The following is a 71,727-nucleotide window of genomic DNA, read 5'->3' as shown; positions in this document are numbered from 1 at the left end:
TATCCTTGTGGGATATATTTAACAGAATAGTCCTAGAGGGAAGAGAGGCCGAGGACAGCTGGTCAGTGTTCAAGAACCACCTTCTCCTTGCCCAGGAGCAAAGTATACCCACAAAGAGGAAAGCAGGAAAGAATGCTAGGACACCTGCCTGGATGACCAAAGAGCTCCTGGACACACTGTCACACAAAAAGAAACTCTATAAGGAGTGGAAGAGAGAACAGCTGGAATGGGTGGCATATAAGGAAGGTGCCCAAGCAGCAAGAGACCTGGTTAGAAAAGCTAAAGCTCAGTTAGAATTAAATCTAGCCAGGGAGATCAAGGAGAACAGCAATAATTTCTGTACGTATATTAATGATAAAAGGGAGACTAGGGAAGGTGTTGGGCCCCCTCAGAAAGGAAACAGGTGAGCTGGTGACAAGTGACATGGAGAAGGCTGAGGTTCTCAGTGACTTCTTTACCTTGGTCTTCACTGGCAAGGGCTCCAGCCACACTCCCAGAATAATGGAAGATAATGGCAGGGACTGGAAGAAGGAACTCACATTGTGAGTGAAGATCAGGTTTGTGACCATCTGAAGAACCTGAAAGTATTCAAGTCCATGGGACCCAATGGGATAAACCCACAGGTGCTGAGGGAACTGGCAGATGATGTTGCTAGGACACTCTCCATCATACTCCAAAAGTCCTGGCAGTCCGGGGAGGTCCCTACTGACTGGAAAAGGAGAAACATAACCCCCATTTACAAAAAGGGAAAGAAGGATGACCCAGGGAACTGCAGGCCAGTCAGTCTCACCTCTGTGCCCAGTAAGATCATGGAGCAGATCCTCCTGGAGGCACTGCTGAGGCAGAAGAATAGCAAAGAGGTGATTGGGCACAATCAGCACAGCTTCACCAAAGGCAAATCCTGTCTGACCAACCTGGTGGCCTTCCATTATAAGGTCACAACATTAGTAGATGAAGGCCAAGCAACTGATGCCATTTACCTGGGCCTGAGCAAAGCCTTTGATACTGTCCAGCACCACATCCTGGTCTCCAAGCTGGTGCAGTATGGGTTAGATGGATGGACCATTCAATGGATAAAGAACTGGTTTGATGGTTGCACCCAAACAATAGCTGTCAATGGGTCCATGTCCAAGTGGAGGCCAGTGACAAGTGGAATCCCTCAGGGATCAGTACTGGGGCCAGACTTGCTTAACATCTTTGTTGGCCACATGGACAGTGGCATTGAGTGCACCCTCAGCAAGTTTGCTGACAAAACCAAGTTCTGTGGTGCAGCAGACATGCTGGAGGGAAGGGATGCCATCCAGAGGGACCTTGACAGGCTGGAGAGGTGGGCCCATGACAACCTCATGAGATTCAACAAGACCAAATGCAAGGTCTTGCGTCAGGGTCAGGGCAATACCAAGCACTGATACAGGCTGGGCAGTGACTGGCCTGAGAGCAGCCCTGAAGAAAAAGACTTGGGGGTGCTGGTGGATGAGAAGCTCAACATGAGCCACTAGTGTGCACTTGCAGCCCAGAAAGCCAATCACACTGCATCAAGAGAAGCATAACCAGCAGGTCAAGGGAGGTGATTCTCCCCCTCTGCTCCACTCTGGTGAGACCCCACCTGGAGTACTGCAACCAGTTCTGGAGCTCCTTTTACAGGAAGGATCTGGAGGTGCTGGAGCGTGTCCAGAGGAGAGCCACAGGGATGATTAGAGGGCTGGAGTACCCTCTTTCATGGGGACAGACTGAGAGAGTTGGGGCTATTCACCCTGAAGAAGAGAAGGCTCTGAGGAGACCCTATCGTGGCCATCCAGTAACTGAAGGGGGCCTAAGAGAAAGCTGGTGAGGGACTTTTTAGGGTGTCAGGTAATGATAGGACTAGGAGGAATGGAACAAAACCAGAAAGGGCTATATTCAGGCTGGATGTTAGGAAGAAGTTCTTCACCATGAGGATCATAAGACACTGGAACAGGTTGCCCAGGGAGGTGGTGGAAGCCTCAGCCCTGGAGGTTTTTAAGGCCAGGCTGGATGTGGCTCTGAGTAACTTGATGTAGTGTGAGGGGTCCCTGTCCATGGCAGGGGGGTTGGAACTAGATGATCCTTGAGTTCCCTTCCAACCCTAACAATTCAGCAATTCTATGATTCTGTGCTCTACTATTACTCCTTTTTAAACCACATAGGAAAAGTGGGGTATAAAACATGTATCTCCTGGCATAGTTCTGCCCTCCCTTAAATCCATGGTAAAATCTAACCTACCTTCAAGAAGAGTTTATGGAAGCAACACAAAATATCTATGAGAGTTTTACCTGCAAGGGATTTTACTTGAACATCACAGCATCTATCAAAAAGGTGTACTTTTGTAATAGGATCTGCGGTCTTGAGTTAGCTGTTTGTTTCCTTACAAATTTTGCAGGAAAAAGTGGAATCTAAACAGACATGCTGAGTAAGGAAGCAATTTGGGAAGTACTGAGATTGAGCATATTTCCTAAACCTCCTTAGACTGTGACTTATTTTTAAATTAGAAGAGATGCCTTCTTCCACTTGGGATTCATGGTTCTAAAGCTCTGAGTTACAACATTTTACTCCCTAGTGAAAGGGTTTCCTCTTCTAGCTTTTGGATAATAAAGGGCCTGAGAATTGCACATCTAGTTTTCTTTACTACACAGAACTATGATCTCCCACCTCCCAAAGGAGTGCTTGTTCTCCCCAGACAGATCTTTCCTGGATAATTAAGTAATCACTGCAATAGACAGAAAGTGAGAAATACTTGATAGTAAACCCCCCCCGCCCCGCCCCCCCCCCCCCCCAAGAAAGAAGCTGGGTTCCAGTTCGTGAACCAGTGTATGTATTTAATACTAAGTAATCATTACAGCAGTGACTGGAATCCAGATCTCCTTTTTTCCCAGGTGACTGCCTTAAGTACCAGACTCTTTCTGTCTTCTGAGAAGCTTGTTCTTTCACTAGCTTAATGAATATTTAATCACTCTCTGTGAAGTGGAACATCACATCTTGCAAGGAGAGGCTGTGAGCAGCCAGCCCCAGAAAATCTAGTAGCCTGGTGCTTAGAACATTTTGGTGAGTGATGCAATTTCAAATCTCTAGCAAAACAGAACTAACTGAATCAAAATTTTCTACCTTAAATGAAAAATAACTTCAGACTTAACTTAAAGCGTGTGCTCTATTCTACTTTTATGCAACAAATTCTGAAGGACTTGGCATCCCCCTTTATCTGCAGGGATACAGAACTCTGCAAGGTGTATCAAGAGCTAAACCTACTCATATCATATTGCATATACAATAATGTGTTGGATAAAATAACCTAAAATCCAAAGATTGCATAGGTATATGCCACACATATGGTGGATCAGGATTTGCACAATTATCAGATTGTCCAGAAGCAGATTTTAATAATTAATCACTTAGGGTCATTAATAACAACATTCTGTGTCTCTACCCTTCCTCCCATTCACAACTCTCCGAGTGCTTCGCAAGCCCGAATGGATTTGGAATCTCTTTCCCTGGGGCCCTGGGGCTGTTCTGGGCCCCTCAGTTTAAGAAGGACATTGAGACACTTGAATGTGTCCAGAGAAGGGCAACAAGGCTGGTGAGAGGCCTTGAGCACAGCCCTATGAGGAGAGGCTGAGGGAGCTGGGGTTGCTTAGCATGGAGAAGAGGAGTCTCAGGGGAGACCTTCTTGCTCTCTACAACTACCTGAAGGGAGGTTGTAGCCAGGAGGGGGTTGGTCTCTTCTCCCAGACAACCAGCACCAGAACGAGAGGACACAGTCTCAAGCTGTACCAGGGGAAGTTTAGGCTGGAGGTGAGGAGAAAGTTCTTCCCAGAGAGAGTTGTTAGCCATTGGAATGTGCTGCCCAGGGAGGTGATAGAGTCACAATCCCTGGAGGTGTTCAAGAGGGGATTGGATGTGGCACTTGGTGCCATGGTTTAGTCATGAGGTCTGTGGTGACAGGTTGGACTTGATGATCTTTGAGATCTCTTCCAACCTTGGTGATACTGTGATGCTGTGATAATTTTAATAATGAAACACTGGCTTCTTGGGCATGGACTCAAAGAAGTATACCGTCTCCTAATTCTTTTTTAGGAGTTAGAAAAACTAGGAGCATTAATTAGGCAATCATAGACTGCCTAAATTGGGTACTTAGGCTTTCTAATTGATTAGTGGAGAGAGCTGGGCACCAAAGAGCAGTCCAGAGAATTTACCTGCTGAGAGCAGACTTACTCAGGTAGCTGTTACAAAACATTAGCCACAGATAATAGAGATATCACTGCCTCCCTCTGAAGTTCAGGCATTAACATTAGGAGCTTAATTCACTTCCCTCTACACAGACATCTAAAGCTTTATGAGATAGCACAGGCTTGCCCTCCCTCCCTTTAGCTGACACTCTTTTAGATGACACTCCAGAAGAACTTTGATCTTACATAGTTTCTGTGTCATGTCCACAAGCTCCATAGACAGGTAAACCTAGGGTATTTGAAATAGCATTATGAGCTTATGCATGGACAACTGATTCAAATCTTAACACCAGACTGTGGCAATGCAAATTTAAGAGTCTGCATGTATGTGTATACTAGTAGGATAATTGTCTGACTTAATGGACATCATGGATATAATCTCTTCACAAGACTGTGGGTGTTCCCTTTGGAACCATGTCATATTCAAGATCTCCTGTCTACAACAAACTAGAGGATTCAAGACAGCACTTGGAGACAACAAAAGGAGAACTGAGTCTAGCCTTCAGCCAATATAGACAGCAGAGCCAAGAAAAGTATTCACACAAGCATACACAGCAAGAATCCAGTGTACTTAGCTGAGGATAACCTATTGAAAATGCAGGCATTGTGTAACAGTGATGGCTGGAATCGGTTAGATTTGAGTAACGTCTCAGAACAAGTATTTGTGGGACCATAGGTAGGGCAAATCTAAGGAACTATGTATGACTCTAGCCCGGGGGCTAGGTTTTTCTACTGGAGGGAAATTAAGAATGTGAATTAGAAAATATTTTTAGGAAAATATATTTTATTCTTGGAGTGTAATATAGGAAAATGTCTATTTTATTCTATTTAATTTGAGTACAATTCATACCAAAGAAGAGATGACTCTGAAGAATTCCCAATAAGCAGCCCACCTATACCAGCATTTCTTTACAACCCAATAACCAATGACCAATGATACACAGTTGTCCATCTTGAACAGGAGAGAACACAAGGACTTTAATCCCTGCTGAGATATTCCTTGGAAATATCCTTGAGGTTCAACACATCTCAAGTTGCACAAGGTCCTGAACTCAAACTTTAAACAAGTATCCTAATGATAAGGCTTTTTTAATATTTTTTTAGATAAAACAGCAGGATTGACTCCAGTTGTGTTTTAATAGGCTTACTTGGCACCTGTAAGCCATTAAGTTTCCTTGTTTAGATGATATGATATCAATATGTTATTAACTTCGTAGCCAGTGATCTGTTGATTTATAATCTTAAATTCTAATACTGTTATCCATCTTGGCAATGAAGTTCAGAGGATGAATAGAATTTAGAAGCTTAAATATTATGAGGGCTGAACTGGCAGCTGAAAAGAAAGGTAGTACATAATGGGTCTCAGAGGTAAAATTCAGATCACCTAACTTTATTTCTACAGCTTAAATGCCCATGACTAGGCCAGCCACTCTAGATTTCATCACTGACAAAGGCAACTTCAAGGGTGCAAGTCCTCTCCATAAAATCTAAAGCAGGACAGAGAGGGACTCCTTTTCCTAAATGCAGTGCTTAGTGCCATTCTAGATACTGCAAGATATCATGACTGACATCAGCTGTAATTTGGCAAGTCCAGTATGTATGTCCTGTTTTCTACCTGCTAGTCCAACACACAGTACAGATATCATGGTTACCCTACCACCATCAATGGCATTTGGCATCTCTGTAAGAAAATTAACTAAGCTCTTTGAGTTTCCTGATCCAATGAACAGAGTAACTTGTAACTATTCTGAGGCTTCCACACTGCTTCTTGTGAAAGACATTTGGATGTCTGGAACAGCAACATCTTTAGCAGTACCAATTAACATGACCGAGGAAGGACCACTCTTTAGAATAGAATAGAATAGAATAGAATAGAATAGAATAGAATAGAATAGAATAGAATAGAATAGAATAGAATAGAATAGAATAGGACAAGGTTGGAAGAGACCTTCAAGATCTTCACATCCAACCCATCATCCAACACCATCTAATCAACTAAACCAAGCACCCCATCAAGTCTCCTCCTAAACACCTCCAATGATGGTGACTCCACCACCTCCCTGGGCAGCCCATTCCAATGGGCAATCACTCTCTCTCTGTAGAACTTCCTCCTAACCTCCAGTCTGAACCTCCCCTGGTGCAGCTTGAGACTGTGTCCTCTTGTTCTGGTGCTGGTTGCCTGGGAGAAGAGACCAGACCCTGCCTGTCTACAGCCTCCCTTCAGGTAGTTGTAGAGTGCAATAAGGTCTCCCCTGAGCCTCCTCTTCTCCAGGCTAAGCAACCCCAGCTCCCTCAGCCTCTCTTCATAGGGCTTGTGTTCCAAACCCCACACCAACTTTGTTGCCCTTCTCTGGACACATTCCAGCAAGTCAACATCCTTCCTAAACTGAGGGGCCCAGAACTGGACACAGTACTCAAGCTGTGTCTTAACCAGTTTAAACCATTTTACAGTTAAACATTTAAAATCTGGCTCTTCAATCACTTTGAAATAAACTGCCTTAGAATGATCTCTTAAAAGGGAAATAAAATCGTCTGTATGCTCATTAAGTATTAATACTAAAACATAAACCATATAAACACATAGTTTTACCTTAAGCAAACAATGTTGCACTTTTGTTTGTGTGTGTGTATGAAATACACAATGTAATTATGGATAAACAGCTATTATAAATATTTTGCCACAAACTGGCTGCAAAATAGTATCTTTTAGGTAGATTTTGTTCTCATACCTTTAAATATAAGTAGAAATAAACATTTATATTACACACAAAAGAGATACACAAAGGGACTTCAAAAATAAATATTTCAAAGTTAAGTTTTCAATGTTGGATCTTTCTTGTTGAGTATGATTTTTCATTATGCATGCAAAGTAAGATAAAAGATATCCCTTATTACTCTTTTCCTTGTTTTTAAAAGCATAGTGTGTAAAACCACTGTGATGAATAGGAACATGTTCCTGTTGTGCAACTTTGAGTCCCTTTTAAAGTGGCTGTCTCTGAAGATTTTTTCATTGGTTTTATTGTTAAAACTCTTATCCATATGTATTAAATTTTTCTTTTTATTTTATTTTTTTACAAATGGCACAATTCAACCAACAGTCATTATCATTCTTGCTTTCAGCAGCAGACTATCACTGGTTAATAAATGTTAACCTATAACTTCCATTCTCTCCACTCACTCTGTTGCTTGAGTCTGACTACAGTAGGCTTTTCATTTTCTAACAAGGCTTGATGAACTGGAAATTGTCTCCAACAGAAGTAAGTTTTGCCTTGAAATTTTCTCCACTGAAGCTGTTTTAATATTGTTTCTCTCCAAAAGGGACCTGTTCAAGACCCTGTACTACTACTGCCTCCTGGAGCAGTATGAATGAATGCACGTGTATGTATATTGATATATACATAGACTATATGTGTCATACAATATAATCCTGACTGCATTTCTTATGGTCAGATAAATGTTGAAATCACATAAATATTTTACAAGAATGGAAGGATTACCTAAAAATGAAGAGAAATAGGTACCTGCCATCCTAAGTGACACATTTGTTCAGAGGTGGCTTGGATTCCCAAGAGATGGTTACCTCTTTACACCGACTCCAAAGAAACCTTGAACAACCAGTTTAGGTTCAATGCCTACCTTCTGAATGTCTAAAGCCAGCCGAAGAGAATCTCACCCTAATTAACTTTTCTCACCCAAAGGGAGGTATCAGTACACAAAAGCAATTGTGTTCCTACACAAAGGGAATTGAAGATATCTCTGTAGCTATTGTAGTATCGTTTTGAAGAGTAATACTGCCCTCACACCCACTCTCTGTTGCTTTCTCACTACCTCCTCCTGAGAGCTACCTATTGTGGCTAACTATCTTGGCTATTTTCACTTTCCTAAGCACATGCATGCCAGGAAATCTCCTCTAACTCTCAGGGCAAATGGTAAAGCACCATCCTGACCAGGACAGTTGTCCTCATGCAGGCAGTGTGCATGTTACATAGAACCGGCCCCTTGATTAACCTAGACTTTCTGCTGTGCTCATGTAACTTTATGAGAAGAAGGAGAGGAAGGGAAAGCAGACTGTTAAAATAACTGAAATAAGATGAGGGATGCCCTTTGGAGTCATTTCTAAGAGTAGATGTAAATAAAAATTTTAAAACATATAGTCTTACAAAATACATTTTTCTTCTAACTACAGAAGGAACGGGTCTCTTTTTATCCACCTTTCCTCTCCTCTTTCCCCTCCCCAAAAGGCAAAGAAATCAAGCTGGACCTCTGATAAGGCAATGAAAACTTCCAGCACATCAAGCCAGAACCAATCTTCTACCTATCTTCCGTTGTTCCTTTTGCATAAATGACTACAAAGTCATTTTCATGCTCACACAGCTGCAGCCAAAACAAAATCCTAAAGGAACAAACTCCCTATATCACCAAGCTCTTTTGAGACATACAGCTCTCCAACTATTCCTAGCTGGTTAACCAACTGAGTCTTTCTGTCTGTGCTAAAGCCAACAGAAAAGATAGGCACTTCCAGAGAGCTATTCAGCTCTGCCATCACAGTTGTCTGTCTTCAGGTGAAATGAATCTCCTTTCAGACTACTTCTCTAATCATGAATAGTAACAGAAGTCTAACTGTTAGTTTAGACAAGGTAACTTGTCTCTTTTGTGATTAAAGGTAGATTAGATGAAGGTACAGGACCATTTTTTTGGTCACAAAATTCTGTCTGTGATAACTAATAAATACAGAGCTTCCACCAAGGATGACAGATGTGCATATGAAATCAGTCAACACACAAATTCCATGAAATCCACATTTGAAACATTAATTACAACATATACTTTGGGGTCTTCCACCTGTAGATGACTTAGTAATGGTGGTAATCACATTTGCCCTGATAGTAAAATACTTACAAAGTCATATATATACAAAGCATTGTACAGAGTAGTGTCCAACCTAAGGGACACAGCACAGGACAAAGAACAGTGAAAAGATACAGGAAAAGGGATATATGGGATGACAGCAAATCCAGTGTTTCCTCTACAAAGAAGTGAGAGGTGGAACAAGAAGAATAAGCAGAGGCAAATGGAGTAAGCTATGCAGACAGACAAGATTAGGTGAAGGGACTGAAAGACAGACAGGGTTATGAAGACATCTTCTTTATATCATATCTAGACAGTAACACGGAAACCTTTTCCTTGGGATCAGCAGGCATTCCAGGTCCATGCATAGCTTTTAAACTGAATATGGAGGAAAACATTAGCTTGGTGACATTGATTATTGCCCATTAGAGATTGTGTGGAGACCACCACGCTCATTTCACTTCTGATTATGGAATGAACGAAAGCTGAGGTCCCCAAGGTGAAAAGCTAGGGTTTTATCCACTACACTAAAGTAATTTCTTTTTTTTTCTGTTAAGCAACTGTGAAAGAAAAGATTCTGCAATGACTAGAAATGTACTGTAAATATCAGGGTTGCTAAAAGTCACAGAGAAACCTTTCAAATAATGTGAAGAGGCAATAGAAAGTGTAATACAGTGAAATTGTATTGATGCAACAATCATTAACCCTACACCTTCACTTTCATATATATTAAAGAAGCAGCTGACTGTATTTTTGTGATGTTCATTGTTTTTATCCCACCAAAACTGTTAGGCAGTTTGGCACATATACTGCATGTGAGTATACATATGCATATGTCTGCCCATCTCTGTGTTTAAGCATGTGTGTTTGGAAACATATTTAATACTTTCAGTTCTTGTTACAAATACTATTCTTCTTGATATAATGTTATTCAAATATTTTATATATGCACTCTTAAAGATCCCTTAGAGTTGCTCAATTATTTTAACTCATATTCTGCCACTTTAGCAGCTGCTAAGGTAAATAACTTTGTGTACTCACAACAAAATTTCTAAAGGCTTTCAGTGAATGAGTTAAATGTCAATCTGACTCAAATTGCTACTTTCACAGATCACTGTGAACTACTATTTGTATTCTCAGTCTTATGCAGAGAATGCTGTCATTCCTGTCTCTCAAATATTCTGTGGCATGTCCTATCCTTTATAGATGAGCCCTTGTAAAGCTAGATTGTTGCAATACCTGACTCCATTATCCATATAAACCAGCAACTCTTTGCATCATTTTTGAACAACAATGATTTCATATCCTATATACTGGACAGGCAATTTTAACTGGAAAACTGGGAAGGGGTAATGAAAGAAGTAATCAGGAAACAAGTAACTGTGAGTCATTAGGATGGTTAAGGAAAAATACACAGAAAACAAGTAACTGAAAAAGCAAGGGTGAAATAAAACAGTAATGATGATTTATAGTAAGGTACTCTGAGACATGACAGAAGTCTCAGTACACCAAAAGGAAAATCTTGTTTGCTCAAATTATTTGTTTCTTCTGTCTAATGAATGTAATTCTAATATACAAGTGATAACACTGGCATTTCTTTGAAATGTTGATTCAGTTTAATTATGAAAATCACCAAGGTATTTTCTGGCTGCTGCATCACTCCCTGTACTAAGATTAATCACATCAACATCATTCATTTAATCTTCAAAGAGGAAGCAGTTGTCCACAAAAGCCTTCAAATAGCTTCATTAGTGCAATTTTTCAGACTCAAACACTTAGCTGGCAGCATATGATTGAGAGTAAGGAAGGTCATTATATTCATCTGTTTCCTAATGTAATTTATTTATTTTTTTATGTTTCCACATAGTTTTTTTGCAGATAAGTATAAGCTCCCCATTCTTGTCCTTTGTTTTGGGCAGCTAAGCCATATGCAGCTCAAATACTGACAGAATAGTTTGTGGCTAATATGATTTACTCAGTTTATGATGGGGTGAATTCGAGACAGAATATGCTTCTCTCCTGAGCAGCACTGATTTAACATACAGATTGTTTTTGTCACCAATCACAAGCACAAAAGACCTTAAGATGTGTTTACTTAAACATGCAAACAGGGTTAAAAAGGTGAGACACAGAGCAACGTGTCTAATGTTTTCAATGACAGACTGAGACCTATTAACAATGTTTTAGAGAATAAAAGTAAGTCAAACCTCCCCGAATTATTAATATTTAATTACATGCTAAGAGCATCATCCTCTTCAGTCTCCCATGGATGCTGAAAAGACCTTCTCTTGCTTCATATTACTTTAAAACTTCTCTAGCATAACCCTGTGCTTTAAAAAAAAAAAAAAAAATACAATACACAATGTCCAATTAATTGACACTGTGGCACAGTCTGAGCAGTTTTGGTTTTGGTTTGTTTTTTTTTACTAGAGAATTGCAAACCAACATATTCACACTGAGCATGACAGCTCACTACCAAGATCACGACGACAGCCTGGCCAGATGCAATTATCTTACCTGCACAGCATTTAACACTGGAACAGCCACTGATAAAATTGTTCTCAGTCCTGTTTCTGAAAGCCAAAGCTGCCAGGTTTAGTTTTGAAGCTTTAAAACTCAAAGACTTTAATAAACTTTCTGCTAACGTATTTGCCTGCAGCTGTCACTGGCCTGTGCAAAAATCAGTCAGTCAGAAAAGGGAAAGCCTTGAGATGTCAGGCAGCACATGTAATTTTTTTCTTTTTTTTTTTAATAAACTATTTAAATGAAATATGATTTTCCCTCTCTTTAATCTTAGGTGAGGAGAGGGGGGAAAAAATCAGTTTTGTATTCAACAACAAAAAAAAAAACTTGGGCAAGAATTTACAGAAATGGATCCTTAGGCTCTGGTGAACTGCCATGATTGCAAACATGTCAATCACTCAGGGAGTACCCAAAAGAATAGAAAGATGTGTTTGAACCACAAAGGTATTTGCTTTGTTAACCACTGAATCCAGTTTAGAGACAGGAGTGTGGGATAATTCCATAGCTACAAAGCTTTATGCTTCAGCCGACACCATATCACACCTAACTATTTTCACTCCTTCCCCTGGCTTATAATCAACGCGCATGCTCTATCCTCGGTTCACAGAGCTAGCTAAAATCAATTGCTATATGAAAGCACAGCATCAAACATAGACTCCATGTGGCTCTCAATCTAACTACTCAAACAGTGTATAGATGAGGCTTTTATAATCAAGGGTCTCCTGCACAAGCAAGGATTTTCTTTGTGCTTGTACTTCAAGAAAAGAAAAAAAAAGAAAGAAAAAAAATCAATATTCTCGAAAGCAGTTCTATTAGCTAATACCCCACTTGCACTTCTTTGTAGATAAGACTTCCTCAACTCCAGTACAGGATGAAAAACATCAGCTGGTGTAATATTTATTCATGGCAAAAGAAATTAAGGCATAACACAAGATGAGCTTACATACAGGATTCAGTCTGTGAGCCTATCTATAAAACCCAATGGACTATTTTTCTCCTTGTGAGCTCTTGGGCTATAGAAGACTCATGCTGAGGGACTCCTCACTCTTGACAAGAGATTGAACAATAGTCATGGAAATCATTTCTTTTAGGGCAGAGGTCAGGGTCTGATAATGGACTAACATAGCAGGAAAGTCGCAGCAGATGGAATAGTTACCATAGCCAAAGTGACATAGGAGCCACAAGAGCCTGTCTCCGCTGGAATTTATAAGGCATTTGTCACCTGGATGTTTTAAGCTGTATTGATATTTCATCCTTAGTTCAAAGTGTTGGACTCCATACACACATACATTGCCATTCCAGTATGCCAGGACTTTCCTTGTAGGAATTGAGGCCTTTGGTGGAGGATTTTCTTAAGACAAAGAGCAAGTTTGAGGTTGGAGAACTTGCGCTTTTTAAAACCTTTCCACTAATTCCTCCCAGATCTTGTCACTGGATCTCAGTAGTATGATGTCACAGGATTTCAAGCTGTGAACAACAGAGGGAGTGACCAGGCTCATCCTGCAATTAGTCCCACTTCACTAGAATACTTAGAAACTGTTACGCAAAGTAAGCTTATTTCTGCTTCTATCTCCTCTCTGCAGGACATAGAGGGGGGGAAATTACTGTTTGAGTTCACACTTTTAAACAGGAGTCTTTAAAACAAGAAGTGCATATCCCTGGAATCATTCCAGTTCAGTAGTAAAATCAGTATGTTTCTAATAATTTATACTTAAAGGACTATAGTCCTTGGGTAACATTTAGGCTCCATCCTTCACTCCTTTTTATTCAGATAGTGCTATCCTCAGGAGTCCCAAAACTTCTTGGTCTGAATCAGGCCTTTATAGAAAGAAAATTCTTTGAACAGGTCTTGCTGTGACAAATGTGGGTATTATATGCTACGGTTCTTTACTGTTCTTCTCAAATCTCAATTTCCCTAATTACACACTACTTCTCTGAAGACTATTAATTATATAACGAGTCTAACCAAGATATATGCTGCAAGTACTGCTTCAGTTATTAGGCAAAGATATGAAAATAAAGCTAATCACAGGGATAGCATTTTCAATTACTCTGCCTCACACCATCCATTTACAAGGCATTCATTTACATCCATTGCTTTTAATTTTAACAGCAAATGAACTTTTGTAGCTAAAGTGGGAACAGATTATTGAGTAACAGGCAACATGCAGGGTGAATGAAGAATCAAGTTAGGATGTCTTTGTATCTGAAAAGTAAGAGAGAAATAATCTGTAACCCATAAGGGCAACAATGAATACAACATATTTAGATCACTGCTGAAAACAAATTGGGATTCACCCTTACAAGGGTCATGCTCTGCCTTTTTTTTGTATTAACAATACACAAGTTTTCAATCAAACTGGTACCAAGTGAAAAACCTTCTTCACAGAGCATGAAGAAGTAGAGATTCACCTTTCTGACCACCTCCTTTCCTGTCTTCTATATATCCTCATAAAATATTTACTCTGCTTCTGAATGACCACTCTGATTATCCTTAGACTCCTTTTCAGATTCCCTGATGATGTCATGGAAATGTTAAACCCATTATGCTAAGCTAGGACCTCCATCTACTGTGACCTCTTGCCACTAGCTTCTAAGGACAGCATGATACTTTTAGATAAAAGTTGGTCTTCCTTCCAGTCCCCAATAAATGGGCTGATAATACAACAGCACTTCAATCAACACCAATAAAATTCAATCAAGGCCATATAAAAAGTCCAATGCATTTTATGTTTACAATACAGTGATTAAAATTTCTATTAAAAGGCACAATTATCTTCCATTGGAAAATATGCATTTTTATAATTTCATGGGTCCACCCCACAGGTAATACATGCCATTCCTTTTCATTAAGCTATTAGAGAAGTGATTAGTGACTAGCACCTTGCTCTAATTATCTTTAATGCAGTGTTTCAAATTGATCATGCATAATGCAATTAGAAATCATAATGAAATTAATTTATATTGATTTAAGCCTTTATAAGTTGTTAATAACTATAGCCCATTACATTAATTCCTAGAAGCCAACACAGTATTTTCAATATGCTGAAATATTTCACTTTTTTTCTTCCTCGTATCTGGCACTTGGTTGGGGTATCCACAGAGAATGACTGTAGGGGACGCTGTCTGCCTAGCGGCCCCGGAGGCGGTGGACTTTCTCTGGCCATCCGTGGCCTGTCGTGGTCCCGTCCCAAGTGGGTGCCAGGGGAGCACACGGGGAGCTGGCTTTAATGTGTGAATAATGAGCGCTGTCCGGGCTGGCAGCGGCCGCACGTATTTCCATGGAGACGGAAAGACCCCCGTCAGCCGCCCAGGGGGGAAATTGAGGGAAAGGTAGCCCAAAAAGCGAGGTAAGGTGCCCGTGGCCCGGCGGCTCCCGTGGTGCTCCGCAGGGGGACCCCGCAGGAAGGGCCCGGGGCACGGTAGGTCCTGCGGAGAGGGGTAGTGCCTCGGCTCCCAGAGACTGGTATCCGGGCTAAAGCCGACACCCCGCCCGAAGAAAGGCTCCCAAATCTCTTCGCTCTTGACACTGACTTTATACCCTCCCGCCCCCATCTCCTCTCTTTTCACAAATCAAAAAAGCTCTCTTGAAGGTTATTTCCCCCCACTCCAACTTCAGCTGTGAGGGCGGCCCCCTTTTCGAAAAAAAATAGATCAAGGCAAAAAGCACCCCGAATGTGGCATGGCACGGACTAGAGAGCACTCGCAAGCGAGTGTGCTTCCAACCCCCCACCATTGTCTGACACCTTCCAGTCAGAAACGGGTAGCTCAGGGTCAAAAGTAGTTTCCCTGTGAGAAAGATGCCAGGCTATAATCAAATCTTACAGCGGGGGGTTAACAAATCATTTAATAAAACAATTTATGCTTAAGTAATATTTCTTTTAAAATAAAATCGGGTTTTGCAAATCAGGATTTGATTTGAGCGGCATGAATTCTATTATAAGTACGATTTAATCACGGGGTATTTAAAATAGACATTTCCATCTAAAATCCAATCAGAAATCAACACAGTACCTCCAGGCATTAAGATGATCATCTCCATTTTGCATTTGTAAACTGGTAGAAATAAATGTGGCTTGTGGATACCAAGAGGTCAAGTACGGCTGCTCAAATATTTTTCTTACAAAATGACGGATTTATTAGACAAATAAGTAGCCCGGCTGATGCAAAACCCCCAGTGATTGAATTTTGACGTTGAGTCAACAACAACTCGAACTACATCAGTGCTCCAAGATTTAGTTATGATGGTAGAGATTACTGAACAAATAGGAGGCAGAAATGAATACAGATTTCCTAGGATCTGCCCCTGGCACCCTCTTCTTGACATTCCCCTCCATATGCTATCCCTATTCACTGCGTATTCTAATTAAAGGACCGGGCTATGTCTTCTAATTTTACAAGAACTTTTAAATAATTAGTCTGGTGTGTGTTAAAAGGGAAAGCTTCAGACATAAGGGGATTTCAGTCCCTTTAGGATCTCTCCCCGGCTTTGCAGAAGAGTGGAAAACGCCTCTGATTTGGTTGCAGAGAGACGTGATCCCTGGTCAGGCTGCCATATACAAACACAGGCGCCCTCGGTTCATTTGCAGCCCATTCGAAGAGGGTAGTTTGGGAGGGAGGAGGGGGGGGTTGGTGTTTGGGATTTCGGTGCGAGGTTTTAATTTATAGCATGCCTGGGAAAGTCTGTCCACGGATCCCAGTCACCTGTGAAACAAGGCTGCACTGCAGTCTGCACAGCCTCCACAGCGGGGTTTTTTTCAAGCTGAACCTGCCCTCTCCCTCCTTTTCCCCTCCCTCTCACCTTTCCCCACTTCCCCATCCTACAGGTGCATGCACCTAGGAGAGTTCCCAGGTCGGCAGGAAGCTAGGCTTGTGTTGGAGAGCCTGCGTGAGCGGTGGGAAAGCGATGTTATTCTTGCTTCGTTTCTTTAGCGCTTTGGAGCGTTACTTTTACTTGCTAATCACGAAGGGGCGCTTAAATAATTGAGAGTACGTTTAAGCATAAAGCAGTCAGTTTCTAATCTTTTCAGGGGAAAAGGGACTAATCTGCACCTGCTGTGAGAGCCCTTTTTTTATTTATTCTGTATATTACTTCCACTCCAAGCTGGACCTGATGGCTCCAATTACAGTTGAGCCTTGTGGAATCCATGCCTTGCCTTTCGCAGCCCCTTTCTCTGCTCTCCTCTTCTCCACAGGTATAAACTTTTCCTTGAAAGAGAAGGAGTAGGGGGGAGGGAATTTTAGCAGACACCATTTAGCTGAGTGGTTTGTTTGGTGGGGTTTTTTTTCTTTTTCAAGATAAATTCTTCAGAATTCCCCAGATCTCCAAATCTGCCTTCTTTCTACTGCCTCGACCGTACCGCATGCATATTTGTAAGGGGGGGGGGGGGGGTGGGGGAAGAGAAAGAGAGAAGCATACAGTAGCTGCCACCATGATCTGGATTATATTTTTAAATAGGGAGGATGGATTTTCTCCTATTTAGTATTTGGGAATAAATTGTTTAACAAACCTTTCTCCTGCTCCTTATTTTCGCTGATGAGTTTTTACACTCGGTAGAGGCTTCTCAGAGTATTGCCAAAGTTAATTCCAGATTTATATTTCTGTAACCTACTTAGGATGCAAAAAGAAAAAAAAAAAATCCTGTCAAATTAAAGTGAGTCCTCCTGTCTTGCCTGCTCCCAGCAAATAACTTGCAGCACCTAATAAATCCAGATGGAGTTCCTCATATAGCCCAGTGCAGAAATAATTATTGTCCTGGCTTGTTTCATGTCAGAGGCCTCTTCGGCTCATCTGTCATGAAACCAATTTCACTTTATTTACATCCATTTGCTAGTTTAATTACTGTGCTGATGAATAGCCTGAAGGAATTAAGTTACGAGTCTTTGGAAACCTAAAACGACAGATATATGGGTTACCTTTTAAATGGAGGAAGAAAATGATGGGTGGCGTGTGCACCAAAATTTAAAGGTAATAAGAGCCTTTCCCTTGCTAGGTGGAAATGCAGAACCAACCGACCCAGCCCATGCATTTACCTCTATCTTGATGTAAAGTATAGATTAGAAAGGCTTGAGTATTTTTTGCAAGTTAAACACAATCTGTATTAAAGCAAAGGTTCCAGAAGATGGGTGACAGCTTTAGATCGAAGCACAGAATGCATTCACTATTTTTCCAGCCATAGGAAGGGGGAAAAAGGTCGGGGAGGGGGGGAAAGGGAAGTCTATCTTAAAAGGCAGTCTCCAACTCAGCCTATGCACTGTAGCATACATTCCAGAAATTCTCAAGCACTTCTTGCCTCCGACTTGTCTCTCCGTGATGCACTGTACCAACAGAGGGAATTGCAACCAACTAAAGGACCTTGTGCTCTTTATCTAAGCCTATAAAAAGCAGAATTTCTCCCTGTGTTCCGTGTCCCAGATGAAGCCCATGTCCTTCCAAGTGTTTCTCAGACACTTCCAGTACATAAGTGCATGCCTCTTGGCCTGGAGGTCGGGGTGGGGAATCTGCCCAGTCCACCCACATTCTCCTTATGAAAGGACTATGCTGCTGGGTCCTGGCTCACCAAAATTGTCCTCTCCTGCCCCTCCTCCACCACACAAGAACTTTTCTGAGCTGCTTTAGCACTTCAGAATAACCTAGAATTTCAAAACTTCATGTGGAATGTGCCTGAGCAAAACGTTAAAAAAAAAAAGAAAAGGGTCAACACCACCACAAACCCAAACCACAACAGTCTCGGAATTAGGCTAGGGGGCTTGACAGACCAGGATGTGCCCCGGCATGTCACCTATGGACTGGCCAAGAGGCTCCAGGAGAATTTCATGAGAGCATGTTCATTCTAACCCTGAAGAGAAATCCCCCCAAAACAACCCATCTTCCAAGCACAGAGCAGAAGCTTGACTCGAGAGCCCGTGCATCTTCTCAAATGCTAAGCTTTGGCATTGAGTACATCAGGACATCTTTGTTTGCCTGAACTGCAGAAGTCTGAGTGGGCACTCCGGGTCCACTTTGAGAGCTGAGTGAAAAATTCATGTACTGCTCTCTTATCCAGAATACTCCTCATATTTTTGTGGATCTCGCAGGTTTAGCCGCTGTGGGACAAACTTCCCATGAAGAAGTGGCATGCTGCAATAGGGCACGTGTCAAAGTGGTAAGGACAATCAGAGTTCTACATGTGTGTAGGGGAGGTGATCCTTGGCCCGCTAGAAAAAGTCTTCCCTTCAGACACATCCTCCTCAAGAAGGAGGCTGAAGGGGGGGACAGAGATCCCCTTTGTCATGAAAGTCGAGCAGCACTTTATACCCAAATCCTTTGCCGGGGGAAACGTGACATATTTTTCCCCTTCTCCCTCAAATCTTGCTATCGGCTGATCTGAGCTGGTTACACCAGAGTGTAAAAGAGAGGATCAAAAGAGAGTTACAGCTGTGTGTCCGAGGTACTCCGGGTCTTTATAGCTGAGAGAAATGAAAGGAGAAAGTATACAGCAAAATAGGGTGGGGTATTAAAAGCTCCCTTCCACTCCCCCTCCCCCCGCCTCTCTCCTCTTCCTTCTCTCCCTCTTTGATTAATAGATCCATGTGGCTAACGGCCTGACATATGGTGTGCGAAGCAGCTTGAGATGGTACCTCAGGCATACCCTGCGGCCATTAACATATTACAGGCTTCTGTGCAGACAGCCAGCCCTCTCCCCGCGCCCCGCGGCCCCGCCGGAGCTCTCCGCGGTGCTGAAGCGCCCCCGCGGAGCCCCCACCCCCCAGCTCCTCCTGCGCGCAGCCCCCTGCTCTGCCTGCGCTCATTCGCCTGCTCCGACTGCGCGCATCCTGCAGCTCTTCCTGCGCGCAAGCGTGCCAGCCCGCGCCGCAGCTTCTCCGCCGTGAGAAGAGTTCAAAAAGCAGGCGTGCCAGCACAGACATGGATTTGAAAGTCCTGCGCCGCTTTCAAGCCACATCAACATCACTACTAGTCCCTAAAATGGGGATTTCTCTCCCATCTCTCTTCTTCTTCTTCTTCTTTTTTTTTTTTTTTTAAACTCTAATTAATAAAACCTGCGTTACAAAGAACACAAAAATTGCCGTGTGTGGAAACCGGCTGTGTTCAAACTGCAGTGCCAGTCTGCAGAGCAGAAAAGACAGGTTTCTGCCAATAACCCCAAAGTTAGGAAACTCGCAGCTGTAGCACATGGCAGAGATTTGTTTAATCCATTTCAAGGGTTCTGACAGAAACATAAATCACTCCCTCTGCTTTGCCGTTTAGTCTCCTGTAGACAACTGCCCTAGCTCTTTTGAACTTTGTTCTGGGTGTTTTGTCGGGAAATAACTGCTAACACTAGATTAGTTTCAGGTAGCTTCATCTTCTGATTTCAGGAAAATAGTGTTAATAAGGAGCTTTGATGTTGTTTTACTTTCAGACTGTATGCCTTAAGGGCAGAAAAAAACGCATAAAGGTAGCCGGGAAAGTAAATTGCCAGAAGCGAAGAGCCACCCTCCCTTTCAAAATCCTGTAAGTACTCCTCTCTCCCACATCAAACTGATCCTATGCAGAGCAGCGCTGCTCGATTTGAGATTTCTCCTGGCTTTTGCAAACATCTCTCATCTCAATGCACACACGACAATGTGTGAGCCTGTGTTTATGTGTGCGTGCTCTGGTATTAACAGTCGTTAGGGAAACTGGAGATTATAGAGGGAAATACAATAGGCTCGTTGCAATAACTGCTTATATTATTTTTTTCATTATTGTATTATTTTTGTTTTCCCTAATAATAATGTAAAATCCCGGGGTGGGGTGGAAGAACCCCGATACAAGGTGAGTAGAAAAATGTAGACCTCCACCATGCCAAAGCAGCCCAGACTAAAAGTTTCGAGTACTGTACATTTGGGGTCTCTCTATCTATTCTGCCAGTAGCCTCCTCTGTTCTTTCAGGAGCCCAGCACATCAGCATGGCATATTTCCTCTCACACAATCAATACATTTTACATAACACGAGTGTCTCTCACACACTCGCTCTTCTCATACTCTCTTTTTGTTTGCCTTTCCGCAGGAGGACGAGGTTTCTACACGGAGCTTTTAAAAAATTAGTGCCGACTATGTAGAATCTCAAAAGCAAGCCATGCGCGGTAGCTGGTGCTAGTCACCGCTTCCTCAGGTCAGGAATTTCGCTGGAGCCCACCGCCACAGCAATCTCTCAAGCATGCGGTTCGGTTTCAGACAGACACAGCTTGCCTCTTTCCAGTCTCTCCTCTTTCACCCCCACCCTCCCACCCCCTTCTATTCTTCTTACAGCAGTGCTTTAATAAAGTCACATAAGTGATTGAAATTAACATAAATCATTATTAGTTATTAGGATTTGCTCTAAATTACTCTGTGAATATAACACCAAACCCCATCTGCCACTCCTGCTCTAGCAGCAATAGATTGCAGATAAAATAAATGTCCTTACCCCATTAGAATGTTCCTGTCTCTGTAGCCAAAAGCCAAACAAAAGCAATAAATACAGAGCTTTTTTCTCTCCACTATTCAGCTGTGACTGTTTTCATCAGCTCTTCCTCTAGAAAAGCTCGATAGCTGCCTGAAAATATTGCATTTTATATCACCAAAGGGCGATTAATATTGCATTAACTGTATTTAACATTTTTTAAGCGCGAGTAATCTGAAATGAGTAAGTTTCTGTTACTAAATACAGGGGATGTCAGAGCTGGTGAAAACAGCTTAAAATATCTGTATAAACAGATTATTTGTTTCATAGTTTGTATTTTTATAATGTTATGGTATAGTGTACTGTGTTTGAAGTAGAAGAAGCCATGCTAATGGTCTGTTTAAAGTATTCTGACACTGTCTGGAGACATCCAAGTCTCTGCCTTCATTAAATGTTTATTGTCAACACTTCAGTGAAAAAAGTCTTGTGTAAGTGAATTTCCACTGCTGGATGCTGTCAACACTTTGTTTTATTCTGATACGCGTGTACAAAAGTTTGTATACATTATGCTGAAGTGAAGAGAGGCAGAGATTTAGTGAGCTATAATTAGTTACCAGCAAACTTTTGTTAGAAATTCGGTTTACATAATGACCATAATCAAGGGCTAAGTCAGGTATATCCATGCCTTGTCTTTACACGCAGGCTGTAAAAAGATGTATTCACGTTGACACGGTTTCCTTTGCAAGGAATATATTTCTTTAAAATAAAATTTTAAACAAAACAAACAAACAAAAAATCCAGACCCCCCAGCTTTTGCATATTTTAGCTCTGTCTTACACTTTTAAGCTGCTTTCTTTTTTCCAGGCGATGGATGCGCACATCCCTCTCTTCACCCCGGTGTTTGCAGCAGGAGCCGTGCGCCCGGGCCTCCTGCTGTCGAGTCCGGGCCGGGGGCGGCTTGTCCCCGCACCGAGAGTACCCCCGTGAGGCATCCTCTGCCAGAGGGAGGGCCACTCCACCTCCCCAACCAAGGAGGCTAATTTGAGACTTTTATGTCTCGCTTGCGAGAATCGATGGGAAGCTAAAATTTGTCTTCAAGTACCAGAGCAGTACGTCTTTTTTTTTTTTTTTTTTTTAATCCTTTATTTAAGTTTTACAGAAGGCCCTTTAAATACTTCAGTCCTTGGCGTGATTAACGCCCTGTGACACCAGATTTTTCTAAAGTAATTTCACACTCTCTTCCCGATTTTTTAATTTTTTAGAAAGAGGTGTTTAACAACTTTTCCTCCGGAGTTAGAGATGCTTTGGCACACTGAGGTGAGCAGGATGAAGGAGTTAAAATGCAGTTCAAAGGAGGACTCCCGCTTTCCCCAGAGGGGCTGTGACTCCGCGGAAATCCAGAGACCAATTTGGGAAGCAGATTTTGCATGCACAGCTGCCCCTTGACGATCAACCACGGCAGACTCCCGGGCAGGGTTTCGCTGGTGACATGCCCACAAATCCGCACCAGTGCAATTCACCGGGCTCCTCGGGGCCGTCTGCCCGCGGAAACTCCGCACTGAGTTTGCCTTAAAGTTACGTTTTAAACCAGCAGGAGCAAAGCAATCCTGTTGGTGGCTTCTAGGGGGCGGGGGATGGTGTACTGGGGAGGGAGTGAGCATCTCGCAGCCTCCTCTGCACCCCGCGGAAGCAGTTCCCGAGCAGGAGCTACAGTGGTGGCCCCGCACCGATTGCCGCTTCTGTCGGCAGTGGGAGGCAAAGGCAGGAAGTGCGCAGCAATGCCCGCGGGTCCCCGCCTAGCCCTCCTTGCTCCTGCCTGTTCCCGGCTGTTGTTTCTCTGCCCGACTGCGGGGCTGGGGCCCGCCAGGACAAGAGCCACTTTCTGCTCTTGCTGCTTCTTCAAAGATTTATATGTGACATCTTATTTTAAATTAACTTTTGAGCCCTGGATTTCATTCATCCATCCACGCAGCCACCCACCCACCGCCTGTCTCTGTCTCTTGCTATGATGAAAAAAGATTTGCTTGCAGTTTACCACTATCGGTCCCATCTCTGGGACCTATATATTCAGCTGACCTATATATTCATCTACTGCTTTTCTCCCAAACTGAGCCTCCTTCAGGTGCGAAGGGGTTGCAAAGGAGGAAAAAGAAAATGCTTTCCAAAAGCGGAAGGGGAAGGAATGAAGGAGGGGTAGGGAGGAGAAGGGGGGGAGGGGGGGTTAGCTCGTGCAGCACGCCTCCCATCAAGCTGTCTTGACAACAATTACTAAAGTTTTTAATTAGCCTCTTGTTATAATTCATTTTATTAATTTTCTAAATCTCAGTCCATGAATTATTAACGGCGGCTCCGTAATTGTGTTTGCAGGGGCGGACGTGGCGGCGGCGGCCCCGCCGAGCTGTGCCGCGGCTCTCCCTGCGTGGGTCCTCTCCGCGCCCCGGCTGGGGCAGCGACCGGGGTGGCAGCGGGGCCCCCGCCTTTTATCAACTCCTAAATAACGTAATTACCCATAATCAGACCCTCGTCTGGCAGGTGGAAACAGGTTCCCAAGCGGATTGGAATTCTGCTGCTGATCTTTTAAAAATCAATTAGGCTTTTCCTCCGCTTTGGAATCAGCAGGTAAATATAATAAAGCTTTAAAAGGAAAAAAAAAAATACCGCCGGCTGAAAAGCGAGACATAAATAACTGGAGGGATTTAAAATCGTTTGGGAAATGCCAGAATAACACAGGGCAGCAGCGGCGGTACCAAGCTTTATGCTCTCGAGTCCGTCAGAGTTAAAATAATTATCTTTCGACAAATCTATCTCTCTTCGGAGGAAAGGGGTGACACAGGGAGGCGGGGAAGGAGGCACCGAAACCATAAAATCCGTGCTTGCAGGACACTTCGTTCTTTTTCTGGGGAGCCTTTTTACTTGTTGAACCAGGAGCGAATTAGGCTTAATATCACAGGAGAGTAAAAATCAATACGAGCGTGACAGTGGGTGTCTGTTATTCGCTTATGATGGCCTAATCTGAGTTGAAAGCAATCGCAGAGCAAGTGTTAAGCAGAAATTCTGGGATTCCGCACGGGTTTTGCGGCTTTAGGACTAGAAAATAACATCAGGAGAGAGGCGAGATACCTCGGGCGTGGAAAGAAAGACCATTCAGGGGACTGCAGTCCCGAAGCCTCCTCGGCCAGGGTCACAGATCCTGAACTGGCTGAAGTTCAGAAGCCATCAGAAGTGGTCATCATACAGCGGTCTCAGCCTGTATCACAAAGGGAAGGGGGAAATCTACAATTTTTTGGTCAAAACTTGCACTCTGTATACAGGAAGTTGCACACCGTTGGGGAATAAATGCAAATATATATTTTACCTCTTTGTCTTTATTACTTCCTCTCCTCCCTCCCCCCCCTTCCAGTGTAGAACAGATATTAGTCCTTTATAAACACAAATGTAAACAATGTTCTTTCTCTCTCTCTCTTCCTCTCTCTCTCTTTGTCTTTCACTCTCTTTCATTCCCTCTCTCTCTCTCCCTCTCTCTTTCTTTTGATATTTTTAGTGAGGCATTTATTCAAAGAGCTTCATGAGTACTTCCTGGCTTTATGAACTATTCAGATTTATCCAACGGCAAAGAGGACATTCCGGTTTTGCACAGTTTCCTACCATGACAATTAGGAAACTCTGCAAAGCTTTTATTTTTACCATCTGTTTTATTAACATATTTTTTTTCCTTTGTATTTGATAAGGATTGTGCTTATTACAAACCAAACTCCTTAACTTCTCAATACATACATCGGTCATTACTGTATAATACAAATGTGGTATCGCTTGCAACATTTCAATGATTTGGGGCAGATGGAGGGGGGGGGGGAAGGGAAAGAAAAAAAAAACATTTATAATTATTTTTATTTGTTCATTCCTGACTCTCCAAAAATGATATCCGGTAATACTTTTGTATAAAATAATATTTTTACAAATGCATTTATTAAAAATTCTGATGACATTTCAAGTCAATAACAACAGAAACAAAGTCAGTTTCCAGTGGACGAGATCTATGTGTTTTGGTTTGTTTGTTTTGTTTTTAAAATACCTTTAGTGCTTATAGTCTAACATCAGTAGTTGTTTAAAATCACAGCTTTTTGAACGTATTGTTAGTTTCTGAACATCACGTGTCTTGGTTCACAGATTTACCGGCAAAATTAAAAAGATTTGGCTAAAATATGTCTACAGAAGAAAAAATCCCAGCTATTAACTCTTTACATTTGGCATCTGATCTAGTCACAGGTCATCAGAAAATAGAAAGAGGTTCTTTGATCAGTTGAAGCAGTAGGTGGCATCCTATACGTTCCTAATGAACAATTGCATTTACAACATCAGGAGAGATCAGTTTAGGATTTTCATATTTATTAACCCAAAACAAAAATAAAGTATCTTGTTACATAATTAAGTGCAATTAGGCCAGTCGGAACAACATACAAACCTGAAACCACCCAAACTTTTCTTCTTTATACATATTTTGTAGGTGCATAATCCTTTCCAGCAAACTGAAAAGAAATACTTCGGAAGTCCTTCTTAAAATTTTACTTTGATTTTATATTCTGCAGTTATAGAATAAACTTCAAGAAACACACGCAGCTAATATATAGTTAATTTTATTCAGAGCACCGATTTTCACATAAGAGCTATCTCAAAGTAATGATTTCTGGATTTAGCAGAAAAATACATCTCTCACTATTTTCTTTTTGGTAGAATTAGTTTTATCATCTAACGGCCGTAACTTGAATTTACCAGCAGTGTCTCGGAAATAATTTTTTTCTTCCTGCTTTTATTTTTTTTTTCCTTTTAAAATGCACCCAATAATAGTAACTATTCTGTTTCCACGTTTGTTTTATTTGTAAGTATGCTGGGACGGATCTCCCTGTTGTATTTTGGCGTACAGAAATATTTCTGACAGAAATAAAAGTCATAAGGACAACCAAGGAGAAAGCTCAGCAAACATACATGGACAGGTAGATTATTCAGTGAGACAGTTCAGGATCCACATGTGGTTGCAGTTTGTAGCTTTTCTTTTTTTCTTTTTCTTTTTTTTTTTTTTTTTTAATCCTGTGCATTAAAGAAAATATTTACAATCCTCTTTTTTCATCTTTTTTTTCCCCCCCTCTTTTTTTTTTTGTCTTTTAAATCTAAATACAAGAACGTGACAAGAATGTTTGTGTTTTCAGTGAAAACAGGCAGTTAAACTGTGAAATTACACCACCCACAAAAGATTCTACCAGAAGCTAGTCTATTTAGTGCCCAGTTTCAAAATGCATAGAATGTTTGCGCTGCAAACAATGATACACAAAATAATATTAATAATAATAAAATAAATAGATAAATAAATAGATAAATAAATAAGCTAATAATATCGAGACTTTTTCATGGATCTTTCTATGCTGTGTAGTTTTTTTTCTTTTAATTCTTACCCCCCCCCTTTTTTTTCCCATGCATAATTTCAGTCTATTGTGTGTTTTGATTTAAACGGAATGATATTTGCTTTTCATAGAGAATCCTTGTTACTTGAAAGCCTCAGTAGTCGCTCAGTATCAGCCAGAGTCAGCAATGGCTTCTACACGTAGCTGGTGACTTTGCCTAATGAGCTCTGATAATTTTCCTTCCCCCCCCCCAATCCATGAGACATAAAATGCACCTTGATGATTATCAGCATCGTTATTATGGAATAACATCATCGCTTCCAACCCGGGAGCCTGTGATAGTGCAAATTGAACCCCCCCACACACACTCCCGCTCAAAAAAAACCCCATCCTCTACCTAGCGTTTATTTACAATAAACGACTTTGAAGCCCACATGGTTGTTTTGCCTGTTTGTTCCCAGCATGCAAACCCCTCAGAAACAAATGTCGTTTCAAACCCCGCACTGGTAGATTTCCTTTTCCTACCGGGTTCAATCGCCCCCAGCCCTTGGAGAAAACCAAGGCGGGACCCTTTTCCCACCGCAGCTAAATCCAGCAGATCTGGTATGGATGCCGGGGGGCATGAGGTGGTGAGCAGTGGGGGAGGGAAGGGAGAGAGGACGTATTTAAGCACGAGCCTTAATGAATCTGAACATCCTCTTTCGGAAAGCATCCCCGCTCTGGCAGGCTTGGTATCTGTCTCCAGACACATCTCTGCAGAGGCAGGGAACTGTCTTTAGACACAGATGTAAAGGCAAACCACCCAGGCGAGGGAAGAGAAATAAAGGGGCTACGGAGTACTTTTTTGTTTGTTTTGCTGAAGTTAGTTAGGATTATTGAGGCAAGAGCCGAGAGGGAAAAGACCGCTGCCGAGCCTCAGGAGGTTTGGCTGCCCCGCTGGGCTGCCTGCCCCTGCCCCTGCCCCTGCCCCGGCCCTGCTCGCAACATTTCCCCGGCACAGAGAAGACCCATCGTCAAAGCCTCGTGAAGAAGTGCATTTGAGGGAAAAATAAAAGCAAACAAAACCCCCACCCCCAAACAACTACTAAAACCCAACCACCAGCAACAAAACAAAAAAGCCCAACCCCAAAAACCAAAACACAAAAAAAAAAAATCAGCAAAAAATCCAAACAGATCCTCAACCAAACAAAAAAACTCCAACCAACACAAACAAAAAAAGCCAACCCAAAACACACAGAAAACACAAAAGAAAAATAAAACCCAAACCTAAGCCAACTAAAGAAAAAGAGCCCCCACACCAAGCCACCGCCATCCTTATTCATTAGCTAGCCAGAGAAAAGAAAGAAAGAAGACCAGAAAGTAATGAAAAGAGACCCAAACCAAACGTAGCATCATCACCGATAGTTTCGCCTTCCATATTTGTTGGTCGGGTTTGTTTTCCTTCGGAAAGTTGTGACTTAAGTATCTCGGTTTGTGGTTGTTGCTGTCACGGCATTTATTGGTGTGTGTTTGTGTGTGTTTACGCTTTAAGTTGCTCTTTCTCCCGCTTTCTGTGGGGGGGCCGGGGGGGGGGGGGGAGGGACGGACAGAGGTGGGACTGGGGCCGCAGAATTGACCCATGCGGGTTTCTAGACTGTTTTTACCTCCTCTCCTCCTTCTTCTAGTTGGTGTCCCGGTGTCTTTTTTGTTTTAATAATTGATAGAGTACACCCCACCCCCCCTCCCCACGCACGCCCCCCTTCCCCTGTCATCGAGTAGTTCACGTTTCATTTCTACAGCGTCCCTTGGTCCCCAGGAGCTTCTCACGGCGTCTCGGGCGACTGCGGTGGTGCATAGGCGTCCCCCGCGGCCCCGGCCCGGCCCCCCTCGGTGCCCCCGGTGCCCGGGCCGCCCCTCCCGCCCACTCCTAGTAGGTGGCGGAAAATTTCATCCGTTTCTGCTTCTGTCTCTGGTTGCAAAACCAAACCCGCACCACGTTCTTTTTGAGGTCCAATTTCTCAGCGATGGCGGCGATCTTCTCAGAGGAAGGCCGGGGCTGGACGGCGAAGTAAGCCTCCAGGGAACGCTTCTCTGGAGCGGCGATGGAAGTCCTCTTGCGCTTCTTCTCGCCCCCGTTGAAGAGCTCGGGTTTGTTCATTTTTTCCCGCTGGGCACCCTCGGCCTCCTCCAGCCAGGCCTGCAGGATGGGTTTGAGGGCAATCATGTTGTTGTGGGAGAGGGTGAGAGACTCGAAGCGGCAGATGGTGCTCTGGCTGAGGGAGCCCACCCCCGGGATCTTCAGGTTGGCCAATGCCGAGCCCACGTCGGCCTGGGTCACCCCCAACTTGATGCGGCGCTGCTTGAAGCGCTCGGCGAAGGCCTCCAGCTCCCGCGGGTCCGTGTCCGAGTCGCAGATGGAGGCCAAGCCAGCTGCCCCTACCACCGCCGCCGCCGAGGCCACCTGCCCCGCTGCCCCGTGGTGAGCGGCCACCAGCCCCGGGTGCGGCAGCCCCGACGGCATGTTCATGGCGGCCGGGTGCGAGAGGTGGCCCAGGCCGTGCATGTGCGAGTGCGGGTGGGCCGAGGTGGAGATGAGGCCGCCGCCGCCCCCGCCGCCGCCGGCCCCGCCGCTGCCGGCCCCGGCACCGCCGCCACCCGCCCCGTCGTGGCCAGCGCTGCCGCCGCTGCCGCCGCCTCCTCCGCCGGGCATGAGCGCTAGCGATGGGGAGGTGATGTGGTCGAGGAGGTCTCCGGGCTCCAGCGCCTGGTGGTGGTGGTGATGGTGGTGGTGGTGGTGCGCCAGGGGCACAGTGGAGGTGGAGGTGCAGGGCACGCTGTTCATGGTGTGGTAGGTGGCGTCCGGCTTGAAGGGGTGACTTTTACCCTGCGAAACGGCAATGTCGACGGCGGCCAGAGCCTCGGCCCGCGCCAGCAGGGTCTCATCGAGGCTGGCGAAGATATTGCTCTGCAGCTGCAAGGGACACAAAAAAGAGCGGGGTGCGGGAGGAGGAGGACAGGGGTCAGCCGCGGAGAGGGCAGAGACAGCGCGGAAAGGGAAGGGGACGTTGGGGTTACGGGAGCGCCGTAGGGAAGGAGGGGGGAAAGTTGAAAGAGGGGAGCCCGGGCGGGGACAGAGAGGCGGGCAAAGTTGGGGTGAGCGTGCAGGGGAGGGGGCAGATAGCAGCAGTATGCGCATGTAAAGGGGTACGGGGTGGGGGAAACACAGTGTAGCAGGAGACAGCACAGGGAAGTGAGGGGAAATAAGGGATGGGGTAGAGTAATTGGGGGGAAAGCGATGAGGGGGAGAAAAAGAGGCAAAGCAGCAGCGAAGGGTAGGGCAGGAAGCCGAGGTGGGGGTTGTGAAACAGAGAGGAAGAGGGCGTGAAGGAAGCAAATAAATGAAAATTTAAAAAAAAAAAAAAGAAAAAAGAAAAAGGAGGGGGAGAGAATAAAAAAGACAGGAGAAAGAAGAAATGGATCTGTAACTCTCAGCTGGGGAATTGTGTCAAACACAAGAGCACATAAAGCACATTTCCTTTCAGAGGCCGAGTCATAAAAATTAATACAGAAAGTGGATGAAGTCGGAGACGCGTGTGAACACCGCTTTCAAAAAAGATCACAGGCGCTCAGATGATTGCAGAGGACGACATGAAAAAAACATTAAGCGCCGCTTGTCAAAATGTGCCTCGCAGCGGTTTTTTTATTAATGCACATACACATACATGCAGTATACAGGAAAGTGAGAGAGAGAGAAAAAAAGGAAGAGTGTATGCCTGTGTGTGAGAAAGAGGGGGGAAAAAAAAAGAAAGAAAGAAAGAGGAGAGCTGCAGCTGCATGTCCCTTACCGGTGGAGTTGGTAGACATGCTCTTCTTATTGCTTCCGAACTGGAGTGTAGAGAGGGGTATTTGTGCTCAGGTAGGGTGGGATGCATGGCAAAATGCGGCTGCTTGCTGTTCATAGACATCATCTTGAAGGCTTGGCATGTAAATCCACAAACACTCCTAAAGTCGGGAGAAAAGTGCTCTCCGTGCGTTCTCTTCCCGCCGGCGTCGGATAGCGGTGGCGGAGCCGGTGGCTGCGGTGCCGCAGCGGACCCTGCCCCCGCCGCCGCCGCTTCCACGGTGGCTGGGGCTGGGCTAGGTGGGTGGGTGAGAGGGCGGCGAGGCTCCCTCCGGCCTCCGCCGTCTCACTCCTCTGCCTGCCGCTGCCCGGCGCCGGGCGCGCTGCGCTGCGCTCTGCCCGCACCTGAGCCCCGCATCCCGTGGCTACCGCCGGGCGGGCTCTCGCGAGAGCGCGGCGGCTCCGGCTTTGACAGGCATCAGCTGTCTCCCCCCCTTCCTCCTCCTCCTCCTCTCTTTCCTCCTCCTTCTCCTCCTCCTCCTTTTCCTCCCGCCGCCCCCGGTCCCTGCCTCCCTGCGCCTTGTTGCATCTCCCGCAGCCCTTGCCCGTCTCGCCGGGGCGGCGGCGGCGGGGACGCTCTTATAGCGAGAGGCGCCGAGGACCGGGCGGCTGCGGCACCTGTGGCTGCCACACGTGCGCGCTGCGCGGCCGCCGGCGCGGCCCAGGGCGCCCCGACGGGGAGGGGATGGGCAGCGGGGCGCCGGGGCAGTGGGCGCCTCTGGGGCGGGGCCGGCCCGGCCGGGGCGCAGCCAGGAGGCCTTTTTCCCTGCTCTCGGAGGGGAGCTGGCAAGCGGCCCGGCCCGGCCCTCGGCACCGGAACGCCAAGGTGCGCTGACCCGGCAGCACCAGGCAGGAAAAAGCGAGTCCGCGCCGAGGGCCCTCACGGCAGAAAGGGACGTCCTCTAGCCGCGCCCGGCTACTTTTGGTCATTATACAGAGGCTCCTCGGGAAGAATCAAGGTGTCAGACACTTGTTTGAAGTACTCAGAGGCTACCGACTTCCACACGATTTCATTTCGCCCTACTCTGTGTAGTTTAGCTGGAAATACTACTGTGCCAGCCACCGCTGGTGACAGTCGCTTCTCCCCCGAGGAGCGTGTGTATGACTTCTGCCGTGACTGCCCAGCCAGCCCTCGCTCCTTCGCCGTGGGGAAATCCCAAGTTTCATGCAGAATGCGCTCATACACAGAATACATTTTCTTTTTTTTCTTTTCTTCTCTTCTCTTTTCTTTTCTTTTCTTTTCCTTTTCTTTTCTTTTCTTTTCTTTTCTTTTCTTTTCTTTTCTTTTCTTTTCTTTTCTTTTCTTTTCTTTTCTTTTCTTTTCTTTTCTTTTCTTTTCTTTTCTTTTCTTTTCTTTTCTTTTCTTTTCTTTTCTTTTTTCTCCTTTCCTTTCCTTTCCTTTCCTTTCCTTTCCTTTCCTTTCCTTTCCTTTCCTTTCCTTTCCTTTCCTTTCCTTTCCTTTCCTTTCCTTTCCTTTCCTTTCCTTTCCTTTCCTTTCCTTTCCTTTCCTTTCCTTTCCTTTCCTTTCCTTTCCTTTCCTTTCCTTTCCTTTCCTTTCCTTTCCTTTCCTTTCCTTTCCTTTCTTTTCTTTTCTTTTCTTTTCTTTTCTTTTCCTCTATTTGTGGGCCTCTTTCTTGCTCTCTGTATTTCTCTCTCTTTTTCTCTTTGTTGTATTGGGAAATTTGGGGGTACTTTCTGTCTCTTTATGTCTGTTTTACTCCTCTCTCTCTTCACTGTAGTTTATTTCTTGAATTCTCTTTCATTTGAATGAAATGGTTAAGGATTGACACCAGGGTTAATAACGTACGGTTGATTTTATGAGTGATTCGGGATTTCTGTCCCGGTTTAGAGCAGATTTTTTGTTTGTTTGTTTTTAGCTGCCTATAAAGTTGGAGATAACTGACAAAGGACTGTACCTGCTGCTGTGCATGAGAGGTAAAGGCGACTCTCTAGGGAAAGCCCCTCGGTGAATCGTGTCCCCTGGGGCATGCTGTAGTCGTCCCTCGCTGACGGACCAGCTGCTACCCTGTGTGTTTCAGCAGGGCTGCAGGCGGGCAGGCAGCGGGGAGCGGCAGCGGAGTGTTTGGATCAGGGGTAGAACAGCCTCGGAAGGCATCGGAATTGCTCTTTCTCCCGCACGCCGAAAGGCCACTCAAGCACATGCAGGCACACATACGCAGCATACACCGCAAACCCAAGTAAAGACCACATTTGTCTTCATAAGCCCTTCCTCAGTTCCCCATCCAGTCCGAGAGGAAGGAAGGAACGACTGCCAATTACTCGTGCGAATGGGAGCCAGGTCTCCATCCATTACCGCGTCCCCTGAGGTGGCGGAATGCAACTTCATCTCTGAGGAGATGAACTTGAAAATGAAAGACACCGGTCTGAAGCGGACTTTGTCTCTACTTATATATGGAAATCACTGCATCAGAATAGCCAAAGCATACTTTCTGTGGATTTCTTTCTCTTTTTTTGTTCCTTTTGTTTGTTTGAGTTTGGGGGAGGGAAAAAAAACAAACCCCAACAACACAAGAAACGGCATATGACTTATTCTATCTCATTCTAAGCTACCATGTCTTGTAAGCAGAAAGCCTCTTGGGGAAGGGATGGAGAGGAGGAGGAAAGTGGGAGAAACTAGCGGGTTTTGCCAAGCTGCTGAGAAGGGACCAGCTCCAGAAGAAAGGCCCGAGCAGCCTGCCTTTCCCCGTCAGCGGCGAAAAGCCAGCCAGAGGCACGCACCGCGGGACTACTTGGCTGGTGCTGGAGGGGGAGACGAGGTGGAAATCCGGGCTCACTTCCTCGCCCTGTGCAGGAAGGCGTGGGATATGCTCCACCTGGGACGAGTAGGTGTTTGTCCGCTCCCCTCTGCGTGGCCCCTGTTTCCCAGGACTCTGTCAGGCCAAGTTCATCAGGTTTCCCTAAGAGAAACGCTGAGATCAAAGGAAAAATGTGCAAGCAGCGACAAAGGCGTTCGCGGTGAGGTGGGCTGTGGATTTCTAGGCTAAGTGGTGACCTGCCTTCTTCCTCACATGCCACCGGGCTTGCGGCCGGGGTCTCCAACCTGTGAGCTATCAGGGCCCGGGGCGTGTCTACACGAGTGCGAGCCAGCCCAGGTACTTCTTGGCCAGAAGGACATGAACCCCCTCCGGCACTTCTAAACTGACCCTTGTTTTTTCAGCCAGAAAGACACTTTCCTGTTCCACCTCAAGTGCCAGCCGTAAGGCTGAAGAGGTGAGGACCTCTAGATGTTCTAAGGGCCTTCTGTCTCACCTCCCTGGCGTCTTCTGGAGGCAGAGATGGGGATGGGCATGGTGTCTCTACAGCTCGCAGGACTCTGGATTCTCCTTGATTTGGCAAACAAGGGGGTGACGTAGTCCGCCGGACTGGAGAGACACCCTCTGCTAGGTGCTCCTCGTTCCCTCATTCAAACAGACTGGGATGCGGCCACAGCACCAGCCCTAATGTCGGAGACGGCTGCGTTGGGTGGCAAATAGCCTGCAGTCCCCGGGGAGGCTCCAGGCTTCTGGCGGCTCTTGAGGTACTGAGGTATGGAGTCGGAGCCAACTTTTCCCTCTGTCTGATCATTCAGAGGTGTGAAGAAGAGATGATTTTTCCTTTAGGCACCGTTTGGTCTGTCACTTATCAAACTCGAGAGGAAAAACTTTCCTTTTCAATCTTTAGGATTTTTTTTTTTTAAAGAGGGGAAGTGCTGACTAAAACAACGCTCAATCTTACACCCCATCCTGACGCAGCCCGCTGAGAGGTTGAAGCCAATCGCCGACCTCATCCCCTTTGGCTCCCCGTGCCCCACCGGGCCCCGAGGCTGCTGCCCGGGGGTTCTGCAGGACTCGTCGGGGATCGGCCTCGCCTTGTCACCAGTCCCCAGCGGCCCCGGCAGCCCACACTGTCCGCGCCACAGGCGTCTCCCTGGGAGGACGGTCTGAGTCGGGCTCATCATCGAACGGGCCTGATAATAGATTATATCTTAATGTTAGCTGTTATTTCTGTTCCTCGTGGGTACGTCCAGCCTCATGAATACTGATGGCAATAAAAGCGCTAGCTTTGAGGAGCGAGTTCATTCGCGATGCGACCATGCTGTAGCCCTACTTTTATGCCCCAGAATGCTCAATGAAGGGAAGGAGGCATATATACATACATATATAACGCATTTATTTGTCTGCCGTACTTTTCTCCAGCTTTAAATCTAACAACTAGGCAGATTTCCTTAACTGACTGAACTGCCTATCTCGAGAAAGTAATAAAGTAACGCTTTACTCCCACAGTGTGGGATTTATAAATCAATTACCCTAACCCATTGTATTTGATTCCTCTTTTTGGGATTTCCCAAAAATGGACAGACTACAGCTGACCACAGCTTGTTATATATCCCGACGTAAAACAAACAAACAAACAACAACCAAACAAAAGTTCATGTGGATTGTATTAGAACCACTCCCTTCTGGATATATTTATTTCACCAAACTTACTTTTACAGTTTTGAGGGTCGGTATTTGTCCTACACTGAGTGTCAGTGAGAGGAAAACTACAGTACATGTGTTATTCGGTGAAGTTCACAGAAAGTCAATATCCCATTTAGTGTAAAAGCTATTTTTCCTTTAGATGATAAAAAGCAACCTCCAGAAGAAAAACAAACAAACAAACAAACAAACAAACAAAACAACAAACCAAACAAACCCACAACACAAAACAACAACTAATCCTTTGGGTGAATGCACAAAAAGTATTTCCATGTCCTAATGAGGACTTTCCTTACATCAGCAAAGACCTGCTAATTACTGATGTACAAGCCGCAATAATTGCTTTTGCAGCCAAAGTGTAGAATGTTGTCATATTAAAAATTGAAACACTTGATGGTGATTTAAGTCCCAAGGTAGTTCACAACGTCCCCTTTCGGGAAAGCAAGGAAGACAGGGGGAGCCAGGAAGAAGTCCGGTGGAAAACACTGCAGGTCCTGTTGCCAGTAAAGTTGCTTGCTCTTTGTTTTCAAGTGATGCGGAGGAATTAAAATGTGCGCCGAGAAGCCTCTTCATCAAAACACCTACCAGACCTTGCTCGCTTTCGGCTCTGTGGGCAAACCTGTTGCTGGCTTCCACCCGCTCTCACGATCGCTCCCGCTCCCGGGACGACGTATTACGATAAGGTAGCCCAAAGCAAAGCTGCCTTCTTCCCCTCATAAGAGGAGGGGCAGAGGGGCTCGGAGGGTCGGTGGTCAGCCGAGTTTCACTGCGCTCTGGGATGCGCTCCGCTGCCAAAACCAGGAGAGGAGCGCCAGGCTCCCTCCCACTATCCCACCCGCCCCCTCCCTCCCGAATCAAAACACCTTCCGAAGGGCTGGGAAGTAGTTGCCTTGTCATGTAACACATTGCCCTGATTTATTATAAAATTTTAACGAAATCATGCATATTTTAACAGCCTTTAATCACTGCATGAAAATTTAATTCATGAACTGTAGCGCTTTTAAATAAATGAAGTGTTAATTCATTAGGATTAATTAATTTGTTAAAGGATTGTGTGCAAGGTTAAGGTGGAAGAAAAACTCTTTGTTAGTTTCGCATCTTAATCACCAGGTTTTGTTAACAGTGAAGGGGAGGAAAAAAAGGGGAAAAAAACCCCAACTAAACAAAAACATCCGCGAGGAGGGATTGCGTGGGGGTGGCAGGGGAAGGTTAACGCCGGCCGGAGAAGCGAGTTCTGGGCCGACAGGGGTGGGCCACGGAAACCTCGGCCTCTCTTGGCCTTTTTGTCGCAGCTGGGGTCAGGCGGACTGACGGTGGTGCCCGGGCCAGTTAATGGATTTAGTCCGGTCCGAGCAGGCGGAGGCTAGTGCCGACGAACTCCGGGCTGGAGGGAAGGGAGGCAGGCGCATCCCCTCGCCACCATCCGCGCAGGGGATGAGGACTCCGCGCCGCCGTCCCGCCAACGGCTGGCAGCTGGTGTGAACACTTCTCAAAATTTGGAGCCAGCTGTAAGCTGGGCGGGGGAAAAAAAAAAAAAAAAAAAGAATCCCTGACAGAGTTTTCAGCGAGGCCCGGATCGCCGCGGAGCCGCCCAGTCCTGTGCCCGGTCCTCGCTGCTCTGGCCGCGGACCCTGGCCTTGGGTGTGCTGTCCCCTGACCCGGGAACGGGACAGGGACCTCTTTTATCCCTGCCGATCTCCAGACTTCCCCAACACACTTCTCCGACCTGAAACCAGCACTTCATGACCTGGCTGCTGTGCATCAGGTGCAACAAAGTGCCCGATGGATTTTGACATTGTCAACCTGGCTTCCCTCACCGACAGCAGACACAGCCTCTGAGAGCACAAAGGAGGACACAACACTTTCTACTGCTAAATGCTGAAAAAAAATTAGGAATAGTAAACTTCACATGTTTTTCCAGCCCAGCTTCGTCTTCCCCTGCTACAGTCATGACTGTGGAAGTGCATGTAAGCTTTCCCCTATGCCAGCTGTGCCTTTCCCTCCATCCTTCAGCTACTGAAGATAGCTTTTCCAGGTTAGAGCTCCAGTTAGACTCTGTGGGCATCCCTTTGATGTTTGGCCAAGAAGGCAGGAGAGAAAGGCCACCCATTTATGCCAGTCCTGTCAATGTGGTGGTTTGGCACAGCAGTGCATGCCAGCAGGAAAGGACCAAGGCCCAGAAGAGCCAGACTTGGATAAGTGGCCAGTGACTGTGGGCAGTCCTTGAGGTATTATGAACCTCTGCATCAAGCCACCTTAAGAGGCACTTTTCCTCTCATCCAAACCTGGGAGGGGAGAAAGGAGAAGCCTTGAACTATTTACATGCCAAAAGCAGCAAGGAAGGAGTATCTTCAGTTTGCAAAACATCTACTATAATCAAAGTGTGGAAGAGGTTTGTAAAGAGGTGTGTTTCTGAAGCCAGTGGCTGGCAGGACTTCAATGATATACAAGAACTAGAACTGCTTTTAAAGGTTAGGAAAACAGTTGTCAAATGAAGAAGGGGAAAGAATGTGAGACACAAGTGAGCACACCTTGCATTGTGTATATGAGCTACTCATTGTCCCCCTTGCTACATTTTAAAAGCTGTTCTAACAAGAGGCAGTAAAGCACATTCAAAATAAAACACAACCCAAGTCAGTATCTGGTGCTGATAGGTAGAATTGTTGCAGCAGCCCTTCATCTGAGGAAGCAATAGCAAACAGAACCAGGCTTTCCCAAAATCTTCAGGTGTATCTTGGAGAAGTCACTTGCCAGACTGCATGTAGGTAAAACTGCTGATAACAGAGTGAAAGCCGGACCTTGGCATTCTTGCTCTTGGGCATAACCCAACAGATTTCACTGGCAATGAATTGAAGCTAGTAGCAGTATCACTCTTCTGTGTTAGCTCCTGTGTCAAAACCTGCAAGTTGCCTTGTATTTTAAATATGATCAGATGAAGCAAAATTTTAATGAGCTATTAAATATTATTAGACATCATAGATCTCCTTTCTACATCACTTTGAAACATCTATTGTCTTAATCAAAATTGTAGTAGTCGAGCTTTAGATCTTGTGTATTCCAGTTCTACATTACCAGATAACTAGGTAACTATCATAAAATATTAACAGCAATGAACTGTCACTTAAGCCCTTTTATTCAGGGAACAGTAAATGCAGTGAGATTCAGCAAGCTCAGCACTGACAGACTGCAGTCCAGAAAGCTGCAACCCCACATATGGCCAACAACTTCGTAACTAAGGGAACTCATCATTTGACAGCTTCAGTTGTTGAGTTGATACTGCACCAATGACACTGCCAAACTTTAAGTCAAAAGGAATACAATCTACATTAGCTAAATAGGATACTGAACTTAGAGAATGATAGTTGTTTTAAAGGCACTGAGTTAGAAAACAAACCAAACCTCCAAAACAACAATGAAAGCCAAATCCCAGCCATACAAAACAGGACTAAGATACAAAAATTTAGATCTGTTTCAGCTTTACACCTTGTGAAACATAAAATGCTGCTACTTAAAACACTGAATGCAGTCACAATCTGCTCACTGTATCTGCAGCTAAGATATGAGACCAGGACAGAGAGCCTGGAAATAAGTAATTATGGGCAACTATGACAACTCTCTTGCCACAATGTGGGAAGTTCCCAGTTCAGAGCTTGGAGGCTGTAGGTGACCATGTATGTGCTCCCACAACAGTTCCAAGTGAAAGGCAGTACTTGAACTGAAATGTCTCACACTCTGTCCTTGTTTGAGAATAAGAGAGGTAATTTATGACCTTGACCTTCAACATTTTTTTAACCTTAGGCTCAACTCTTCTATCCGTTCAAGTTGCATGACATGTAGTCAAAATAACCATATTGAAGAGCAAGCTCAAAAGTAGTGTTCCTGTCCGAAGGACTAGAACATAGCATGGAAGGAAAAAAAATCATCCTTTATTTTAGCTTGATTTCAGCTATAATACCAGATGCATCAATGTTCCCATCACCGAAAATTACCTGTGTATCAGAAGTGTACCAGAGTATACAATGAAGCCCAGAAACACATACTGTCCCAAACCAAAATGAAACAAAACAATGGCCTTGTAATTTCTTTACCACATTTTTGTGATTCTTTTAAAGTATAAGGCTATTTCAAGAAAGTATTAGAGCTGTATTTGGGACACCCTTTCCTCTTCTCCCAAAGAGTTAAATCAAGATGGCACTTTTAGACTTCTTAATAAACTAGTCCAATCAACTAGCAACTCATGTCCAGATGGTTGTGTTGTCTCTTATATTTCTGAGAAGTGTAAGTTACAGCTGAGTAACTAGCCATCTCTGTGAAGACTGCAGTTAGGAATACTGAAAGCAGTACATGAAAGCACAATGCCATCCTACCTGTCACCAGGAAACGGTCCTTGCATGTAGGGATTGAATGATCCTTTTTGGTAAAGCTTTTTCTCAGCAAAGAAATTCCTACTTCAGAACGAACGCACCAACTGCATACGTGCATGCATACATCACAATGTGAAATGCAGTTCTTGTTCAAACCACTTACAGGGCTTAACTTTACAAAAGATGACCCAGTCTGTCGAAGTTTTTCAAGTTGTTATCACTCTTTCCAAAGGTACAAAAGGCAGCGTATGGATTTTTCATATCATAGGTATTGATGAAGTGAGGATGTCTGTAAGACATACCATCAGAGGCCTATCTAGAAAGGAAAAAACCTGCATCTTGCAATTAAATATGCCCTTAAAAAATCCCCTTAAACACAATAATGCAAAGAAACCAATTTTGCTCTGCTGCTTAATTAGGTCTCCTGCCTGTAGTAGGTCATCACATTATGTTGACCTGTGCAATACTTTATGGAAGAGTCACCTCCAGAGAGGCTGAAAGCCATTTCCATCAAGTGTATCGATGCTGACACTAGAATAGTAATATATCTAACAAGGAGGAGGAAGGGAAATGCGACTATTTCTTTTCTTTTTAGTGAAAAAACTCAGGTTTATGTTTTACAAAACTTTTTGTATTTTCCAAATTATGAAGAAAATGTTTCCCCATTTTTTTTTGCTAATTCAATATTTCAAGCAACATCAAGGATTACAGTGCTTATAACATGTTTTATTCAATTCACATAGAAAAGCATGCAGTATTAATGTAAAATGGTACAGTATTAATGTAAAATGTTCAGTGCACATTAGGTAAACAAGCCATTAGCATACAAACCCATTTTTATGGTCTATCCAGGCATACTGAACACTTTTTGAATAACAATGCTTTTTGGGAGTGTGTTTGACTTCAAGAAATACAAGCCATGTCTGGAGTGTTAAAAAGACATTTTCTAAAGTGAAGTGCAGTAACTCTAAAATAAAAACAAAAAAAGGGGGGTGCTTACCTTAAAACCACCTAAACCAAGTTTCAGCACAGCGCTATGAAACAGTCCAAGCACCAACATTTCCTCTGGGAGGCAAGTCGTATGGCAAAACTGACACTGTTTTATAGCAATTTCATGAATCCATAGGACATACAGCTAGTAGCTGCCTCACATGCACAAAATGCAATCTTCAGGAATGAGAAACGCAACCCTTAAAACAAATTTTGCCATAAATGACTTATTTGACAAGACCACTTAAACCTGTCCTGTTCAAGGGAGCCATTAGGGTCACAACTGGAAGACCATGTAGCCTGAAAACAATGAAACACCCCCCCCCCCCCAGTAAACAAAATGCCTAGCCAAAGAAAGAATCTGGAATGGTTCTCCCCTAGGAAAGAGTTTGTAATGGGCAAGTGAACGTTCAGTTTTCACACAGTCGAAAAAGACAGGATCAGATTGCGTTGCAGTCATTAAAAATTAAGTTCACCTGTAAATATTAAACATTTTCAGGTTGATGTCTTTGAGTCATGTTCCATTTCCAAGCAGAGTCAGTTTTTGGTGGTTTTTGATGGACTAGCACTGGAAAGGCTGCTTTGAATTTTCCTCTTGGTCGACTGACTGACATTTTTATTTTTCTTTTCAGCTACAAAGGAAGACACCCAAGGAGGATTAAGCTGATTATGCAGGTCAGATGACATCTTTAAAAAGCAGGAACCGAATTTTTGTTCCTCAGACAACCTTTGTGAGCTACTGAATAGCAAACTCTGGGAAAAGTCTCTTTGAAATAAACAGTTTGGAGGTTTGGTATCACCAGTCACTATGTTTTGGCCTGTAAACAGTGGAAAGTGGTCGTTCATATCTTGCTCAGATGGGGATAGGATGGAAAATGTAGCAGGCTTCCACCCAGTTCCGTCAATTGTTATATCACTTGTCTCCGGACACTTGATACTCTCTTCTTCGTTCATCTCTTCCAGTTTCTTCTCAGTTTCATCCAGAAGCTCAGAGTGCTCTGTTGACTTTGAAGAATTATCAAGATCAGAGGACTTGAAATTATAGCATGGACTCTTGCTATTGTCTGACTCGGACATCATCGAGTCCAACTCAGAAATTTTGTCGAGGTAGGCAGCATCCATAGATGCCTCACTGGAGGTTCTTGTGCGATTCATTTCAGAAGAGCAGAGAGCATGTAACCTTTTAGGTAAGGAAGAACTTGTTTTATCGCTGGACTTTGTGGATGGCTCATCTGACTGACCAGCTACTGAATTTTGCTCTGATTCATCAAAATCTAAGTTCTCAGCAAAATTTGTTGGGCACGTCCCCCAAAAACCTGATTTTCCTGGAGTAAAACAGTTTAGCTTCTTTTTGCTATTACAGTTGCTTGTGCTGTGTTCTGGAGAATCTTTGCTACAGTCATCTGAAGCGTCACCAAACTTTTCAAATTTCAGTTTTCTCAGAAATGTTGATGGTTTCCTTGCATTTTCTTTTCCATCAGGAGTGTTCAATCGAAGGCGACTGAGAGACAGAAAAGGAGTGCATGGTGGTGGAAGGTCATAAAGTTCTTCATCTTTATATGGGGTACATTCCTCAATTTTATTCCATTGCTCTTCTAAGCAGGCATCCATATTTGTAGTATTTTCATCCAGGAGAACCCCATGACATCCTGGAAATAGTTCTTTCTTTGGGGGACCCTGGGTATTTGAACCATTTGAACCATCTTGATTAGTAGAGCTGGAACAAGTTCCACCACATTTCAGCTGTTCAAGACTGTCAGGGCTTTGACTGGAAGTCAAAGCTTTTTTCTCCTCAACTTGGGTTTGCAGACATGTTGTGTCTTCACTGCTCTCAGCTCCTTCAGCGTCTGTGGAAAGCGCTCTCTCACCAGCTGTGCTCACTGTCTGGGTTCTTTCCCCTGCGTTTTTCAGCTGTAAAAGTTGATACTCCATTTCTTCGATGTATTTATCGCTTCTTTCCAGTGCCTTTTTCAGACGGTTCATTTCACGTTCACTTTGTTCTACTCTGGACTGAAGGGCAGCTACTGTACACCTACTAAACCTGCAAGAATTCAAAAAGAAAGAAAATATTAAACTGGAAAAGGACATTGTCATGGTGCTTTGTGAGCTCATTTCAGGAACAAAGCTATTAACCACTGTGTTAATCTGAAAACAGAAATCAGAACTTTTCTCTGCTAGTTATGAAAAGATATAAATCATCATCTATAATGCACAGGTGGAGGGGAACATCTGAAGAGCCAAAATGAAATTATTAGTGGTAGTAAGGCAGTAACAAGCAGATTACCCTTCCAGGGGCTGCTTCTATCAGTTCAACTCAAATATGCATGAAGAATTATCCCCTAAAACAATGGCATAGATTTATGATAACATTTGAACAGTGGTCCACATCTTGAAATATTTACATTCAATCATTTTCCTACAGTACGGCAGTGTTTTACAATACATTTCTTACACAATGTCACCTTGTCAAATATAAAATACCAATATGGAATTCAGAAACTGCAATAGTCCTTTGAGGTGGTTTAAATACTTATACAGACCATTTCAATTATGTTCCTGGTAGATATACAGCTTTTCCTTGGTTGTCGTGCGGATGTACTTCCACTTACTTCAGAGCTACTTGTTTTCTTGGGCTTTACAGTCAGAACAATCTTATTTCTTCCCTCACTCCAATAAAAAAACAAACGTCCTGCCACTTGTGGTTTATAAAAGTTGTGTGTGTTTGTGGGGATTTCAACACGAGCACATTTTCAGCTGCCAAGATATGGACTTGCCTTCCCCCCATCCTCCACCAGCTTTCAAGACTGACCTTCCCCACAGGGCAGGTGAAGGTTTCAACTATATGGCCTGACTAATTCTAACCTGTCACTGACAGCTGGGCACTGGGGAATTCCCATCTCCATTCGAGGCTTTCAATTTACAGTAAGAAAAAACAATTAAAGTTCTGGTATTATTAGGAAGGAGGAAAGGACCTGCAGCTACCCTACAACTTTGACACTTAAGGTTTTCTATCACAAAGAAATGACAATTTTGTATGTGAGCTTGCATGGATCTCTGCTTTCCATCTTGCAGTTCCATGTTACAGCATAAGCTTATACTCACTCTTCCAGCACAAACACTACATGGAATTGTTTCTTTGTTCTGGCTGTCTATCGCCCTTTCAGTACCTTTCAGTCACAGGGAATTCCCATTTCATTTTGTGCATTCCATCCCCTCACCCCTTCACACAATGCTCTCACTGCAGCCCTTAAACCAGCAAGGTCTGAAGGTGGTCTGTTTGTAGCCTGTGACTATGCTGGCAAAATATCCATGAATCTATGTGTGCTTTTCCAGCAAAATCTATTTTGTCTTTTTCATTCCTGAGTGCAAAGCAGTAGGAAACTGCTCTATGCTGACAATTGCAATGTAGTTAAGTGGGCAGTTTGGGAAAGGAATAACAAGCATCACAGGCCCCAAAACAAACTGGACATGAGCAAACAGCTCCACTCTCATATTTCACCACCTGGCTGTGGACTTTGAAGATTTTGATGGAGATGGTTCAGTGGTGGGGAACATTCACACAACAGTCTAAGCAGCACCCTCCTTTTTTTTTTTACAGCACTGGTACTTGACCACTTTTAAAATTAGATCAGCCTAAGCTCCACAGAGTTTGTGTATGTGCCACTCAGTTTTCTATACACAAAATAGTGAAGCAGTAGTTTTATATTTAGAATAGGAATGTTTGCTTATTTTCCTCCCCCCTAAAAGTAGCTAGCTGGATTGGGAATCTATCAAGGCGTGGACCTCTACCCAATTACCTTCGTCTTCATAATAATGAAGGCAGACCATTTTCATTTGCTTACTCTATGGGTATCAAGTTGTTCTCCATCGATTAAAGCTATTTCACTGTTTATGGTGGCATGCAAGAGGAGAATGGGACAAAGGGTGCACAAGGCTTTCTCCCTCTCCCCTGGGCAATGGGATAAAAGCAGAGTCACTGCTCAAGAATGTTTCAATTTCGTTTTCAACTGAAGGAGGTTACAATGAAATAACCCTCGTATAAGCATTCCCTTATATAACATATTTTGGCTTATGCCTTCCATCAGTAAAAGGAACTCAGATTTGGGTTTAAAATACAGAAGGAGCCATTGTGGCACAGCAAAGCCCAAATAAGACCCTTCCTGGTTCCCTGGGTGATCCAAAAGCATTTATTTTACCTTTCTCTTTAACAGACCTGTTTACCCTACACTGCTTAATAAAGGATATAGAGGTGATGCAAACCCACAATTTAACTTAATAGCAAACTGAGAGATGGGGGAAAATCCTTACATAAAACCAGCAACATTTTCTGGGGTCTGCTGTAGCAGACACTTTGACATAAAAATTAAACATGTTTACATTTACATGCATACCTGGCAATTCCTTTTTAATGGAAGAATAGTGCAGTATGTTTATTTAATGCAGACAGCATTAGTGACAGCCTGAGATTTGCTTATGAGGAAGAAGCACTGTATTCTCAAGTGCAACATTTATAACAAGTGTCCTCAGGTTAAAAAAAAACAACAACCCACACCACGGTATGTGGTTCAAAGCCAAATAGCATCACTAATATGTTAATTGTTGTAGAGGGATGTGCTTGGCAATTTTGGATTTCAGAAATGGAGCGTATGACTTGCTGCCTACACTTACCTCTGCAATTAAGCACCAGAACAGTAGTTGCTTTCTGTTCCGTCTTTGACACCTGCATGATTTCCCAACATTTCAAGGACATGGCTTTTTAAGCCAGCCATATTACAAGGCACATGCTTAAACCAAGTCCTCCTCCCTAGTGTGACAAAGTTGTTGTAGTAACTGCTCGAGCAGGTCAGCAAATGGTTTAAAAGACATGTGCATTTTGGTTAAAGAAGCCAGAACCCATCTCAGATTTCCTCTGCACCCCCTCCAGATATGCAGTAAGCTGTGCCATGGCCAAAAAGTTATAGAATAGAATAGAATAGAATAGACCAAGTTGGAAGAGACCTTCAAGATCATCGTGTCCAACCTATCATCCAACACCACCTAATCAACTAAACCATGGCTCCAAGCACCCTATCAAGTCTCCTCCTGAACACCTCCAGTGATGGTGACTCCACCACCTCCTCGGGCAGCCCATTCCAATGGGCAATCACTCTCTCTGTGTAAAAATTCCTCCTAACCTCCAGCCTAAACCTCCCCTGGTGCAGCCTGAGACTGTGTCCTCTTGTTCTGGTGCTGGCCGCCTGGGAGAAGAGACCAATATCCGCCTGTCTACAACCTCCCTTCAGGTAGTTGTAGAGAGCAATAAGGTCTCCCCTGAGCCTCCTCTTCTTCAGGCTAAGCAACCCCAGCTCCCTCAGTCTCTCCTCATAGGGCTTGTGCTCCAAACCCCTCACCAACTTTGTTGCCCTTCTCTGGACATGTTCCAGCAAGTCAACATCTTTCCTAAACTGAGGGGCCCGGAACTGGACACAGTACTCAAGGTGTGGCCTAACCAGTGCAGTGTACAGGGGTTTGATGATAACAGGAACAATGAGTGCAGTACAGTTGCATGAAAATCAATTAAAGTTTGATCTGACACTTCTAGATAAATTCTTTTTCCTCAATCATTTGCACCATTTCACACCTGGTAACAAGTTGATATATTCTTCAGCAGAAGGTAAGGTATTTGGCATATACATGGTAAAGAGCACTTTTCACACCCCTACACAAGGGCAAAGTGTTTTCAGTATTAAGGTCTCACTCTCTAGTTGTATTACCTAAACAATGAACTTGTATCTCACTGCAGTTGTTTCAAGTATGTCCTTGCCATAGAAAACCAAAAGCCAAGAGAAACTAGTGGTCATTCAAAGTTAACACAAAAAGTTCCACCTCAACATGAGGATAAACTTCTTTAATGTAAGGAACACTGGAACATGCTGCTCAGAGAGGTTGTGGAGTCTCCTTCTCTAGAGACTTTCAAGACCTGTCTGGACACATTCCTGTGTGACCAGCCCTAGGTGATCCTCCTTTGGCAGACCTGATGATCTCTGGATGTCCCTTTCAACCCCTACCATTCTATGATTGTGTGAATATAAAGACATTTCTGGTGGGATTTGGATTCTTTAACACAAGACACACAGTGACGTTTAAGATGGCCTAAGATCTTTTACATGAATGTTGGCCTCCATCTATGACTCTGGAAGGGTACAGGTGTTCTATAGGTCCTGTATCACAGCTGCTAGCCCCAGAGAGGTGTACTGGATGTGTTACATCCTCATTGGATGTGTCTGAGGTGACAATGGATGTCTAGATGAGCACTTGAATCCTGTATGTCAAGACCTTTCCTCAATGAGAGTTTTCCTTCTTGTCTTAGCATCATTCTAACTTGACACTAACCAGGAAGCTGCATTCAGCTCTCATGTACAATGAGCAAGAGGAACTAATGTTATACCTACAATGTTTCAGTAACGCTCTTTCACATTATTCCACAACTGTTCTCTCAGTTATGTTTGAGTACTCGTGAAGATGTTAAGTTAGAAACTGTTTGGGGAATTTAATAGTCTCTCACCTACAAGAGAACAAATTTCATCTTATCTCTCAGTTCTACAAATTCAGCTTTAGGGTTTTATTTTCATACATCAGTGACCACTGTCTGCAGCATATCTGTCTCGTTGACACCTAAACTCATACCAACTTAGTTTAAAACTACACAACCTTATACAAATATTTATCTTTGTGGATAGTAAGCAGCTGCATCAAATCGTTTTCCTGTATAACCATTTGCAGAAGACTGGAGCTGTAAGGACGGTGCAGAAGACGACTCCCTGGTTCGAATCACCTGATGGCCCACACTGGGGACCACCCTGTGGCTTAGATATATTAGCACGATCAGTTTTTCCAAGGAAACAAAGGGTGAGAAGTGGAAATGGTAATCCACAATCAGGACTTGTCAGAGTTCAAGACTAAGGCAATGCCAGAGTGCACAACCAAACCCATCATTTAAATAGCTATTTTTCACTTGGGTTCCACAATCCAGATCAGAAGAAAAAGAGAAGAAATTTATGAACAGCATAGCTGAAAGCCTTACTGATGTCTATGACCTTTCTGTGATATTATGTACCAAATGCAGCTGGACAAGAATGAGTTCTGTAATCATCTTCTATATCAATTATGACAGGTGATCTGCAATCTGCAGCAACATCTTGACAATATCCCAAGTTACATACAATTGCCTTAGAAGTGTGTCATAGGCAAAGAAGAAAACCCAAGCAGTTATTGTCCAATGGGGCCTTTTACTAGGAAACCCAAAAGAAAAAAAACAAAACCAAGAGATCAGCGTCAAGAGATAGACCTCAATCATGCTGCTCTGTTTAAGACCTGATGTCATGAACAAATGAATCTGTAACAGAATTTGATTCCACTGAAGTCTTGAGTATAACCCTTCCACTCTACAGAATAGCTCATAGAATCATAGAATCAGTCAGGGTTGGAAGGGACCACAAGGATCATCTAGTTCCAACCCCCCTGCCATGGGCAGGGACACCCCACACTAGATCAGGCTGGCCAGAGCCTCATCCAGCCTGGGCTTAAACACCTCCAGGGATAGGGCCTCAACCACCTCCCTGAACAACCCGTTCCAGGGCCTCATCACTCTTATAGTGAAGAACTTCCTCCTCACGTCCAGCCTGAATCTCCCCACCTCCAACTTCATTCCATTCCCCTAGTCCTTTTTGATTTCTACCTCCTTTTTGAAGGAGGTAGAAAATGAGCCATAGCAAGTGTTTCTACTAAGCTCAAAAAATAACATGCTATTTTCAATATAAGCAAATATTGAGCAGTAAATTCCCTCCATCACAGCTTACAAAACACAAACCCATCTGAAGACACATGACTTTCCTCATAAAACCTCTCCTGAGCATCAGGGAAATCCACTTCCTTCACATCACATAAGTAAGGTTAAACTTTACTCTTTGTTGGATGACTACAGCAACAGGATTTGACCAGAACATCCAAGATACTTTCTTTGAAAAGAGCTTACCTTTCACTTAGGTGAATTCAGACAAATGTGCAAAGCATCTCAAGCTCTTTCAGTGAAACAGCCCTGGTTTTCCGTGTAGGAAAGACATCCTACTCAAGGTTGGTGAATGGCTTAAGACAGAGAGGATCACTTCAGAATGACTGCACTCACCCACAAAACCAAGCAATGAGACCTCAGTTTCCTTACCCATCTGCTTAAAGTTTAGATCTTCACTCCTGGAGTGGGTGCTTCCTCAGGTTTTAATACTATGACTTAAGAAGTCAAAGCTGCTTTGAAGGCTACTAAATAGCATTTTCTCCTATGTACTTTTAAGGCAAAACTGCAGCTGGTCTTTGATGATGGCCACTGCTCTGGCACATCAAGCTTGTGGGGAGCTGAGGAAGAAACCCAGTTTTCTATCAAGGAAGATAGCAGCATTCGTACTCTCTGCATCCTGGACGCAGGTTACCAGAAGTCTATTCATAGGCTCAGTGAAATACAGACCGAATCAAATAGTCTGGCATGAGTGGAAGTATTTGTGTTAGATGAAAATTGAATGTCATACAAAATGACCTAAAAAGCCAACAGCCTTAGATTTCAGTGTGCAAGTATCTGAAGTCACAAATCTTGACAAGATAACAGTAAAACTGGAGAAAGGGGGGGAAAAAATTACAGATCAAAACAACAACAATAAAGTAACTCACAAAACCAGAGAAAAAGAGGTAATACAACAATTTTATCCATGTTGCAGATACTTTTTCAGACTGGGATTTTAAGTGGCAGAAGAAATTAAATATTTAGGGAAAAGACTCCTAGGAAGCCTAGAAGTCTGGTTCAAGCTCATTTGAATCTAACCATTCATAAAATACACTATACCCTGGAGTAGATGGACTTGCTAGTTATTTTCCTTCAGGTAAAAAGCAAACATCCCTTTGCCAAAAATGCTTTTAGATCCATTGTGCCTTGCCAATAAACTTAACAGTTTTCTATTTTAAGTAGAGCTGGAAGCAATAGGGATTTATCATCCTGTGAAACTTAAGTTTTAGAAGTTTTCCGGCTCTGTATCAGGAAAATGGAAGTCACTGAAATTCCTTCAAGGGAAAGAGCAAAGAAAGAGCACGCAACGACCACCAACAATCAGTCTGATTTGCCTGAGAAATGAGGGACCAACACAGGTCTTTGGTAAGAATCAGAGCAAGAAACTTACCTTTACTTGCTTTTGAGCATATACCAACTGTATTGCAGTATGGTATTCTGGTGAAGGTCTACTCTTGGAAATGTTTCAGGGAAAAAAGGTAATAATAATAATAAATCCAGCCTGGGCTGGATAAATAAATAAATAATAAAGGGTTTCTTGTAGAACCCTTCAGATACTGGAAGGCCACAATAAGGTCTCCTTGGAGCCTCCTCTTCTCCAACCTGAACAACCCCAACTCTTTCAACTCCTCATAGGAGAGGAGCTCCAGCCCTCATGACAAATAAAACAATGGTGGTGACCCTCAATTACGAAGACCCAGTCAGGTACATATTTAAAATTGCACTAGAGAGCCAGTCAGAAACTTTGGCCAAAAATTGCCTTCTGGATAATTCTGAATAAAGTACACTGAAACAACTGTGCTGGCAAATCTCTGCAACTGGACAGAAGAAAGTTTTATTGTAGTGACATTGTCAGGCTCCAATGCTTATGTCTTCAATTCTGACTTTATAAGCAAAATAAGAAAACAGCTATTGCAATCCCTCTTCACTGTGTGAAGTCTACTTGAAACTTTTAGATACTATAAAAGTTTGACATCAGGTCTAGGAAAATGTTAAAAAAACCCCACAGCTCTTGGGTATTAGATTGGACCTAAATATTGACCAGACTAATAACTGCAAGAGTGAAAGTCTGTTTTTAATGTCTGCAAACAGCACTAAGATGAGAGACACTTCCTACGACCTGACTGGAATTGAAAAGAACTGTTTCAAGCTTGACACGTGCATCAAAACATCGACCTGATGAAAGCCAAGAAACAGGTATAAAGTCCTACACTTTGGAAGGGGACATTAGCAGCACAAATGAAAAATGAGGTAGGAAGGTAACTTTCAAAGTAGATATTTAGCAGAATTAGTACTGGCCATTCGTGCCAGAAGTGCCAGTTGAAAAGAAGCAGCACAAAAAAAGATATTGCAAGACATCAGTGCAGGATGTTGCAAGACACAAGACAGCTTTTCTGCTCTAATTAGTGCTACTGAGCCTTTATTTGGAACCTAGTACCCACTAAACATTATTGCTTCAGAAAACCACAGATATTGGAGAGCCCTGAGAGTACAGCAAAACCAAGTAACTGAAAATTTTACTTTTAAGTCACACTTGTGAAGAAGAATTGGACAAATTAAGTCTGGACTTTATGACTAAAACTGAATGGGTATAAATAGGGTGAATCAAAATTGCTAAATTTGAAGTGGAAGGTTTTCTTCCAGTACAGATTTTTCTTTGCATATACTTAAATTCTTGCAGTTCACCCCTGAGCTCAACATAAAACCGAAGTTGATTAAAACAGCAAAAGCTGGTTACAAACATGTGATTGTCTAGACTCCTGAAGTGTTTGTTCCTCACCCAGTTTAAGCCTGATTCATCTCATATGCTCAATTCCCACGTACAGCTGCGGAGCTAGCACAGGCCAAAGATCATTCCCAACATGACTATTTGTTCTGGAGACTAAAAAAGTTTAATAGTAGAGACAGACAGGCTAATTTGGCTGGCATCTGGGGTGCAAAACCAAAAAAGACCTTGATATTACCCAATTTCTAGTAACACTCGACTATATTTGTGCTTCTAAAGAAGAAAGCGCCTGGCTATTGTATGGTTAGATTCAAGATGGGAAAACAATCAACTTCACTTGCCACAAAAACTATTTTGTCACATCCTTGCCCCTCTGATATCTGATTTTTTCTGATCAACAAGATGGCAAATCACACTCAAGCTAGAAAAAATGGCAGGTCTCTCCACTGGGGAGCATACCTGACATCGGTAAAGTAAAAATCAAGTTAGATGAGACGGTCTTTTGTGGCTCTTCTTTTCTAGGATTTGTTCAGTTACACCTATTTACTTTTCAAGTTTGCCGTCCTTGCCAACTCACTCTTGTTATCTTATGGGGAAAGATATTCATGCCATTAATGCTTTTTCCATTGTCAAGGTCTTAAACAGGGCTCTGTCGTTTTTATTAGGCAATTTTCAGGGCAGAATGAACTTTCATGCCTTTTAACAGCATAGCACAAGGATCATGCTTCTTGCTTGTCGTTTGAGACCACAGGAAATCTGGCAAGCAAATTCTCTGTAAGGATGAATTTCATCTTCCAGCCAGTGAGTTGTGAACTAGAACAAAATCCAGAGCTCTCTTCTCACATTACACAGGTATCTCCCAACCCCCTTCCTCAAAGGCACCATATAAAACTTCAGCCAATGCTATTTCTAGCTTTCCAGGTTCTAAACCAGTAAGACAAAAAAAAAAAAGGTACAAAAATCAACAAAAAAAAGGCACACAGCTTTTTAAATATGAACAATTTAAATATAAATTGTTTCCCAAAGTACTTCCACAGAGAGGTATCATAATCAGTATGGCAAAGTTTCTGCTTTTTGAGGTAACTGTTGATGTATAACTGTTTTAATACAGAGCATTAAACACAAGTGTCAGTTCTGGGGATGGCATTCTCATGCTGCAAAAACTTTGCCCAGACACAAAGCTATCAGGGACTTTCATTGAATGGGGAACTTAAGTACACAAAACAAACCCTGAAGGCAGCAAAAGGAAGAACCAAATGAAATCCAAACTAGAACGTTTGCACTCAGTAACAGACCTACTTTGACCATGTATCAGATTCAGAAGGTCCCCAATAACAAAAAAGTTAACAGTGCAATTCATCTAGCAAACCCAGTCCCTCAAATTGGCCAGCTAATACAAGGAATAACACTTGTAGTCAGGTCATATTTTTTCACTGTAGTCTTGCAGCTATTCTGTAAGTTGCATTTGTCACCTAGGTCTACGAGGATAAGAATTCCAAAGTCTACCTGCAGACAGATATGCAACACCATGTACACCACCACAGTTTTAACTTAAAGTCCTACAACAGTTAAACAGTCTCTAAATAAAATATGTTAGCTTTTAAAATATTCACATACTTTTGGGGTGATCTACTATCAACTTCAGCTTTTAGTCGCAAATTCTCTCTTAAAAGGCTATTGTTTTCCATGCTCAGTTTCTTATTTGCCTAAGGAAAAGAAAAGGAAAAAAATAAGTATACAGTAAATGAGAAATGACTTCTAATATTTATAGGACAAGCTGTTTCTCCTTTTTTAAAGAGACAGAACTAGAAATGTGAAGGCAGGAAACAGCCCTCAAGACAGGGACACCACTTAAAAATCACCAGGGGAAATGGCTTGCAAAACTGAAGAGCGAACAGACATTTTTTATTTATATTCCCAAAATACATTGCAAGTGTCCTATCTAGGGAAATAAAGGCAGCTACGTTAGTTAGCACAGAAAGTCATTAAGGAGATGTACTAATGGCAATTCCATGTTTTTTTTTCCACATGACTAAATACGTTAAGTACATTAACATTACAATGTGCAGGTATCAGCAAAACTATGTTGAACAGCTTCCCCCATTCCAAATCAGAGTATGATTGCTTTGGGTTTTTTTGGCATGTTTTTAAAGCATAGTTATCCTGTGGATGCAAATCCATTATGACAACCTATTTGCAGTCTTTCTTCACTTTCTTCCAGGACATTGTGATTAAGACTCCGGATTCACAATCCTCCTTACTTCTTGAATTGAGGTCAATTCCTTCTCCTCATTTCCGCAGACACTCTTGTTAACAAGATACTTCACAGAAGTTTTCCTGCTGCCGTGTTTCAGAACAATGAATGCCAGTACCCTAACAAGCATAAAATACTCTTTGCACTTAGTCTGCTCAGTCTCTGTATGCTGAAAGCAGGACCACCTTTAGAGGTCCCTTCCAATCCAAAGCATGCTATGATTTTATGATGACTTGTAATTCATAGTCTCAGTTAGACGATGCTTCCTCTGCTTAACAGAATTATTATCCAGAGTTATATCTGATGAAGAAGGCTACAAGAGAAGGGCCACAAGAATGATCAGAGGACTGGAAGACCTGTCATATGAAGAGAGATCCGGGTTTACTCATGGGTGTACTTTGTATAGTATTTCTGCTACTGAGTTTGCCTCTTCACTTCCACACTTATGATACTACATTAAATGATAAAGATGTCTGCTATTTCTTGACTCAGTCTTACTTTAAGCAGAAAGTGACAGCAATTGCCACTTTGAGGGACCTTGTCTTACTGGGAAGCAATGGGTGGCTGAAGCTCCTGGGTCAGGTACTTCATGAGATAAGAAAGTTCCAAATTGAGTATAGGTGGGAAAGAAGTCTTGCTGTTCAGACTGGTGTTGGTCAGTGCATGCTCAGAAGAGAAATAAGGTCTGAAAGAAGAGCCAAGCAACTTTAGGTACTTCTGGAATGGAGCAGCTGTTGAACAGGGAACAGATGGGGAAGAGCATGTTGGACTTGATGATCTTAATGCTCTTTTGCAACTTAAATGATTTTATAATCACAGTTTCAGACTTGGTCCCTAAAATCCATCTAAACCTCTATTTTTATCTAACAACCAAATTGAAAGACTCCATTAACTTAAACCCCTTTTCTTGCTAAAGCTGCTGGGAAAAAAGCCAAAAAAAAGCCATGAAAGCAAACAAACAACAAACAAAACCAAACACCAAACCAACAAAAAACCCCACCCAAACCAAATCAAAACAATGACAACAAAAGGCAAATCATAGACTCAATAAGGTTGGAAAAGACCTCAAAGATCATCAAGTCCAACCTGTCACCCAACACCTCATGACTACTAAACCATGGCTTCAAGTGCCATGTCCAATTCCTTTTTGAACACCTCCAGGGATGGTGACTCTACCACCTCCCTGGGCAGTCCATTCCAATGGCTAACAACTCTCTCCGTGAAGAACTTTCTCCTCACCTCAAGCCTAAACTTCCCCTGGCACAGCTTGAGACTGTGTCCTCTTGTTCTGGTTCTGGTTGCCTGGGAGAAGAGCCCAACCCCCAGCTGGCTACAACCTCCCTTCAGGTAGTTGTAGAGAGCAATAAGGTTTCCCCTGGGCGTCCTCTTCTCCAGGCTAAACAAATCCAGCTCCCTCAGCCTCTCCTCATAGGGCCTGTGCTTGAGGCCTCTCACCAGCCTCGTTGCCCTTCTCTGGACATGTTCAAGCAGTACAGTTTACCTTTACAGAAAAAAACCTAACCTAATCCAAACTAAAAAATTAGGCAGAAAAGAACTCCCCGATATGAATCCCCCTGAGCCCGCTACAAGTGATTTGAAGCTCCTGGTATCCTCTTAGGAGGGCAGATGATGAGTCCCAGCCTGTAAAGTTGAATTCTGGGTCTGAAAAAGCTAATTTTGGAAACACAGTTTATTCCTCTCAGTATTTATCTCACAGTCCAATCAGGGCCAGAATTCGCTTTAGAGGCACATCTAGAAGTGTCCCATTAAAAACAACAGAATGGCAGAACAGTATAATGTGGGCCTCTGAGTCTGCAGCATAGGAAAAGTGTATACACTATAAATGCTTACAAAGGGGGGGAAAAAAAAAGTCCTAAACACATCATGCTTTGCTTTTCAGATGGCAGCCCAGCACTGTTAAACAAAGAAAGAAAGATGGCATTCTGAATAAATCCAAATCTGGTTCTTTTCACCTTGCCTTCCAAATTGATCTTGAAATTTCACTCTTCTCTCCAACGGCTGAAGAATCCTTCTTGCATCCACAGGTAGATTTTGCAAGGCATTTTTATTTAGATCTATTCTCACATGACTATATCCTGAATACCTTCTTCTGTGGTACCAGGCTTTTTTCATTTATATTACATTAAAGATGTATAAAAAGCTGCAGGTTTCCAGTAAAGGAGCTTCTGGTCATAAAATGCTGAAGCTAGTGTATTTTTGGTCAAAGGGTCAAGTTACTCTGTCTCAGCAAATTGCACCAAAAATACAGGCCAGTGGGGAGGGCAACAGTGCACAATCTTCCTCAGCCAACTGTGCTGTGTTTGGCCACTGAATGTTGTAAAATAGATATATCATATAGATTATTGCAAGTCTGAAAAATCTGGTCATCAATACTGTGACAAGTGCTACTATAATCCAATTACCCAGCCACAGAGTGACAGAGGAGTTGAAAAAGAGTCACATACAAGACTCACTGGAACAAGCAATAACATCTGACACTTGCAAAGGCTGTATGGGAATACTATGATATATCAAGAATCACTAGAACTCAAATTTTACCTTTTTTTTTCCTCTTCTCTGGATCTATGAAGTACCCAGAGGTCATGCTAGCTTTCACTCCCCTTTAACTAACACAAGACAGTTACACTACAAAACAGCTGGAGAAAGGTATTTATTACCTCTTTTAGCTTTTCCACATTATCCATCACTTTTTCATATATGTCATTGGCAGTTTTCAGCTTTTTGCTCCATTCCTCTGGGGTTTCTGGGCCACTGGTACTTGCTTCATTTGCTGACTGGCTAGTTTTCTCATTTTGGCAAGACAAAGCTGATGCCGTAGGATCCAGAAGAGATTTTAGCTGTGTCTGTAAACTGAGGTTTTTACCTCTCAGATCTTCCACTTCTTTTTGCAATGATTCTATTTCATCCTAAAGGTGTCAGAAATTCACAGGAATTAAAATGATGCCTGAGATTAATTAAATAATACTGGCAAGTTCCCACAGCTCTTTAGAAACATGAGTTCTGGTAAGCTCAGATGCATGCCTTCAATTACACGTATATCTAAGTATGCTTATGTATTGTGCTCTAGGCAGGATTTTAATCAACCTCACTCTCAACCATAGCAAAGGTTTTAGTGAAGGGAATCCCTTGACTACATAAAGGACCCTGAACAAACTGGTGGGTAGACCAAAAGCTTCAAAGGATGAATCTATTATTAGGGCACTTTGTGGGAGGATTTCTTGTATCAAGAGTGCTCTTAAGGTCGTCCTCTGCTGACTCATTGGCTGCTATTTGAGAATGCTTCTCTCAAATAATTCTGAAACATCACATCTTCAGGAGCCGAAAATGTCAAGATTTAAAATGGCCTGGAAGGGACTGCTCCAGCTACACAAACTTAGTCAACATCTTAGGAAAGACTCTCAAAACGCAAAGAACAAAGCTCTTGGTTGTATCAGTCTGAAGCCACAGAAACCCAAAACATTCAAAAGCCTGTTTTTAAAGGAATAAAATAAGTAATTGATCCTGCATTGTTCACCACTTATATGCTTCAGTTGCTCAAGGTGAGATTACTAAAGGAGGCCACTTACGGCCAAGACATATTTGCACAAATAATCATACTAATTTATTTCCCCCTCAGCATGACAGTAAGAAATTTATGTTATCCTATGCCTATCTGTGTGCTTTTGTAGTTGATTCAGTAGAAAGGCAGGAGACCTCCTTCTCCTGATTCCTTTCATAAAGGACAACAGCTGAGCTACAGGCAAGTCTGTACCTTAAGCCCTTCCTTCCTCAGTGTTAAGGATATATACAGTGTCCATTTCCTCTCTCTTATCCTCTTCCTGCTACTAAGGAACCAGCAGCTGAGGGGAAAAGAAAATTAAGCATGTTCCTTATTAACAGCTTTTTACCTTGTTCCTAAGATTATTTTTCTGGTAGGAGAGTGGTGATAAACCTCCAAGGGTTCACACTCTTCCAGAAAAAAAACAAAGTAATAAGAATAAAAACTAACCTATGCCAGAAGGTTAGAGTGGGCAACAGTCTTAAAAATATAATCTCCCTCAGCAACAAGGAATTGCTTGCATTTGCACTGAAACCAAAACAAAAAGCAAACTGTCACATACCACTTGAAATTCCCACAAAACTATAGAATTGGCTGTACTTGGCTATCTGTAGCATGGAAAGAATGCCACCATGCCTTTAGCAGAATTACTGCCACCACCCCCCATATTCTTACCTCATACTCTTTGTGGAGCAATTCAAGCCTTGCTTTACGTAGGTGTTTTCTGACTGCTGGACTAAATATGGGATCACTTTCACTTGTTCCTCCTCAAAGCAGCACAGAATGACAGAAAAGTTAATATTGTTTCTTTTCAGTCAGTTCAATACTAGTAATCCACCTTATAGTGCTTTTTATGTTACCAACAACTAACATTGTACCAATCTACCACCACAGTAGATTTAAAGCCCCTTCACTTGCAGTCCAGGCTAAACAGGCTAATTTTCCTTGACAGAATCCTATCTTATTTAAGACCACACTGTAAAAACAGAGCTAAGGAGGGAGGAATCAAGCATATATTTTATCAGTACCCTGTCAGATCAGCTATTTGATTCTGTGTAAGTTTCTAAAGTAGTGAATATTCAGATATATTTTTCCCTCAGAACCAAATAGCTGAGCTGACATATTATGTCAGACGAAGATCGCAGCATTTCCTAGCTCTGGGGAAGTTCAAATCCTCATTCAGGTGTTGTAGCTTTGTCTTATTTCTGTGCTACAAGACATTTTTGTAAAATGAAGCAAAAGGAAAGAAATGGTGAACAAAAGGAAAAATGAGTATGTGGTCTGGATTCTGGATTTAAGTACACTATTCCTCAGTTAAATATTGGCCTATTCTCTTAGGTCAACGAGTTGCAATGCATAGGCAGATTACTTCAAGTGTGATGCACTTTCTTCAGTTAAAGCCATCATCCAACCAAGATTTAAAAACAACTACTAGAGTCAAGGGATACTTGCTGCTTCTGAATAATCTAGCCATTAACATACACATCATCTGTGGAATTTTTACCTTGTAGCTATTATGTATGCATCTGGAAAGATTTAAAGTCAGATTTTCATCAGATGCTGGTAAAAACCAAACCAACAAAACAGAGGGGAAAAAATATCCAGGCATCTTTGGATTAAAAAGTATCTCCTCCAGCAGTAAGTATCAGAAAGTTATTTCAAAGCCTAAAGTTGTCCTTACCTATAATCTCCTTGCAAGGATTTTCAGGTGTGATGGGAATCCTGCAAGCTGGGCACTGATTATTGTTCTTCAGCCACACTTCAATACAAATGGAACAGAACACGTGGTTGTTGACACAGATGACTGGGTGACGAACCTTTTAGTATTAAGGAAAAGAAAAAAGAAAAAAAGAGAGACAAAATAAAAGCCAACAGAAAGAAACTATGACTACTTTAAAACTCTTTTCAGGTAACAACAGAATACGAAAATACACTATATCTTGGTGCAACTCTGGTCCTGCAGGAAAGAGACACTTGTTTCACAGGGCTAGCTTGGAGTGACCTCATGACTCACAACACCAAACTCTCCCATTACTGAAAGCATCAAAGCTAGAACCATTTTTGCAAAACTGGGGTCCTTGGCTGCATTAATGTACAGTGGGGCAGGAACTCTTCCTTCAACCCACAGCCTCCAAGAACTGCAGTCAACCACTCCACTGAAGTTCGTTTGCCTCCCTAGATAGAAAGAGACCAAAAGACAAGCATTAACTGATTTCTGAAAGTGAGGGAATGAGGGATTGCTCCTGGCAACAACCAGCACTTTGCCTTGGAAGAGGTGTCATTGAAATGGATAGTGTTACAGATTAACTCTAGATTGCACGTAATCAGCTTCATGGAAATCAGCTTTAAAAGGGATAAGGGCTAAAACCACAAAGCAGAAACATGAACTAGCAATCACTAATTCAAACCTCCTGCTAGATATGCATTGCTACTAAATAAGTCATCACCCATGAACGAGGCTGCTAACTGAAGGATTAAATATTCCAATCAGACACAGATCCTTTCAAGAAGCTTTCCCAACCCTTCCAAAACAGCAGGGTAAACAAACTTTTAGAAAATATTAATGAATATACATTATTGTCTCTTGTCATTTAACTATAAACCCTGCTTGAAAGTAAGTGTGTGTAGAGGGACCAAATACAAAACAGAAGAAAAAGACTTTCTCCTATACTTATGTCTTATGGCAGCTACTGTCATGGCTTACTGTAATATTCACTCTTAAGACTTAACATTAATATCTGTGCTAGGAGTCTTAGAAATGATTACTTGGTTTTCCGCTACCCCTTTCTTTGTCCAAGAAACTGTTTTGAGACACGGAAGTATCAATAGCTACTACTTTAGATTCTACTGTGTTGCGCATAGATTTAAGTTCAAGAGAATCCTTTCAACTTTAAAAGAAGGCCTCATCAACCTCAAGATCTTCCTCTTTCATTCTGTTTAAAGTAGTTAAAGTAGAAGGGGAAAAATAAAATGCTGACAGGGAGAAGCAAGCAACTGGAAAAGACAGCCAAAAAACACTTGGGAAAACAGGTTAGATGGGTCCTGTAGTAATTGTGCCCATACAAACAGTGTTGCACAAGATAAGAACCAGCTGTTCTACTACTGAAACACACAAGGTCTGAATTCAGACCCAAATTTGTCAGCTTCTTCTCTGGTTTACTCTCTATGCCTCTATTACATCACAAGATTCACAACATTTTTAAAACCTCCCATGACAGTTCAGGAAGCCAAATGCTCTAACTATATACAAACAGAAACTCCAATTACTGAAGGTGTGAATAGAGACAGGTTAAGGGATTTCTCACTGCATCTGCACTCTTTCACCTGTAATTAAGGAGGCTTTTTTTGTGATTAATGCAAGCATTATCACACCAATACTTTGGAAATATTTAAATATTATCATTTCAAGTAATTTTATTAATTAATGGTTATCTATTGTTATCTTGTTATCTACTGCTTTGCTTCACTAGGAAAGAGCTGTATCCAGCTTTTCCACTATCAACTAGAAGGAAAAACAACCAACAACTTTTTCTCTAGCCATACTTCTTACTCAGAAGCAGCCTGAAAATAGTTATATGGATGGTGATGACAGGATACAGAGCAGAAAAGCATAACATAATCCAAACAGGAAAAGACATTTCAGGAGGGCAGGTCTCCCCCCTGGGGAGCAAGAGACCCTCAGTTACCCCAAACCTGACATGGAAGCACACTTCTTGCAAGTGAATGATTACTCTATATCTCTAGCAAAATAGTAAGTCACATTTATTTCTCTCCAGGGTACAGTGCTTCTGATTTACACACCTTTACAAGTTTCATTTCAGGGCTGAGCTGTATGCTTTTGTTGGCTCAGGATTCACACAAAGTAATCCATGACACAACAGTAGAAGCTGCTATTGAAATGTCACACAATGGCTAGGGGTGCCACTGCCTTTCACCAGGTCCCTAAGCCACTGACTGTGACAAACCCCTGTGAAGGGGGTGGTAAATTGTGACATACTCATTACAAAAGAAGCATTTAGCACAGTTTCAGTTTCTTAATGAACTACCATTTCTAGAAAGCCTACAGCTGTTTTGAGAAGGCTTGATCAGGTAGGTGAGCAACTTTCTTGTTTTTCCCCTTACACATAAAGTGATTACTATGCAGACCAAAATCACACATACAGGTCGTTTCAAAGGCACCTCTGGACCCTCAAGCAACATTAATGGAGGAGAAGGCACATAGTAAAATAGGCACACTGATGCCATGAATTCCCAGACACCCTAAGGATGTTTCAATGCACACAGAATCGTGTGCTCAAGCCTAAGCAAGCTATCTGCTTGCCTTTGATCTGCTCAGTACTTCAGAACAGAGATATCTTAGAAGATAGTCCAGACTGTGTTAAAAGAACATTCAGGTAAGAAACATAAAATGTATCCAATCAATTAAGTCTTACTATAAACGGTTATTTGCACATCTTGCCAATACAGTTGATGACACCATTCACACTAACAAAATGTGCTAAAGTCTGTATGTCCTCTCATGATGTTTGCTTCATTAGAAAGAGTGGTCAGTACTACTGAATAAGTTTCTCTTCAACATTTCTTATTACTCCCTCACAATTATGGACATGGAATAATTCCTATTTTGCAGTTAGTCCTTTCATATTTTGCAGAGACAGCAAGAGGTGCATTCTGATTGTAAGGTGAGCCTTCTACTCATTTTGAAGTCTATGCTACAAACATAGAAGTATCAGAATATGTCAACCCTCCATGACACTTTTTACTGCACCCTACAACACAGGACAAAACTAGAAAGATTTTTCCCTTAAATTAAATAACTTTTTCTTCTTCTAACCTTACTCTTGAGAGAAGTGCTTTTTCTGATTAAGATTTTTCACGAAGTTCCAAGATAGTGACAGAAATATGTATTTAAAAAAAAAAAAGGTATCCAGAGCTGCAATCTTTGTCACAACACATAAACACCTTCATGCATCTAGAAAGGAAAGCATTTGAGTACCTTTATTAGACATGCAAGATACCAAGTAAGAAAACTATGGAAATCACTTCCTGATCAACTTCAGAAAAGAAGCAGAAATATGAAACAGTGACTTTACAGCAAAACATGAGTGAATCTATCAAGTGTCTACATTAGAAAGTCAGTAAGACCAGATTCAGCTTAATTTCACTCTCCTCTTTTCAAGAGTATTCACTTTGCATTACAGACACAGTAAATTTGTGTTCTCCATTTCCATTAAACAGAAAAATATGAAACAAGAGGTAACAAGGACCACATCCAGGAAGTCTTGCTCATCTTCCACAGAAAAGTCAAGAAATATGTAAACATGATTTCTAAAAGTATCCCCCTCTATTAAGAGGTGAGAAAAAGGAGATGCTTCACTACTTTCACTACCAGTACTACACCTACTTTGTACAACCAAAAGTGCCCATTCTTTGGTTATCACTTAATGAGCAAAGAACTTAAAGGCCACATGAAGTACAAGGAAACCAAGCAATAAACGCCGGAGTACAAATATAAAAGGCTCTCTCTTCCCTTGTAATTACGCTTGTGCTTTAAGAGGTTTATTTTGTTTCAGAGAGCAAGGAAACAACAACAACAAAAAGAGTAGTGGGGAATGTACAAAGAAGCAATTAGTGACAGCTCTGAAATTAGCTCTGGGGCTTTTACAGAACAGCAGATTAGCAAAAGCCTTCTGTTTCCCGAGGGAGATGAAAAAGAGACCAAGAACGGGTCAGACGGAGAAAATGGAAACTGCTTCTCCAGATTGCTGCAGTTTTGCTCAATACTTTCTAAATCCACGTGGCGATATATCCCGTCTTTGTTTCACTTGTCCTCTACGACAAAGCACTACGCTCAAACACAAACTCACGTACTGTTCTAAGAGATCATCCTATTGATACCGGAAGGGAAAAAAACACAACCAACCAACCAACAACCCCCACTCAACCCCAAACCGGTCACTCTGGAAGCCATATATCCATGTTTCCGAGCAGGGGCAACTTCAAGGATTAGGGTTTCTCCAACAGCCCCGAGACTCCGACCAGGGGGCCGCACAGTTCGCTCGCAGGTGGGAAAGGCCCTGCCTGGGTGATGAGATCCTCTTCTCCTCGAGGCGGGGAGAGGGACTAGACCGAGAAGAGGCATTCCCCACCCCTGCCTTTCCCCCATCTTGGAGAAGGGACCCCATATCTCATTTTTTTTTTCCCAACGCAGAGCTGCATCCCCTTAAAGAGACAAATCCAGTGGGTTCAGGGCTGCGGGCCGCCTCCTCCTCCCCTCCCCGTACCCACCACCGGGCCGCCTTCAGGCGAGGACTAAGAGGAAAGGGCAGCAGCGGGGCCATTACCTTGCCCAGACAGATGTGGCAGGTGATAGGCAGCGTGAGGGACAGCGTGACACTCGGCCCGTTTTGCGCCATCGCGGCGGCCCGGCCTGGCTCTGCCAGCACGGAAGTCTCACAGGCAGGCTTGCGGGCGGCGGTAACGGCAGCGGCCCCCCGTCAGCCCCACTACGGCAAGCCGATGAGGCCAAGCCACCACCCGACGGAGGGGAGGTGCCACGCGCTTTTGCAGCGCTCCCCTGGAGGGCGGGCGGGAGCCGTGGACCCCTCCCGGCTCTGTTCGCAACCTGGCTGCTGCTGTCCCTCTTACTTACCCCCGCAGCAAAAGGCCTGACCTCGGGGCAGGCCGGGGCAAGGGTACGCCAGGCCTCGTCGTCCCGCGCCCCCGAGGAGGTGGCCTGGGGGCCCTGCAGAGTTCCTGCTCTATGTGCGGCCTTCTTGAGGAAAAGCTGGGGGCCCTTTCAGTTGGAGGCCGAAGCGATTACAGGGGCTCGCCTTTCCCCGGAGAAACATCTTTATGGATGGTCTCGGTGATCTTAAAGGTCTTTCCCAGCACTAAACGATTCAATGATTCTGCCCCTAGCTCAGATTTCATTGTACTGAATTAAATAAACTGTCTTTTAATTCTGTTTAATTTCCTGGACTCTTCCCCTGTGATTTTTGTGGATTCATACATTTATAGAAAGGTTTGGATTGGAAGGGACCTTAAAGATCATGCATTCCAACCGCTCTGCCATGGGCAGGGACACCTCCCACCAGACCAGGTTTCTTAAGGCCCAATCCAACCTGGCCTTGAACACCTCCAGTGATGGGGGCATCCATGACGTCTCTGGGCGTCCTGTCCAGTGTCTCACCGCCCTCACTGTAAAGAATTTCTTTCTAATAGGCAGTCTAAATATCCCCTCTTCCAGTTCAAAGCTGTTTGTCCTCATCCTTTTCACTACAAGCTCTTGTGAAAAGGTCTCTTCCCAGCTTTCCTGCAGCCCCACTCAGGTATTCCTGTTTTTTTTTTCACCTGCTTCAAAATATGATACAGCAAATAGGAACATGTTGCAGGAGGAATGGAGAGAATGCAAGCTGCTTTTTCCCACCGCCTTGTGTTTGGCTGCAGCATCTTGTGCCTGACATCATCCCTTAGCTGTCATGGTAGCTTGGCCAAGAAGCAAGGGCTTCTTGGCCCAATGTGTTTCCTGTTGGCTGAGGTGGGTTTTCAACAGCCTTTGCTCCTGCAACTTTGAGGTGACAAGGAATAGAGAATTGTGATAAGCTCCCAAGTCCTTCAATTGTGCATGGTGGCTCTTCTGTAACAATGCCTGATGGAAGGTCTTGTCCCAATCCACAGAAACTGAAGGGCCAGATCAGCAGAAAAAAACCTCATGTCTGCCACCTGCCTTGCACCAACAACTCTTCAAATTGCTGAGCCTTGGTTCTGTGCTTTCCAGGCTGCTGGAGAGCAGCTGAGAAGTGGTGCTGGCAGGATGGGAAGCTCCCAGGAGTTGGCTCATTTGACCTCAGTCCCAGGATTCCTGTAGTTTCTTGTAAATGAGCCACAGCATGCTAAAATTATAGACCTGAGTGATTTAACATTGCACAACATGATAAATGCTTAGAATGCTGAACAGCTAATTCAAACAAGTGTAAAGTTGTGGATGCAATGATTAACAAGGAAAGTATCTTAGGCTGACATAGCAGAGTTGCATGGATGCATTTCAATTCGATACAGGTAAGTCACTGTGAATGAAGAGAGCAAACTAATCAACAGTGAAATTCTAGCATAGACAAGCCCTAGTGGCTTTGATGGTAACATATCCTTAGATGAGAAAGGACAGGTCTGAATAAGATGGGCTTAATAAAGACTAAGTATTCATGTGTTAAAACACACTTTTTTGGTAAGCTTCAGAGAAAACGTTCTAATGACAAGCAAAGAAAGAACCAGTCAGTAACATAATGAACATACCGTTAATTATTGTAAGACGGAGCAAGTGGATGTCCACTGCGAGGAGATGCTGACAGTCCTGGCACAATCAACCTTCCACTTAGGTAGGAGGATGCACAGAAAATTTTCACAAGAGAAATGTGAAATCATTTGATTTCAAGCTTTAAAGAGCACTGCTGGAGCCTGGCATTCATTGAGTAAGTTTATCATTCAGTGAGCAAACTGGACAAGGATGCTGTGAATCCTTGTTATTTATCTTTCTTAGCTTTATTTTTGTATTGACTTTTCTTGAAAAAATGTGAATAGACAATACAAAAAGCAAAAAGGGTAAGTGCATGAAAGAGGAATCAAAAGCAAGGAAATGCATCTTACACTTGACATGTGAAACTCTTTTAAATGAATCTGGGATAAAGCAGGGACCCTTTCAAAGGCATGACTTCCCCTTCTTCAAAAAAGTGTACGTAACTGGAAAGTGACCTGTTAGAGGAAAAGCTCTGCTGGGATGAATATATTTTCTCTCAGTCAAAAATAGCTTGTAAAGAACCTTTTCTTTTTCTTTTCTTTCTGAATAAGCTGTAAAAGGAATATGTTTTCTGTGTAAGGAGGTTAAATTTATTTGTTTAGCAGATTTCTGCTGAAGTTGGATGTCTAGTCAGTGAACGAATACTTCAAAAATTATTTGTGATCTAGTAGTGCCTGAGGTTTAGTTGTAATTTATGGGATGATGTTACCAACTCTTCAGGGGCATGGAAAATATTTATTTCTGTAGTGCTGAGAGAGAGAGAGAGGAAAGGACTGCAGAGAAGGAGGAGAAGGGAGCTGGAGGGGTAACAATCTCTTGCAGTTAAAGAGAGCTGAGAAACACAACGTGACTGCAGAAAGTGACACATGTTTAAAAAGTCCAGGCTACCTAACAGTGTACTGCATGGAGGGTGCTTTTGCAGTAGGTCTGGAGCCAGGATGAAACAGATTAAAAACTTTCTGGAATGCCTGGCATGCCTCTGAGGAGTCACTGGGGCATGAGGATCAAAGAAATATGCAGGAGATGGGTGTTTGGCCACTCATGTTGGTAAATCTGCAGCGAAAGGATGGCTAAACCAACAGGTTAGAAGTTAAGAACCCTACCATGAATGGTCTCCTAGGATTAGGGCTTTATTAGTAAATTGCCTTAGCCACTTAAGTACTTGTGCTTGAAATCTCAGAAACCTTGAGATAATTAGTAGTGGAAATATGAAACATTATCACAGAAATGAAAACTTCTTTGATGAGAGCTTGAAAGGAACGTGTTTAGGACAAGATAAACTAGTCAGAGTACTAAACTGAGCCAATTAAGTCTTTTTCAGCTTGAGACATATATTGTTTGATTCATAAAGCTGAATGAAGTTTCACAGATTCACAAATTGCATTAGGCCAGAAAGGATTCACCAGCTGTCTAATCCCTTCTTCTTGATGCCATTCTGAGGCCATTCAGTGGAATTACGTAGCTCTCAGACACAACCTATATACTGCCCGAGCCCTGTAGGCTTGCTCTTGCTACTTGCTCTTTGGGAGTCCCTGTGTGGCTTTCATTTTAAAATGAAGGTGATTTTCATCTCTCTCTGTAGAACCATGTTTTGGGTTTTTAGTGTAGAAAAAAATGTGCCATCAGAAAGAAAGCAAAATAAATGTTGGAGGCCAGAAGATAATTTTCTGGCTGTTGGGTAAGTCAGCTGGGGGTCAAAGTGAAAACATAGCTTTGGCAAGTTAATAGTGTTTGAGGTTGACAGGCTTGTGTAAGCTTGATGCGGTTAGTCTTCTTCACACAAAATAGTAAATGATGACAAATCACTTTTGCAGATGCAGCTTTTGTTTTGAGCTTAACCACTGTAACTTTATCTCTTCTTAAAGTAGAATATGCCTGCCATCAGGGTCTGTGATCCACAAAGGAATTCAGAGTGACTCGCTCAGACCTAGACATCTTACTTTTGGGCATCCTTCTGATGCTTTCAGTTTTTCTTGCAGTGTATCAGCAAGGAGCCAAACAATTAAATGGAAATGCTGGATAATATCTGAAGTCAGTACAGTTTGTGTACCTAGGACATTAGTCCATGCCCCTTTTTCTTTTTGAGGGTCATGCAAGAGGTTGATTTCCCATCAGACCCTTTTTCAGATGAATATTTTATCCGAACAAACTGAATTATACTAAAATGACATCTGAGGGCAGGAAGAAGCTCCAGAAGTATTATGCTATTCAGGCGCTCTCTAACCTACCTATAATGTTATGTCTCAGACTGAGGATATCTCCATGGGCTTTCCAGAGGACTCTCTGGGGGAAGGCTGGTTGCAGTGAGCCATAGAGGTACCCCACAGTGTCCTGGCCATCAAGAGGTACATATAAACAGGCTGTGCTTTGTATCCTGTGCTAACTTGATTTTCTAGTCTATAGAGATCCTTTATGAAATAGGCAATGTAACAGAGAAGAGGGGTGAATTTTATCTATTTTTTATGCATAGAAGATCTCTCTCAAGCATTCCATCTGGCAAAATTTAACTGACTTCCTCTTCCTCTTCCTCTTCCTCTTCCTCTTCCTCTTCCTCTTCCTCTTCCTCTTCCTCTTCCTCTTCCTCCTCCTCCTCCTCTTCCTCTTCCTCTTCCTCTTCCTCTTCCTCTTCCTCTTCCTCTTCCTCTTCCTCTTCCTCTTCCTCTTCCTCTTCCTCCTCCTCCTCCTCCTCCTCCTCCTCCTCCTCCTCCTCCTCCTCCTCCTCCTCCTCCTCCTCCTCCTCCTCCTCCTCCTCCTCCTCCTCCTCCTTTCCCTTTCCCTTTCCCTTTCCCTTTCCCTTTCCCTTTCCCTTTCCCTTTCCCTTTCCCTTTCCCTTTCCCTTTCCCTTTCCCTTTCCCTTTCCCTTTCCCTTTCCCTTTCCCTTTCCCTTTCCCTTTCCCTTTTTTTTCTTTTCCTTTTATTTGCTTTTTTCTTTTTTTTTTTCATTTGAAATGAGGGGAGGTTAGGATTAACAGTGTAAAATCTTAATGAGCTGATTGTGCTGAGCAGTGCGGTTCGCCTCCATTATTCTCCCAGTCTCGAATGTTTACCAGCCAATCAGAACATTCCTTAAAACCTGAGATTTATAATGAAAAGTCAGCCTTAATTGAATTTCTTTATTAAGAACACCATCAAACAGATACAGAACACCTTACACCACCTTGTTTAAATTAGATTCATTTTTCTGATTAATTATTAAAAGGAAAGTTTAAAAAATCATAAAATCTTAAGTGCTATTAAAAATTGATTAGGAATGCATTTTTTCATTGACCCAGTTTGTATTTTTTTTTTTTTAATTTTTTTTGGGGGGTTGGTTTTTTTTTTTTTTTCAGTCAAAGCTAATACATTTGAGTAGCTGCCTCAGACAGAAGTTTGTAATCATTTGGTCATCAGTCAATTAATCACAGCTTCATAAATATTGATCTCAGATTACATTTATTCTTCATTCTTGAAAGACAGTTTTTTATTAATTTAGGCCCACTCCCATACATTGTGGTTTACACTGAAATTATTTTTAAAAGTTCTATTAAAATTTAATTTGAGCAGCCAGCCAGCAGTGCAGCTGCTGCACATTATGCCACCTTTCGGCAGGCTTGTCACCTCCTTCTGCAAGGTCCTCAGTATCCACAGCTCATACCATAGGGCTTGTCGATCGGCGTATGTTACCTATAAAACCTCTTTAGTTGGAAGTAGCAGGCCTCCGTCATCCCATGCAGAAGAAGCAATTTGGGAGTAAGTGTGGATTTTTCTGAGAGGAAAGAACAGGGCTCTGGTGTTTCCCATTGCCTGCCTAGGGAGGTGGTGGAGTCACCATCCCTGGAGGTGTTCAAGAGGGGATTGGACGTGGCACTTGGTGCCATGGTTTAGTCATGAGGTCTGTGGTGACAGGTTGGACCTGATGATCGTTGAGGTCTCTTCCAGCCTTGGTGATTCTGTGATTCTGTGGCTATGTCCTGATTTCTGGTAGGCTGTCACAGATGGTGGTGCTTTCCTGATGTCTGCACAGTGCTTTGGCTGCTCTTCAGCATCTCCTAAGTGTCAGACAAGATATGTGAGGGGGTGTGTTTGTGGAAAAATACGTTGAATGTTCCCAGCTGTGCTGCAATCTCTGTCATGGAGGCCATACATGAGCTAATGACCCATCCCTGGATGGTGAGGGTGCCTAGGAGTGCTCTTGTAGGGTCTGCTACTGCATCTATTGTGCCTTGGAGTAAATCCAGTACTTTTGCAGGAGCTGGATTTGTAAACAGAAACATCCCAAGCATCTGGAGCAGACACAGTCCTTCTCATAGTACATTCCCTACAACTGAAGCAGTACTGAAGCAATGCTTATTTACATTCTGGTTCAGTTGCAGCCAATAATCTCCATTTTGACAATGAAGTCTTGCGGCTTTGGTTTTGTTTTTTTATGCTTCTTGTTGTAGTTTAAGAAACTGTGGTGGTTTGAGCCTTAGCTGGGATTGAAGAGCTCAGATGGGGGGGGCAAGACTGAGAATCCCTCCCCTGCTCCTCCCCCCTGCCTCCCTTTCCCAATTGACAGAAAAAGGGAAGGGGGAAAGAGCAGGGAGAGATAAGGAATTAAAAAAGGAAAGTAAGTGGGATAAGGAAAAAAGGAGGAGGTAAATCTACCGAGAAATAAGAAATAATTTGGAGTCAGTTTGGAAGTGGAGAGGTAAAATTTTCTTTAAACAGTGTGTGTGTATGTATGTGTATATATATATATATATATATATATATATACAAACAATAACATGAAGGATTCACAAGGGCAAGGAGAATATACAAAACCAACAGTCCTTTGAAGATGCAGTGGGGAGAAAGACCAGGCCTGACCATGTGGCAGAGAACCAGGAAGCCAGCAGTGACTCTTGGTCCTTCTGTCCTGGTGAGGCTGAAGCAAAAGAGGGCAAATGGCTGCAGTGTCTTCCTTTTTATAGGCTTGCTGGAAAGGGAGGGGAAGTGGAACAGACTAACTCAGTTTCCCCCCTCTCTGAAGAGAGCAAGGCTCTCACAACCCCTCCCATCCCCACTTTCAGGATGGGCATAACCCATCACAGAAACACAGATATGGACATGTAAGGGGTAAGAGTACATAGCTGAGGAGTGAGCTGAAGCATTCACTGAGCAGGGTGAATCCTTTTCCACCCTATGCTTTGTGTTTTACTTTGAATGCCGTGCTTTACACTAAGAATGCCAATTTCTGCAGGCCAGGAAGATGTGAATGGTAGACTTTCCATAACAGCTTGTGCAGTGTATTTGGGTTCTCTGTCCTATTCTTAGGTTAAAAAGTATGTTAAGATAAGTCACTGTTCCTCAGTTTCACTTGACTGAGGACTTTAGAGTAATGTGATCACATACCAGTTGTAACCCCAGTGCCTCATCTTTAATGTCTGGAGTCAAAACTAGTTGCCCATTGTTACTCAAACCCCATGGTTATTCTGGCACAGATCTTAGGAGAGGCTTTGAAATACATCTTCAAATCATAGGCTGCAGAGCATCCTGTTGTGCTCTTCAGGAATGCCATGGAGTCACGTGAACTCCTGTCAGCATTCCTTGTTCTTGCTGACATTGGATATGTGTTATATGGACACAGTGTGACTATCCATGTATCTAAGACTGAAAAAAATGTTTTATTTTCAGAATCCTATTCTCCAGTCAACACATACTACTTATTTACCATCTGTTCTGCTGAAATGTAACATGCCTGTATACAATGTGTGTATCCACAGCACTGATTTTTCCTGTAAGACATGAAATCACACTAAAAAATGTTCTCAGGTTTAAGTTCTCTAGCTTGAGTGTGATTTACCATCTTGTTGATCAGAAAAAATAGAGGGGCAAGGATGTGACAAAATAGTTTTTGTGGCAAGTGAAGTGTTTTCCTATCTATTGTGAGTGTGGCCTAAAATGATAGCCAGGCACTTTCCTCTTTAGAAAAAAACTGAGAACTTTAAATCTTGATCACAAAGAGAAAAGCCATTCTGTAAGGATCATGTCAGAGACAACATGTGCAGAGAGCATCCAGGTAACCCATTTATTTTGTAGTAGCTGTGAGGGTTTAAGATCTTACCACTTCTGAGTGCTTTGCTACCCCTTGTCTCCTTATCTGTTTACTGCAAAGTCAAACTAATTTTTGGCTTCTATTGTCTATTGGTTGTCAAGATGCCGGACAAAATTTGTTTTGCATTGTGGCAAATCAAGAAGGGTATTATTTACTACAGAGACAGTAATTTCCATCAAAGAAGTGCTATCAGGGATATATAATGGGGGGCTGTGTTAAATTATGCTAGTTATATCCTTAAAAAGATGCCTGTCTGTATAATCAGAGTGGATTCTGAGTCCAGTTGCAGCTGGCATCTTCAAAAGAGGGGATGCTGAGGAGATCTAGTAAATGTATCACCCTCTGAGCATTTCTTTGCAAGAGTATGGTGGTGGAAACCAGCTGTCTGTTTATCCAGTGATTTGACAGATGCTGGTGTGAATGTGAGTAGCATGCTAAGTTTTATATTGAGCTCAGTAATCCTGGGCAGCCTTTCCTGGCAGAAAAAAAGAAAACAAAAAGGTGGAAAGCAACAGAGTGAGACATCTGTAGCAGTGCTTCACCTCTTCCTGTTTCTTTTGCTGCAGACACCTGCAAAGTCACCCAACTGGAGTCTTTCCACTGCAGTATTGTGTCACTAATTCACTGTTGAACAACTTCAGCACTTCTAAGAATGACTCTAGTGCTGAATATGAGCTAATCTCTCCCTAAAGATACAGAGTTCTTTTAATCCTGATCGTGCAAAGCTGTTTATTTTAATGAAATTGTTTTAACTTCATAATAATGTAGGAGAAAAATAGCATCTTTCCTCAGAGTATGTGCAGTAGATACTTTTGTCCCTCCACAGTTTGCATTGATTGTATCAAACTGATTTAATAACCTGATTTTTGAAAGGCTTTCTAATAATTTTTATATAAAATGT

At 43.0% G+C, this 71,727-nt stretch overlaps 2 protein-coding genes across 2 annotated transcripts; both read right to left on the bottom strand.

The window, feature by feature from the left end:
• Positions 1-28,192: 28,192 nt before the first annotated feature.
• Positions 28,193-30,719, bottom strand: POU4F1 (POU class 4 homeobox 1). The gene is made up of 2 exons (XM_054162992.1): positions 30,237-30,719; positions 28,193-29,362 (listed from the first exon to the last, which is right to left on the bottom strand). Exons 1-2 carry the CDS (start codon positions 30,357-30,359, stop codon positions 28,319-28,321), a joined length of 1,167 nt encoding a protein of 388 aa, XP_054018967.1. The 5' UTR covers positions 30,360-30,719; the 3' UTR covers positions 28,193-28,318.
• Positions 30,720-40,453: 9,734 nt separating this feature from the next.
• On the bottom strand, positions 40,454-62,974 carry OBI1 (ORC ubiquitin ligase 1). Its single transcript, XM_009907407.2, has 6 exons — positions 62,817-62,974; positions 58,154-58,289; positions 57,148-57,239; positions 55,592-55,840; positions 52,277-52,365; positions 40,454-42,165 (listed from the first exon to the last, which is right to left on the bottom strand). Exons 1-6 carry the CDS (start codon positions 62,886-62,888, stop codon positions 40,662-40,664), a joined length of 2,142 nt encoding a protein of 713 aa, XP_009905709.2. The 5' UTR covers positions 62,889-62,974; the 3' UTR covers positions 40,454-40,661.
• Positions 62,975-71,727: the final 8,753 nt, after the last annotated feature.

Source organism: Dryobates pubescens, chromosome 7, assembly GCF_014839835.1.
Source record: "Dryobates pubescens isolate bDryPub1 chromosome 7, bDryPub1.pri, whole genome shotgun sequence".
In the NCBI taxonomy this organism is placed as follows: domain Eukaryota; kingdom Metazoa; phylum Chordata; class Aves; order Piciformes; family Picidae; genus Dryobates; species Dryobates pubescens.
The sequence above is the reverse complement of the archived record's forward strand: the minus strand, read 5'-3'. Positions and strand labels throughout refer to the sequence as shown.

What these genes read in the sequence shown, in the direction of transcription:
- POU4F1 (XM_054162992.1), bottom strand. Translation starts at nt 30,359, where the DNA reads ATGATGTCTATGAACAGCAAGCAGCCGCATTTTGCCATGCATCCCACC. An exon ending in CATGTCTACCAACTCCACCG is followed by an intron (nt 29,363 to 30,236) that starts GTAAGGGACATG and finishes TGTCCCTTGCAG; the next exon opens with CTGCAGAGCAATATCTTCGC.
- OBI1 (XM_009907407.2), bottom strand. Translation starts at nt 62,888, where the DNA reads ATGGCGCAAAACGGGCCGAGTGTCACGCTGTCCCTCACGCTGCCTATC. An exon ending in TGCTCCACAAAGAGTATGAG is followed by an intron (nt 55,841 to 57,147) that starts GTAAGAATATGG and finishes TGACACCTTTAG; the next exon opens with GATGAAATAGAATCATTGCA. An exon ending in GATAGTAGATCACCCCAAAA is followed by an intron (nt 42,166 to 52,276) that starts GTATGTGAATAT and finishes GAATTCTTGCAG; the next exon opens with GTTTAGTAGGTGTACAGTAG.